Here is a 57,431-nt window from a genome sequence, read left to right as displayed (position 1 = left end):
AGAAGGAATCTGCTGGGCCCCAGCCACCCACCCCCTGTCCCCAGGTGTAAGGAAAGCAGGTCCACGAAGCTGGATTCAGAGAAGAAACTGGGTGGGCCCCTTGACTGTTTAAGATGGGATCACACATCACCTGTATCTTGGCCTCCGGAAGACAGGTGACCTGGGCCAGATGCTCCCGGGTGCCAATATCCGGGTAGGGCCGTACTGCAAACGCCCGCTCCAACTCCAGCAGCTGCCCTCGGCTGAATGTGGTCCTCTTCCTCCTTTGGGCACCCAGGCTATGGGCATGGCCTGTGTGTGGATGCAAGGAAGGGGGTTGCTGGGGGGTAGGGGTGTTAAGCCAAACTCCCTCAGTCTTAAAGCCACCAACCGCCCCCCACCCCTACTCCCCACACCCTCCACCCTTCCTATCACACCTTCCCCAGCCATCACCTGCTGGAGGCATCTCTCCAGGGCTGGCCATGGAGCTGCAGGGTGAGGCACAGAGGGCCAAGCTGGCTCTGTCCACATCAAACCCTCCAGGCGGGGCTTTATTCCATTTGTCTCTGGCTCCGCCTCCAGAACAGGAAGGCTTAAGGTTCTCTTTAAAAAAAAAAATTGTTTTGACTTTGGGCCACACCCAGCAGTGCTCAGGGTTTATCCCCGGCTCTGTGATCAGGGATCACTCTGGGTGGGCTCAGGGGACTATTTACAGTGTTGGAGATCAAACCCAGGTCAGACACATGCAAGCAAATACCTTCCCTGCTGTACCACCTCTGGCCCCTTAAGGTCTTTTTTGAGTGCTGGAGGCAGATAGCAGAGGCCAGGAACCGTGTTGAGGGTTGTGGGGGTATGGGTGGGTATATGTTTGGTGGCCCCAGTGCTTCCAAACCTTCACAAAGGAAACTTCGTCCTGCAGCCACAGCCTGTGACACCTGCCTAAAATCTGCCCTTCAAGCCAGTCCTCCAAGGGCTCCTTCCAGAAAGCCATGGCCCCCCTAACTGAATGGCCAGTGCTTCAGGAAGCGGGGCTGGGGCTGCCCTCCGTCAGCAGAGTGGGGCACAAGTGCCCCCTGGGTGGCTTTGGGGTTTTACCTGCCTCTGACAAAATCGCCCTGCGCAGCCCCCTTCATGAGCCTGATGGGAGAGAAGCGGCAGGCATTCTGGTGAGCAACGCGGCCCGGAAAATGCTCCGGACCCGAATTGGGGCCAGCAACACCGGGGAGCCGGAAGGAGGAGGTGCCGCCAGCACACCTTCTCCAGATGGAGCCCTGGCGACACTGAGCAGCAACTAACACGGCTCCAGGATTCGGGACTGGGACACATCTGAGCCGCGCAGCCGCGTAAGCCTTCACAAAGGAAGGCTTACGCGGCCGCGCGACCTTTTCTAAAACCTGAAAACATACAATCTTTTAATGGAAAACTAATTATCAAATGCTTCCTTAGTAGGGTTATCTTGTTTGGGGGTATAACTCCCACAACAATAGTGAGTTTTGTGTTGAAATATTGAACGTAATCAAGGTGAAGAGAAAATGAAGTGAAATTCATCAGTTATACAGTTGGGGTGGGGGGCGGGGGGTATACCGGGGATTTTGGTGGTAGAATATGGGCACTGGTGAAGGGATGGTGTTTGAATATGGTATAACTGAGACATAAACCTGAGAACTCTGTAACTTTCCACATGGTGATAAAATTTTAAAAATATAAATAAATAAATAAATAAATGGTAAAAAAAAAATAAAGAAAAAAAAAAAAGAGCCTGATGGGCTTCCTGGAGCCCAGGGAGCTGACTCCAGAGGAGGTTCCTCTGTTTGCTTCTCAGCCATCTCCTGCTCCTGGGCCACTTTGCTGCGGAAGTGGTTGCATTGGGATTTCCTTCCTTTTCTCTCTCTCGTAACCTCAGTGCTCCCCACCCCAGGCCCAGACAGATACTTTGAAGAAAGGCCTATCCTAGGGGTGGGTTTGGGGGAGTACAGTGACCATTCCCCCAAGAATCTGGGTATCTGCGCTAACCACCTTTCAGACACAGGAAGAAAAGAGCCAAGCCAGAACCGGAACTGGAACCCATCACCTCCTAACATCTCTCCTCCAAGACCCTAGCATGGGACAGAGCTCAAAGGGTTTGAGTACGCGCATGCACTCAGCACCAGATTCAATCCCAGACACCACTAGGGCCCCTGATTACTGCCAGGGCAGCTCTGGTGGCCTCTGGTATCACTGGGCCAGAGCAGGGCCACCTCGCAGAGCTCATGTGCCACATTATCTGGACTGCAGAGTTGGACTATCACTGGAAGTGACCCCAGACCCCTGTGCATTGCTTGAGAGTTTCCCACCCCTGCTAAACTGGAAAGAAAAAAATCAGGGCCAGAGATGGCTCAATGGGTTGGAGTGCATGTTTTGCATACAAGAGGCCTAGCAGCACATGGGGTGGGGGAATTGTGGGGAGGAGAGTTAGTATAGTGGGTAGAGCATTTGACTTGCACGTGGCTGCAGATGACCTGGATTCAATCCCTGGCCCCCCGTATAGCCCCCAAAGCCCCATAGGGAATGATCCCTGAGTACAGAGCCATGAGTAAGCCCTGAGCACAGCCAGGTGTGTCCTCTTCTCCCAACCATACCCCCGCCCCCGCCAAATAAATAAACCTAGTCAGCTCCCATGAGGCAAAGCAAGCCGGGGCTGGGCCAGTGGCTTGGCAACTCCTGACATCCTCCCACAGTTCAAGCTCCTCTTAGCTGCTGACTGTTCTTCAGATGCTGCTTAACACCAGAGGAGGGTTGATAGTTGAGGGCCTCACCCCTCACAATGGGCTGGACAGAGGCACTTGTCTGTCCCCTCCCAGCCCCCGCTGCCTCCCCCCAGCAGATCCCCCCAGTGAGGACAGTGGACTGAAAACACAAGCCAAGGGTGCTTTATTGGGCTGGGAGGGAGATGGAGCGCCCAGTAAGGTGGGGCTTGCACTCCTACTGGCGCTCAGGACTTGAGCAGCCCAGCCAGTACTGGGCAATGGAGCGAGGGTAGGGAGGAGTCACGGTGTCTACTCGCCGCGTGCGAAGGTTGACTCGGTAGTACTTGTCTGGAAGAGAGGGCAGGAGAGGGCAAGTGAGAGCAGTCGTTTCCTGCCTATCCATACCCAGAGAAGGAAGACCTGATCTCCGGGCAGGGGAGTGAACACCCAGCACCCCCAGCTGGAAGACCTGCCCCGGGGGAGAGCCGCAGGGCCCCCCACCTTCTGAGAAGAAGTAGACACTCTGAATGGGCTCGCAGGTGGTAGGCACCAGCCAGTCCATGTCATAGTCCCCATAGTTGTAGTTGTAGGTTCCCAAGTCGCTCTCCTCACTGGAGAACCAGGACAGCCAGGACCGAGACAGGACTGAGCGGGACCGCCGGCGGGCTTTCTGGCTGCGGTGGCGCTGTGAGCGGTAGCGTCTCCGGTTGCGACGCGTCTTCCACTTGGGCTTCTTGGTCCAGGTGGAGCGGGGAGCGGAGCCCGAGATGTAGATGCGGCCAGCCATGGCCGCATCCACCTTCTGGGGCAAACCTCGCCAGTCCTCGCTGATGAGCTGTGGCTCTCCAGCACCACCTGCGGCAGGGAAGGGGTTAACAGGAGGCCTTTCGGGGCCTGGCTCCAGCCCCCAGCAGGCTTAAGGGTAAAAGCCAGATGCCAGGGCAAAGCCCAGCACCCACTACTGCCTTCTGTTCCTTTCTCTTTCCCTGGCCATACTTGCCCCCTACCCCCACCCGAGCCCTTCCTGGGGCCACAGCCACAGCCACAGCCCCTCCCTCTACAGCCAAAGTCCAGCTGCAGGTGGCAGGGTCAGGGGCAGCGACCCCACCAAGGTCAACAGAAGCAAAGTCTGGCCTGAGCAAACAGGCTTTGATTGGTCGCTCTACAACCACATCCCCCTTCAGCCAGCTCAGCCCTTTGTCTCCCTGGGGTGTGGGGGGATCCCAGTTCTCTCCAGGGGAATCTCTCCCAACCTGCATACCCGAGGTATCACCCCAGAAGAGAAGCTCGAAGATGGTGTCCCAGCTGTCCCTGATCAGGGCAAAGTGCGTGAATACGGCCGACTGGGAGCTGCCTTCACACTCCTCCTGGCTGGGCTGTTGCTGGAACTCGTAGAGCCAGTACTGTTTTCCTGGCGGTGGACATCTGCCGTCAGCGGGGTGGGCCTGAGCCTGGCTGAGAAGCCCAGAGGCCTGGGAACTTGGGAGCTCTAAACGGGGCTAGACAGCATCTGAAGCCTGCCCCCCTTGTTTTTCATATTTTTTTGTTTGTTGGCTCTGCCCAGGTCTTACTCCTGGCTCTGTGCTTAGGAATCACTCCGGGTTCTTTAAGGACCATAGCAGATGCCCAGAATGGAACCCAGATCAGCTGTTTGCCAGGCAAGCACCTTAACTCCTGTCCTATCTCTCTACTCATGCCTAGCTTCCTTGAAGTGTGAAAGCAAACACTTCTGCTATCCTGTCTGTCCCCGCCTTGGGTCCCCCACCCACCCCATGCCCAGTACCCTTGAAGAAGTAGACCCTCTCCCGGCCAGTGTAGCTGTGAGCTGGGAGAGCCAAAGCTGCATCCACATCATTTGGAATGCCGTGGAAGCCATCTGAGATATCACGGGGGTAACCTGGGTCCAGGACGCCATCCTCAAAGCGCCAGTACTGACTACCCTAAGGGGAAGGAGGGAGGAGAGAGGATGAGGAGGCAGCTGTCCCCAGCTCTAAATCTGCAGACAGAGCCCCAGGCAGGTACCACGAGCTGGATCCAGCCTTCTTACCTACCTGGGTCTTGGGCCCAACACCCCTGACCCCCGACCCCTGGGTCTGGCACCTTGAAGAGGTAGGTCTTCCCCTGACAGTTGATGCGGGTGAAGGCAGCATCAATGGGGCCCTCAATACCCCAGACGTCTCGGATGAGCTTCGGGTAGCCGGGCCTCACTGCCTTTTCATCCAGCTCATAGCAGTACAGCCCTAGAAGTAGGGGAGGCTTAGTAAAGAAGGCGATGCTCCTAGGGCGAACCCCCCAACCCACCCCAGACCTGCCCCTGGCTTCACCTCGAAAAGCAAAGAGGGAACCATTCTTGAGGTCGGTGAAGGCATCAAAGGGCTTGCCACTGCACAGCTCCTCCTCAGTGCCTTGATGCGTGGTCTCCAGCCCCTGGCCTGTCACCTCAGGCCCCAGAGCCACTACTTCAGGCTTGGCGGGCTTGTCCTCATGATTCAGGATAGGCGTCTGCTCTGAAGTCTGGCTCGGCAGCTCAGGCTTGGGGGAGGTACTCTCTAGCTGCGTGTGGGTACTGCTGGCATTGTCCTGGGTCTCGTAGTCGTAGTAATGGTACTCATCTTCTGGCCGAGTGAATACATCCCCGCGCGTCACTGCAGAGAGAGTGCATGCTGGTGAGACTGCAGCCAGAGAGGGGAGTCTTCCAGGCCCACCCAGGTCCTGGGGAACGCACCTTGGGGCCTGCACTCCGCCAAGTAGTCACTGCAGCAGCTCTGGTAGTAGGAGCAGAGTTCGTCACACTGGCACTTCCTGTCCTTGTTGAAGCCCTCCATGCAGTGACCCTTGCATGATTCTATGAGGAAGAGAGTGTCATCAGAACACCCATCCCCTGCATGGGCCCCCAGGGCTCACCAACAGCTCCCCACAACCTTGGTCAGCCAGGACAACCCCTGCCAGCAAGGCCAGCATCAAAAGAGGCCTTGCAGGGACCATGGTGGGCCCTCCAGCTGAGAGCCTGGAGATGGCTTTGTCCTCCCCAAAGTCTCTGCTCAGATGCCTGAGGGAGGGAGGAAGAGCTGGCGACAGGGAGGGAGGGAGATTGGAAAGTGGAGTGGCCTTTTCTACTGCTCTGTTTGCTCAATCTCTGGCACATTGCTGGAACATGGGAGAGCTGCAGATAGGGGTTTGGCTAAGCACCTGGTCATCTGAGGAAGGGACAGTACAGTGGGTCTGGGGGGCAGGAGGAAACCCATGCTGCCTGATGGGCTGAGGGTGATGTCGTCTAGATGCTTTCGTTTTCCCTTTTCAGGAAAATGAGACCAATATTTCCTGCCTCGTGGGGCACTGGGAGATTCCATGAGCTCAAAGAGCCACAGGGCTGCCTGGAGCAGCCTTAACTTCATTCTCTGGGAAAGACATTGGTCGATGACCTCTTTGATTAGGCACATCCCTGCTGGGAAGCTAAGTCACTCTGTGTTTAGGGCACTGGAGGGTGGGGGTGGCAAGCACTCTGGGGAAGGTTTCTGTTCTGTTTGTTTGCTCACTTTGGGGCTACTCCCAGCAGTGCTCCGGGGTTACTCCTGGCTCTCACTCCTGCCAGGCTCAGGGGACCATATGGAATGCCAGAGATTGAGCCAGATCGGCCCCATGCAAGGCAAGGGTTCTACCCGCTGTACTATCACTCCAACCCCAAGGTTTTGTTTTTAATCAGAAAAGAAGTTTTATTTCAGAATTCTTTTGTGGAAGGTTACTCCTGGTACTCACCCCTCCCACCTCCCCACGGGTAATGAGGAGCTGATTTCCCACACTTTGACTCTCTGTGGCACTCAGCTTCCCTTCATCCAGAAAATGCCTATTTTTTTTTAATTTTATTGAATCACTGTGAGATAGTTACATGCTTTCATGTTTGGGTTACAATCACACAATGATCAAACACCCATCCCTCCACCAGTGCACATTCCCCACCACCAATATCCCTGGTATACTCGCCCCCTTTCCCACCCTCCCCCTGCCTCCATGGCAGACAATATTCCCCATACTCTCTCTCTTTCTGCTTTTTGAAAATGCCTAATTTTCTACCCCATTTTTCAAGGGTCCGCCGACCTTCCAGAGTTCCACCATCTCCTGGAGGAAGTAGCCTCACAGTCTCCACAGCCCCTCTGCGCTGGAGTCAGAGGGGAGTGTGACGTTGGGCCATCTCCTTTCCGAGGGTTTCCGTGGGTTGGGCTGGTAAGTGAGAACATTAATAGCTATCGCCTAGGTGTGTTGTAAGGTGACTGGGAGACATAACAAACCCCTTAAGAGGTATACAGAAGTTGGGCCAGAGAGATAGGACAGTGAGTAGAGCACTTGCCTTACACACGGCCAACCTGGGTTGGGTCCTATAATGTCCTTTGAGTGGGCCAGAAGTGATCTCTGAGCTCAGCCAGGAGTCTGCCCTGAGCACAGTCAGTGTGCTACCCCTCCACTCCCTACAATAAATAAATAAATAAATAAATAAATAAATAAATAAATAAATAAATAAAATAAAGAGGCATACAGAAACTGGGGTTGTGACTCAGCAGTAGAGCACTTGCCTTGCATATGTGAGGTCGTGGGTTTGACCCCAGCACAAAAAAAAAAAAAAGAAAAGAAAAGAAGAAGAAGAAGAAGAAGAAGAAGAAGAAGAAGAAGAAGAAGAAGAAGAAGAAGAAGAAGAAGAAGAAGAAGAAGAAGAAGAAGAAGAAGAAGAAGAAGAAGAAGAAGAAGAAGAAGAAGAAGAAGAAGAAGAAGAAGAAGAAGAAGAAGAAGAAGAAGAAGAGTAGGAGGAGGAGGAAAGAAACAGGAGTCAGAGTGATAGTACAGGGGCACATGCCTACTTTGCACATACCTCACTCAGATTCAATTCCTGGCACCCCAGATGTCCCTTGAAGCCTACCAGAAGTGTTTCCTGAACGCAGAGCCAGGAGTAAGCTTGAGCATCACGTGTGGTTCTAAAATGAAAACGTGTACACATACAAACACACACACAGACAGAGAAAGAGAGAGAGAGGCAGAGAGAGAGAGAGAGAGAGAGAGAGAGAGAGAGAGAGAGAGAGAGAGAGAGAGAGAGAGAGAGAGAGAGAGACGTTAATATTGCTTTTACCAGTAGTTAAGGAGCATAAACTCAGTGGTGTTGCATTCACTTTTGTTGTTTGTTTTGCGGCCACACCTGACTGTGCTCAGGGCTGACATCTGGTTATGGGATCACTCCTGGTGGGGTAAGAGTGTGGGGTGGGGACTGGGGGGACCATAAGTGGCGCTGGGAATCCAACCCCAGTTCTTTATATTATTTATCCGACCCAGGCCTCACATTCTAATGTTCTACAGAGAAATCCAAGAAAATCCTCCCTCTCAACCCTCTACTCCCCACCCCATCCCAGGGCGTTCCCTCAAGAGGGGACACTTAGGTGTCCGTCCACTCAGCCAGAGACGGGGGCAGGGTGTGGGTGGGGCTACGCCGGCGTCGGGGGAGGAGCCTGCGCGGCCCGGAGGCGGGGCGTCCGCTCCGGTCAGTCTCTTCCCAGGGGCGGGGCTGCTGCGAGCATCCCTCCGCCCTCGGAGCCCGAGCTTGGGCTGCTCTTTGTTCTGGTCGCTTCCTCCTAGACCCGGGCTCCATCTCCTCCTAGACCCAGGCTGCATCCCTCGCCTCCGGTTCTCGCTCCCGGCCCCCTTCGCTCGCCGCCCCTCCGCCCGCTACAGCTGGGTCTGCATCCTCCTTCCCTAACGCTCCGTCCCAGATCCAAGCCTCCCTCCTTCCCGACTTCTCGCCCAGAGCCTGGTACCTTGCTCCGCACCCCTTCGTCCTGCGTCTTCCTGGTGGTCCGTCCTAGAATCCCCCTTTCCCACGGTCCGGTCGTCCGGCCGGGCCCCGCCCCTGCGCGCGGGGGATGCCCCCCGCCGCCCCGCGCCCATGGTCCTGACGCTGCTCTTCTCCGCCTACAAGCTGTGCCGCTTCTTCGCGATGTCGGGCTCAGCGCCAAGTGCCGAGCGGCTCGCGGTGCCCGGGCCGGGCGGCGGTGGCGGCGCGGGCCCGTGGTGGGCCGCCGGCGGCCGCGGGCCCCGCGAGGTGTCGCCCGGGGTGGGCACCGAGGTGCGCGGCGCCCTGGAACGCGCGCTACCCGAGCTGCAGCTGGCGCTGTCGGCGCTGAAGCAGGCGTGCGGCGCGCAAGCCGTGGGCATCGGGCTCACCGAGGTCTTCCAGCTGGTGGAGGAGGCATGGCTGCTGCCGGGCGTGGGCCGCGAGGTCGCGCAGGGTCTGTGCGATGCCATCCGCCTGGACGGCGGCCTCGACCTGCTGCTGCGGCTGTTGCAGGCGCCGGAGCTGGAGACGCGCGTGCAGGCCGCACGCCTGCTGGAGCAGATCCTGGTGGCTGAGAACCGGTGAGGGTGCCGGTGAGGGGAGCGCGCCGAGTGGTGTGGGGCACGGGTGGAGGAGACCCTGGGCCTACCGTGTGCTGCGCGCTCTGCCACCCTGCCCAGCCGCACAGACTGCCTGCGCTGCCCTCCCGTAGGGGAACTCGGCGTGCCCGTTATCCAAATGGGGAAACTGAGGCTTGCGAAAGTTCAGTGACGTTCGGCGTCACGGAGCGACCCAACAGGATTCACTAGTGGGATGGGGGATGAGATGGGGAGAGAGGGAATGAAATAGTAGGACAGGACGTCCTGAGGACAGAAGTAGGGTCCTGCTGCCATCGTTCCGCAAAGTCCCCCCCTAGGCCTGGATTCTTCTATGCTACTTTCTCTCACCGAGAAAGAAACGTGTTCAGAAAACGGGGAAGGGGCCAGAAAGACAGTGGAGTGGGTAGGGCGCTTGCCTTGTACGTGCCCACCCAGGGTTTCATCCCTGCATCCCTGCATCTCATATCGCCCCCTAAGCGCCACTAGGAGAGAACCCTGAGTGCAGAACCAGGAGTAAGCTGGGTGTGTCTCCCACATCCCAATTCTCCCCCCGTCCCCGCCCCCCCCAAAAAAATACTGAACAGAAAACGGGGAAAGATTTAATTCAGAGAGGGGCTGGAGTGACAGCATAGCGGGTAGGGCGTTTGCCTTGCACACGGCCGACCGGGTTCAAATCCCAGCATCCCATATGGTCCCCTGAGCACCGCCAGGAGTAATTCCTGAGTGCAGAGCCAGAAGTAACCCCTGGGCATCGCCGGGTGTGACCCAAAAAGAAAAAAAAAAGATTTAATTCAGAGAGAGGATAATTTCAGGAGGCGAGCTCATGTCCTGTATGTGCAATGCTGAAGTCCTTCTCCACCACTTCATGCACCCCTCTCCCCAACTCTTAGTGTAGCCCTGGTGGTTCCCAAAGAACCTGGTGGTTCTTTGTTTTTAGTGAAGCAGGGAGGTAGTTTTTATTGAGTGAAATTTGCTTAGAAAGAGGAGGGGGCCAGAGAGATAGTACAGTGGTTAGGGTGTTTGCCTTGCGCAGAGCCAATCCAGGTTCTATCCCCTGCCTCCCCTATGGTCCCCCAAGGACCACCAGGAGTAATTCCTGAGTGCAGAGTCAGGAGTCACCCCTGAGCATCGTTGGGTGTGACTCCCCCAAAACTAAGAAAAGATATGAAAGAAGAGAAAGAGGGGAAATATGTGTTTGAGAGAGAACACAGGCTTTCCCAGAGTGGAAATAGGCAAGTGGAGAAACAGAGACAAGCAAGCAAAGCATGTGTTCAGGGGAGAACATGGACTCCAGCCGAATTTCTTATCTGCCAGGCTCATCACTGCTGGACCCTGCTGGGCCAAGTAGCCCTGGGAAGTAGCCTCAACGTCCACTGCTGAGGAAGGCCCCCACAAAAAAAACAAGACAAGGGAAGAGAACTCTCTGTTTCCTCTCTGTCCAGACTGAAATGAATGCTGACCTAAGGCTACTTGCCCGTTTCATGCCCCCTCCTTTTCACCCCCTCCTTCCTCCTTCATTTTGATTCTTACAGCAGGCCAAATATGATCTCATTCTGCAGCTCCTAACGGGAAACAAAAGGTTTTCTGCCTGGGTGAATGGGTGGCTGAGCGGAGAGTCAGGTGCAAAGCCAGGAAGGAACAAAATGATATGTCTTCTATTCCTCCCCACCCCCCACGGTGCCAGGATACTTCATGTGGGGTTCAGCTAAGGCTGGTTGTCTCTTGCCCACCTCTTTGCTTTTTGTTGTTTGTTTTTTGGTCACATTCAGTGATGCTGAGTGGTTACTCCTGACTCTGCCACTCAGAAATTACTCCTGGCAGTGCTCAGGAGACCATATGGAATGCTGGGGGTCAAAACCGTATCGGCTACATGCAAGGCAAATGCCCTCCCCACTGTAGTCGCTCTGGCCCCTTTCCCATCTCTTTGGATCTCCCCTAGGAATATAAAGACTCTGCATCCTCACTTTCTCTCCCCTCTGTTTTTTCTTTCCTTCCTTCCTTCCTTCCTTCCTTCCTTCCTTCCTTCCTTCCTTCCTTCCTTCCTTCCTTCCTTCCTTCCTTCCTTCCTTCCTTCCTTCCCTGCTTCCTTCTTTCTTTTTTTCCTTCTTTCTTTCACGATGGGCATCAAGTCTAGTGCCTCACACCTGCCAGGCAAGTGATCTACTGCTGAACCACATCCCCAGCCCATCACTTTTTCTTCCCTCTGATGTCAGAGCAGACAATTGTCATACCTGAGCTTGTGCCAGTTTCTCAGGCCCCTCAGATATGGAAAGGGTTTTGGAAGGGGAAGTCCATGCAGCTCTAACAAGCATCAGGGTTGTGGCTCAGGAGTGCTTGCCTTGCTGGTTTCAAAAATAAAATAACTGAATTGTGGAAATGAGACAGCTGCCAAAAATGTGTGAATGAAGCAATGTATGCCAGGCGACCAAATTAGCAATCTGTTTGCCCAGTAAGTCATTGGTCTGTGGTAGGGAGGGGCTGTGCATGTGCAGGGCTCAATAATGGAATGGGTGCTCGCAGATGTGGTGGGCCCAGGGTGGTGGGTGTTTCCTGTAGGTCTAATATGTGACACCCTGTAGTTAAAACTGGAGCTGGATGCATCTCCTAGGAGGAAGATGGATGTAAGAGGCAGAAAAATGTCGCTATTTCTCAAGGCTGAAAATAGCAATCCCCTCATGGTAGGTGTGGAGAGAGCACACCTACGGATTCGTATGATCCAGTCCCAAGAAACTATGTGTTGATGCTGCCATTGCTGTTCAGGACCAAGGACAGAGCCTGGCACTCTGGGTGGCCCCCAAAAAGCTTCCTGGGGCTGTCTCCACCCTTCAAGCACAGGGAAGAGGAAGTGAGCGAAAGGGGTGATTTTATTTTTTTTTAATTTTTTTAAAAAAAAATTGTGAGCAATTCTTTCTTTATTTATTTATTTTTTGCTTTTTGAGTCACACCTGGAGATGCACAGGGGCTATTCCTGGTTCTGCACTCAGGAATTACTCCTGGTGGTGCTCAGGGGACTATATGGGATGCTGGGAATTGAACCTGGGTCGGCCGCGTGCAAGGCAAACGCCCTATCCGCTGTGCTATCGCTCCAGCCCCCAAAAGGGGTGACTTTAAATCTATTTTTAAGAAATCCTTTCCTTGGGGGGAGCCAGAAAGCCAGGGGACTAAGGCACTTGCCTTGCACACAGCCATCCAAGCCATCCAAGTCCATCCCCAATACCACATAAGGTTCTCTGTGCACTTCCAGCAGTGATCCCTGAGCATTGTAACCGTGAACACCCCTAGATGTGACCAATCCCCCCACCACAAGATAAATCTTTTCCTTGGGGTCAGAGATATAATATACTTGCACACAGCTGGTTTGTCACCTGGCACCACATGGTCCTCTGAGTACAGAGCTAGGAGTATTCCCTGAGCATCACTGGGAATAGCCTCCAAACCCAAACCACACCCCCCAGAAATATTTTTCTTCCTCCACTAACCAATCCCTGTGAAAGAAGTCTCTCTATCTATGCACCCATTCTTGCCACCCTTCTCAGGATTCTAGATCACTGGCTCCCTCACTCCCAACAAGATCCCAGGAGAAGCCCAACATGCCTGGTCCACACCACCTGAGTGACAACCCTGTCTAACTCCTGGCTCAAAGGTCACAGTCCACCCCCAGCTGGGGGCTCTACAGAGGTGACTGAGGTTAAATGGCTTTCCCAAGCATACACAGTGACGTATGGAGGAGACAAGTTCTAAACACAAAACTTTTGGGATTTTGAGACAGCTCTGTGGCCAGATGTGTATGCTTTTCATGCACCAGGACCCCCAGGTTCAAACCCAGGGTCCCCCACAAACATCACAGGTGTATCCTGGGAAGGCCCATGAGCACTGCCAGGGTAGACTGTGGGGTCTGCATCCTGGGCTCTCACATGGAACTGCCCGACCAGGTCAGTCAAATAGTGCCAGGCGTGGGCTCTCCCAGCACTGCTTAGGAGAATTACAACAAATAAAACTTTGGCTGGAGTGCATGCTTTTTGGTTTTTGTTGTTTTGTTGCTTTATGGATCACATCCGGCTATGCTCAGGGGTTACTGCTGGCTCAGCATGCAGGAATTAATCCTGGTGGTGCTCAGGGAAACATGGGATTCCGGGAATCGAATCCAGGCCAGCTGCGTGCAAGGCAAAAGCCCTACCCTCTGTACTGTTGTCTGCTTTTGTATTTTAAAGTATAATCATTTTTACTAGGAAGTATGAGGAGTAGGGAATTCCATAAAGTAAAAGAGGAGTGACACAACCCAAATTCAGATGTAGAAGATTGCAGAATGAGATGCCTGCAACACATTTTTGCATGCTGGAGGCTCTTTGCAGTGCTGAGGATTCAACCTTAATTATCTGCAGGCAAGGCAAGTGCCTTATGGTATCTTTCCAGCCCTCAGGATTATGTTTTTTTTAAATCCTTCATGTTGCACACCAGAGATAGAGTACAGGAAGTAAGACCCACCTTGCATGTGGGTGACCCTTGTTTAATTCTCAGCATATGGTTCTCCAAACACTACCCGGGGTCATCCCTGAGCACAGAGCCAGGAATAGTCCTTGAGAACTGCTGAGTATGACCCAAACCCTCCCATCCCCAACATCTTTCAAGTTGCTATGGTATCATCTGCTCAGTCACCAGCTACACAGCCCTCCAAGTAGGAACTTAGCTGCAGAACCTCTCATTCTCCCAGACTTGAATCTAGATTGTCCCAAACATCATTCCTCACAACAAATATCCCTGCTATGAGTGACCTTAGCTGTGTCCTCTCTATTTCCACGCAATTCTCTTTGGGATATAAACCCAAGAGCCCCCAATTTCTGGCTCGTGGGACAGGAGGTTCTCCTCTCTCTCTCTCACCCCCAGGTTTTATTTTATTTTTAAAATCTTATTTTATTTTTATAAAGTTGTTCACAATAATTTGTTACATTTAATATTATGACACTAATCCCACCACCATTACACCTACCCACCACCATATTTCGAATGTTTCCACCCCGACCCCCAAACCCTGCTCCCAAAGCAGGATCTAAGTAATTTATTTTGTACTGCTTGTTAATCCACTAAAAATGATCCAAAATTTTTTATTAGAGGAAAGTAAGATTGTTGTGAAGATTGTTGTATTTCACCCTGGAGCCATCAAGTTCTTGTCTAAGAACAAGATGTCACACTGCATTTGCAGCCGCATGTTCCAGGGATTCTAAAATTATAAATAATGTTATACAATTGTTTCTGTTTTTTGGGTTTGGGGGCGACACCCAGTGGTGCTCAGGCCTGAGTTTGCATCCAGGGACCAATCTTGGTGGACTCAGGGGACCATATGGGCTGGCTGGGTATTGAATCCAGGTCAGCTGCCTACATGATAAGTCCCCTACCTGCTGTACTCTCTATCCAACTTTGTTGGGTCTCTCTTTCATCCACTTGTCCCAATCTGCTCTCCAGATTAGCTCCCCGACCTGCACCCCCACTTGTGGTGTCTGGAGTGTCCATTGTCAACACATCTCCTGTGTTGTCCAACTTGTTTTTTTCCCAACCACTAGATATAAATTGGTGGTTGCTACTTTCCTCTAAGAAACCTTTTTTGAATCATTTTTAGTGGATTTTTTTCATAGCAAGCAGTATAAAATAAATTATCTCAGTTCTGATTTGGGGGCAGGGTTTGGGGTTCAGGATGGAAACATCTGAAATATGATGGTGGGAAGGTATAATGGTGGTGGGATTGGTGTTCAAATATTAAATGTAACCAAATATTGTAAACTGATTTATAAAAATAAAATAAATTAAAAAATTAAGTGGTGGGTGTTATTTTCATTTTCTTCTCTTTCCTTTTTGGGGGGACCTTGGTTTCTATTTGTTTGCTTTTGGGGCCCCACCTAAAGCTGTGTTTAGGGCATACTCCTGGCTCGGTGCTCGGGGAATCACTCCTGGTGGGGCCCAGGGTGCCATGTGTGGTGCTGGGGATAGAACATGGGTCAGCAAGGCAGCATCTTACCTGCCGGACTGTTGTTCTCAGATTCATGTCAGTCTTGTCTCTGATGACTCATGACTCAGCCCATCTCATTCTTTGTTACCCTTTTGAATTTCCTCTTGGTAAATTGCCTGTTTGTTTCTTCTGCTTATTGAATCTAGTGGATTCACTGCTTTTTTTCTTATTGACCCGAATACTTACTGACATATCCTACATATGAGTCCCTTGTTTCTTTGATATTTCTCTTTGTTGATTTTTAGCATTGTAGATATTTCCGGCCGTTCGGGCTGTTGTCCTTGTTGGCTTTCTCTGCCTGTTTTGCTCTTCTCCCAGATGCTGCAGGCAGCATCTCTGGACAGTTAGCTCCCTGCTGCCTCCCCCTGAGGCCTATCCCTAACATCTCTCCATTACGTGCTCTGGTTTTGCCCTCATCATGGCCCATCATTCTATCCTGCTTATGATTGTCTCTATATCAGCTGTGTCTCAGCTCCAGTTGTTCTTCCTGACTGTTGAACCTCAGCCCACACACAGCATATCCAGATACACGTGTTTCCTCATCAAAGATCTGTGGAATAAATGGATAGTTGTACCCCAGTAGCTCTCCTGGAGTGAGGAGATCTGGGAAGGCAAGGAAAACATCCAAAGTGGTGCACTCAAGTGACACTTCAAATGCTAATAACAAATGGTCATCTTGGGGCCTGAGCCATAGCTCAGCAGGTAAGGTGCTTGCCTTGCACCTGGCTGACCCGAGTTTGATCCCTGGCTTCCTATATGGTCCCCTAAGAAACTCCAGGCATTATTCCTGAGTGCAGAGTCAGGAGTAACCCTTGAGCATTGTCAGGTGTGTGTCTATCCTATCTCATGCCAAAAAAAAAAAAAACCCAAAAACATCTATTGGGTTTTGCCTATGCCAGGTGGTGTGCTGTACACTCCTATGGAAGATCACATGAGTTCTCTTAAAAACCCAATGGGGGGCTGGAGCAATAGCACAGTGGGTAGGGCATTTGCCGTGCACACAGCCAGCCGGGTTCGATTCCCAGCATCCCATATGGTCCCCTGAGCACCACCAGGAGTAATTCCTGAGTGCATGAGTCAGGAATAACCCCTGTGCATCGCCAGGTGTGACCCAAAAAGAAAAAAATACCCAATGGAGTAGGTTGTCTTTGGCTCCTATTTGTGAGATGAAGAAGCTGAGGTTGAGGCTCTCTCTTCAAGCTCCTATTCTTCCTTGAACACCTATCTGGCTTGCTTGTCTGTTTCTTTGCTCATCTATTTCCACTCTGGAGAAGCCCGTGTTCTCTCGCAACCATATACTTCTTCCCCCCCTCTCTCTCACCTCACATATTTCTAAATAAATCCCAATACAACATATTTTGCTATACATACACACATGCACACACACACATAAATAAATAGAAGAAGTTGAGAAGTTGAGGTTGAACCATAAAGGAAGGTAAAGATCCCATAGTTAGAAGACGGCTGAGAAGGGAGGCAGGGGAGAGTTCGGTCAGTTGAAGCGCATACTCTGCATGCTCCAGGTCCTAGTTCAGTCCTTGGTAGTGCATGGTCCCCAGCACTACCAAGGAAGACCCCCCACACCACACACACACACCCAGCACTGAGTCCAAAGTATTTCCTGAACACCAGGTGTGCCCCCCTCCAAAATAAAACAAAACAAAACAAAGAATGAAAAAATGGCTGAAAAGAATTCAGGACCCAGGGACTCTGGTCGGGATTTAGGGTATACTGCTTAGAGCTCTAAGGAAATGGGGGTGGCCAGGAAGGCGCATCTTAGAATCAGAGATATCTGGTCCCACCAGACACTAGGCGGGTGAGGCAAAGATCAAACTCGCCATGCTCAAGTGAGGCCCGGAGCAGGTAAGTGACCAGGCCATCGTGCCCAGGGGACTTGCCCAGTACCCAAGCTAAGAGAGCTCCCCTGCCTCACTCTCGTTTCCTCTCGGCAGGGACCGGGTGGCGCGCATAGGCCTGGGCGTGATCTTGAACCTGGCGAAGGAGCGCGAGCCGGTGGAGCTGGCGCGGAGTGTGGCCGGCATCTTGGAACACATGTTCAAGCACTCGGAGGAGACCTGCCAGCGGCTGGTGGCGGCCGGTGGTCTGGATGCCATTCTGTTCTGGTGCCGCCGCACCGACCCGCCGCTGCTGCGCCACTGCGCGCTGGCGCTGGCCAACTGCGCGCTGCACGGCGGCCAGGCCACGCAGCGGCGCATGGTGGAGAAGCGCGCGGCCGAGTGGCTCTTCCCGCTCGCCTTCTCCAAGGAGGACGAGCCTCTGCGGCTGCACGCCTGCCTCGCCGTGGCCGTCCTGGCCACCAACAAGGAGGTGGAGCGCGAGGTGGAGCGCTCCGGCACGCTGGCGCTCGTCGAGCCGCTCGTGGCTTCGCTCGACCCCGGCCGCTTCGCCCGCTGCCTGGTGGATGCCAGCGACACGAGCCAGGGGCGCGGGCCTGACGACTTGCAGCGCCTCGTACCCCTGCTTGATTCGTCGCGCATGGAGGCGCAGTGCATCGGGGCCTTTTACCTCTGCGCAGAGGCTGCTATCAAGAGCCTGCAGGGCAAGACCAAGGTGGGCCAGCCTGGGATGAGAGCGTCTGGGAGGGCTTCCCGGAAGAAGAGACGCGGATAACTGGGATTTGAAGCACACTTGAGAGGGGAAGGGAGGGGCTGGAGCCATCACACAGTGGGTAGGGCGCTTGCCTTGCACGCATCTGGCACCCCTGGCACCCCTTATGGTGTCCCTTACCCGCTCCTCACCCGCCAGTAATGATCTCTGAGCACACAGCCAGGTATAGGCAATGAGCACAGCTGGGTGGGACCCCCACTCGCACCCCCCAAAATAAAAATAGGAAGGAGATGGTTGGGAGATGGCGTAAAAGGCTGGGGCACGGGCTGGAGTGATAGCACAGCAGGTAGGGCGTTTGCCTTGCACGCGGCCAACCCGGGTTCAATTCCTAGCATCCCATATGGTCCCCTGAGCACCGCCAGGAGTAATTCCTGAGTGCAAAGCCAGGACTAACCCCTGGCGATGCACAGGTGTGACCCAAAAAGAAAAAAAAAGGCTGGGGCACAATCTGGGGATGCCCCCGTTGGGGATGAGAGGGCTGGCTTTATAGAGCGAGTCACTTTGCTCTGGGGGATGGGACTGAGCCAGAGGAATGGGTGGAGAGGGGGGAGAACTTCAAGGATGAGGTGAGGATGGCAGCTGTGACCACCAGCACAGACTAGCCCAGCGAGTACAGTTTCAAAAACACACTTTGAGAGGGACTAGAGAATCAGTATAGAGGTTAGATCACTTAGTTTGCATGTGACCAACCCAGGTTCCAAATCCCCAGCACTCCAAATGGTCTCCTGAACCTTGCCAGGAGTGATCCCTGAGTGCAGAGCCAGGGATAAGCCCTGAGCACTGCGGCCCAACCCTCCCAACCTTTTAAAAAAACGATTTTTTTTTTTTTACTTTTTGGGTCACACCCGGCGATGCACAGGGGTTATTCCTGGCTCTGCACTCAGGAATTACTCCTGGTGGTGCTCAGGAGACCAGATGAAATGCTGGGATTTGAACCTGGGTCGGCCATATGCAAGGCAAATGCCCTATCCTCTGTGCTATTGCTCCAGCCCCCAAAACTAATCTTTCTGAGGGCTAGGGACATGGTTCAAAGGTCTGGAATACATGTTTGGCTTGTGCAATACCTGGGGACCATCCTGTCTTGGGACCAGGTCAACTCAGCCCAATACTGCGAGATATCTTGAGCACTGCCGGGACCAAGTAAGTCCTAGCACTGACCTGGGAGAAGCTTCTGAGCACTGTTGGGTAGGTCTAAAAAAAGAGAGTTTGAGCTTCTATTCTGCCTCAGATTACCAGGAAACTCCAGGGTGACTAATGTATGACCTCAACTAATAGTCCAGTGCCAGTTGCAATGTCAACTAATGATCATGGTGTTTGTCAGTTGGTGCAAAGTCTAATGAGATATTTTCCCCAAGTGTACTGTGGGGAAATCAAAGTAGGTCGCATGAAGGAGGTGGTAATACATTTGAATTTATGTGAATAAGTAAGATTTGACAATCAAGCTGGAATATGGAAGGGCCTGGGACAGAGACCCAGGTGGGAAGGTCTGTTTTTTTTTTTTTTTTTTTTTTTTTTGGAGAGGGAGGTTTTGGAGAACACCTGGAAATGCTCAGGGGTAACTCCTGGCTCTGCACTCAGGAATTATTCCTGGTGGTGCTTGGGGGTATCCATACGGGATGCTGGGGATCGAACCCAGGTCAGCGGCATGCAAGACAAGTGCCCCACCTACTGTACTATTGCTCCCACTCCATGGGAGAGTGCTGTGGGTGTGCCAGGCAGGTGGGCACTGATAAGAGGGCAGGTACCCCACTGTGCAGAGCCCAGCGGCCAGGCCTCAAGCTCAGCTAACCAGGCGAAGTCTGGAAAGACGAGGAGGTGAAAGTGCGTGGGGGTGGGCAGCTGGAGTGATAGCACAGTGGGTAGGGCGTTTGCCTTGCACGCAGCTGACCCGGGTTCGATTCCCAGCATCCCATATGATCCCCTGAGCACCACCAGGAGTAATTCCTGAGTGCAGAGCCAGGAGTAACCCCTGTGCATCGCCAGGTGTGACCCAAAAACCAAAAAAAAAAAAAAAGGGCATGGGAAGGGGAAGCCACAGGTCTCCGTGATTTGCAAGATGCAGGTGGGCGTCGGAGCGCGAGCATAAGGGAGAGATGTTGGGGGGTTGGTGAATCCCAGACCCCCCTCTCCTCCCTGCCAGGTATTCAGCGACATTGGGGCCATCCAGAGCCTGAAACGCCTGGTCTCCTATTCCACCAACGGCACCACGTCGGCACTGGCCAAGCGCGCACTGCGCCTGCTGGGCGAGGTGGTGCCGCGGCCCATTGTGCCCTGCGTGGCCAGCTGGAAAGAGGCCGAGGTCCAGACGTGGCTGCAGCAGATCGGCTTCGCGCAGTACTGCGAGAGCTTCCGGGTAGGGGAGCCTCCGCTAGGGATGCCCTGCCAGGACGACTGTCCTACATGGTCCTCTGGCTGCTCTTCTGTGGCCTTTGGGAGTGGGAAGCCTGGACTCAGCCCCTGTTTGAGGTCTCTGATCTGGGGCGCGTCTGCTTCACCCAGCACCGTGTCCAAGCCTCCCCTTGGTTTTGTGCTTCCGGGAAGGGCTGAGGAGGGGACCCCAACCTGATCGCTGACCTGTCCTGCAGGAGCAGCAAGTGGACGGGGACCTGCTTCTGCGGCTCACGGAGGAGGAACTTCAAACCGACCTGGGCATGAAATCGGGCATCACCCGCAAGAGGTACTGAGCGTCTGGCCTCGGGGCGCCTGGCAGGTCTGCCCCTTTGCCCCTCTGCCCCTCTGCCCCTCCACCACTGCCCTGCCCCTCCCCTAAGCGGCCTCTCCTCCCGGGATACAGATTCTTTCGGGAGCTGACCGAACTCAAGACCTTTGCCAACTACGCCACGTGTGACCGCAGCAACCTGGCCGATTGGCTGGGCAGCCTGGACCCGCGCTTCCGCCAGTACACCTATGGCCTGGTCAGCTGCGGCCTGGACCGCTCCCTGCTGCACCGCGTGTCGGAGCAACAGCTGCTGGAGGACTGCGGCATCCGCTTGGGCGTGCACCGCACCCGCATCCTCGCGGCCGCCAGAGGTCAGCCTGCCCCCGCGGCCCCGGAGTGAGGGGACGCCCTGGGCGGGGGCGGGGGCGGGGGCGGGGCTCCCAGCCTGAGCGCCTTGACCGAGTGAGCGCAGGCCAAGCGCCAGATTCTGGGCTCTGAGGTTGCACGGGTGAATCCGCTGCACTTTCCGCCCCAGACGCCCCCAGCGCGATGGGCATTGTACAGGAGGTATGCACACGTCCAATTTGGATTTCTTTGTCTGTTTGGAAGGGGTCATGCCCAGCAGTGCTCAAGATTTATGCCTCGCTCTGTTCTCAGGGGATCACTTCTGGCAGAGCTTTAGGCAACTGTATGTAGTGCAGGTATTGAACCCAGGTTAGCTCTGTGAAGGTAAATGGCCTCCTACCCTCTGTGCTATGGTCTGCCCCCCCTCCCCCGCCCCCAATTTTTGTTTCTTGACCCCTCACGACTTACCACCAGCTGCTCCCCACCACCTCTGGTCGACCTCGCCGAGAACCCCATGATGGGGCCCCTTTTTTCCTTCCTTCCTTCCTTCCTTCCTTCCTTCCTTCCTTCCTTCCTTCCTTCCTTCCTTCCTTCCTTCCTTCCTTCCTTCCTTCCTTCCTTCCTTCCTTCCCTCCTTCTTTCCTTCCTTCCCCCTCCCTGGGAGTTTTATTTTATAGTCTCTGGACCTTGGCCACTGATGAGATTACATGGAGTATGGAGGGTGGCCTTGGGTATGGCTGTGGCTGGGTTCTGGAGGTTTTCAGTTGCCAGGGCTCTGCTTGGGGCGGGGAGGGAAACAACCTGCCCCCCTCCGAGGAGGCCCTGGTGAAGACAGCCTGGCATGGGGGACAAGGGATTCTGCCGGGAGGGTGCAAACTATCTTGGGCAAATCTACCTGGGGCTAATAATCTTTAGCCAATCAATCTGGCTTCAATCTAACTGGGGGCAAATTATCTGGGAACAATCTATCTAGGGGCTATCTGTGTTGAACCAGTCTATCTGGGGCCAAACTATGTGGGGTCAATGTATCTGGCACCAATCTATCTTGGTACAATCTATCTTCAGTCAATCTATCCTCAGCCAATCATCTATCTTGGGCCAATTTATTTTGAGCCAACCTGTCTTGGGCTAATCTATGTTGGGCCAATCTATCCGGTGCCAATCATTCTTGTGCCAATCTGTCTTGGCCAGTCTATATTGGGCCAGCCTATCTTGAGCCAATCTACCTTGGGAAAATCTATCTTGGGCCAATATTTCTTGGGACATTCTATCTTCGACCAGTCTCTTTTGGGCTAATCTATTAGCCCAAATCGTCATCATTGTTGATGGGGCCTAATCATCATCATCGTCATCATCATCATCATCATCGAGCTATCGCCCTGTTGTACTGTCATCCCGTTGTTCATCAATTTGCTCAAGCAGGCACCAGTAATGTCTCCATTGTGAGAGTTGCATATAGCAACAATAAATAGGGGCCAGAGAGAGTATAGGGGTTACAAATGCCTTGCAGATGGTTGGTCCTTGGAACCACGTATGGTCCCCCCTGCACCTCCAGGAGTGACCCCTGAGCACATATCTGGGACTAGACCCTGAACATCTCTGGAGGTAATTCCCCCCCACCAAATAATAATAAATCAGTGGTTCCTGTGTGAGGGTGGGAATAAGGCAGGGCTTTGACAGATCAATAGGAGCTGACAGTAAAGTGCAGGAGGCCCTGGTTCCTTCCACCCCTGGAACTAAAAAGCAAAACAACCCCCAGAATCACAGGACCTCCCGTCTCCTCGCCCCCTCCGCCCCGGGACCACACACGAACAGGCTGTGGCCACAGCACAAGCATGCCAAGGGGCTTCAACCAAGTTCTGGAGGGAGCCCTCCCTCACCTGTCCAGTCTAGCAATGGACTTTCACTCTTTTTTTGGGGGGGCAATGTTCAAGGGTTACTCCTGGCTCTGTACTCAGGAATTACTCCTGGCAGTACTCTGGGGCCATGTGGGATCCTGGGGATTGAACCTGGGTTGACTGCATGCAAGGCAAATGCCCTACCTGCTATACTATCACTCCAGCCCTCAGAGTTTAATAAAACCCCAATATTTTGTTTGGGAGTAGGATGTACCTGGGTATGTCCAGTGGCTACTCCTGTCTCTGTACCTGGTGATCATTCCATTTGGTTCTTAGGAGACTATTTGGTGCCTGGGATCAATCAGGGGTAGCCACATGGGAGACAGACACTTTGACCCCTGTACTTCATCTGTGGTTCAAGATTTTAATTAAAAAAATTATAGTTCTATGGCTTGGAGATCTCAGCCCCAGGTCCTGCACACCTGGGTTCCTCTGCCCATTCCTTCATGTGTGAGGCTCATCCCGAACATGTGGAGAGGAGCCTTGAGCGTGGCTGTGGCTGGCCTGCTCGGATCAGGACTGGGCCTCCTCCACCTAGACCCCCCCATTTTCCAGTAGGTTGGCAGCCACACCCACAAACTGTCCCCAGCGCCGTGTAATCCCATCAATGGCCAAAATTCAGACTATAAAACAACACTCCCAGAAGCACGAGGCCACATTCATGGCTGCACGACCTCTAATAGCCTAGTTATCCCTCTCAGAGAACCTGGTAAGGTACCGAGAGCATCCTGCCCGCATGGCAGAGCCTGGCAAGCTCTCTGTGGTGTATTTGCTATGCCAAATTTCAGTAACAATGATGGTCTCATTCCCCTTACCCTGAAAGAGCCTCCAATGCGACACCATTGGGAAAAACGAGTAAAGAGAGGCTGCTAAAATCTCAGGGCTAGGATAAATGGAGATGTTACTGGTGCCTGCTCGAAAAAAATCGATGATCAATGGGATGACAGTGACAGTGATACAGTGACAGTTCTATGGCAAATCCAGCTTGCAAAACCCTTTTATTAGGGACTGGGAAGCCATGGACAGTTTTATTAATATTTTTTTTAGTTTGCTTTTGGGCCATATGCACCTGTGCTGAGGGCCTGGCTCTGCACTTGCAAACCTCTCCTGGTGGTGGCTGGGGCACCATATGGGGTGTCAGAATTTGTGTGCAAGGCAAATGTTCTACCACCTGTACTATTACTCCAGCTCCTCATGTACAGGAGCTTTTTTAATTTTTTTTTTTTTTGCTTTTTGGGTCACAGCCGGCGTTGCCCAGGGGAACGTTATTCCTGGCTCTGCACTCAGGAATTACTCCTGGTGGTGTTCAGGGGACCATATGGGATGCTGGGAATTGAACCGGGTCGGCCGCATGCAAGGCAAACGCCCTACCCTGTGTGCTATCGCTCCAGCCCCAGCTTTTTCAATTTTTAATTAAAGAATTGTGATTTACAGGGGGCCGGAGCGATAGCACAGCGGGTAGGGCGTTTGCCTTGCACGCGGCCGACCCGGGTTCGATCCCCGGCATCCCATATGGTCCCCCAAGCACCGCCAGGAGTAATTCCTGAGTGCAAAGCCAGGAGTAACGCCTGAGCATCGCTGGGTGTGACCCAAAAAGCAAAAAAAAAAAAAAAAAAAAAAAAAAGAATTGTGATTTACAAATAGTTGAATTTTAGTCCTATAATCTTTCACCACTAATCCCACCCCCAGTGTTAAAGTGGGGGTAAGAACATGCTCAAGTTGGGATTTTAGAAAGATTCTTCTGGAGCAGTGGTGAGCAGGTTAGATTGGACAAGTGGAGATTTGGGGGACATCAGAGAGGGACCTGGACATGGGAAGGTGGGGTGGGGGTGAGTGGGGTGCCTGCTTTGAGCCCTTCCTTCCCGGGGCCCCATCTCTCCACCTCCTTCTGTGGCCTTCCTGGAGCCAGCCCCACTTTCTGGATTGGGCTGCTAGTAGGATGGAGGCAGAGGGAGGGGGGGTTGCCTCCTAGTGAGTGAGGGGGGTCCTACCCTCACCGAGTCTTTTCTTCTTTTTAGAAATGCTGCACTCCCCGCTGCCCTGCACCGTGTGCAAGCCCAGTGGGGACATCCCGGACGTCTTCATCAGCTACCGCAGGAACTCAGGCTCCCAGCTGGCCAGGTGAGGAGTGGGCAGGCAGGCAGCAGAGGCCCTGGGCCAGGCCCTGGCAGTGACCGGGGGCCTCTTGGCAGCCTCCTGAAGGTGCATCTGCAGCTGCACGGCTTCAGCGTCTTCATCGACGTGGAAAAGCTGGAAGCAGGCAAGTTTGAGGACAAGCTCATTCAGAGTGTCACGAGCGCCCGCAACTTTGTCCTGGTGCTGTCGGCGGGGGCACTAGACAAGTGCATGCAGGACCACGACTGCAAGGATTGGGTGCACAAGGTAGGTGCTGGCCTCTGCACCCACATCTGGCCTGTGTCCCCAGGGACAAGGTCCGTCTCCCATTCCTTCTCTCTGGTATAGTCCAGTGACCTCTGTGGCCCCATCAGGAAGTCAAGAGTCACTACTCTGGGTTGGGACTTGAGTATGTCACTTAGGCTCACCAAACCTCAGTGTTTTTCATCTGCAAAATGGGAATAACTTGTCCTGTTCACCTTATAGGATTGCTGAGAGGGTCAGGGAGGGATGACAGTACCTTGAAGAGTAATAACCTCTGTGGCGAAAGGGGGTGAAGTTGGGACATATTGGAGGGGTGCTAGTGTAAAGGCACAGCAAGGGGGTAAGAACCCAAGGAACTTTGTGTTTATTACTGAGAAGTGAGATACATAGAGTACTATTTCCTGAGATTTTTGTTGTTGTTTTGGGGCCACACCTGGCAGTCAAGGCTTACTCCCAAGTTTGTGCTCAAGGGTCACTCCTGGTAAGGCTTGGGGGACCCTAACCTTGTGGTGCCAGGGATAAAATCTATGTCATTGTGGGCATGGCAAACACCCTACCCACTACTATCTTTCTAGTCTGCCTTGGATAATTTTATAAGGATTGAAAGAGCCAAAATTTGTAAAATACTTAGCAGCATGCCTGGGACATAATAATTACTCTATGATGGTATCAGTTATTATCGTTATTAATATAATCACTCTGAGTACTGCTACTATTTAATTCATCATTGTATTGTAAGTGCTTGACACATAGCAGAAAGTGAATCCTTGTGGATGGATGGGTCTGCAATACATTTGCAAGTTATTAATCATTAATGAATGGAAACTGGAGCTGAGGTCCCAGTGGAGACAATAATCCTCTGACATAGGACCCATGCCCTACAGCAGCTAAAGAGACAGGACTGTGCCCCTCATGACTGGGTGATACACAGGTGGGTGCCAGCATCATCGGACAGTTACAATCTAAGCTGCTAGAAGAAAAGGGAGAAAGGAAAAGACATTGAGGGCTAGAACAGGTACGGACGGACTTGAGAGTCTGAAGAATTTTGGTGCTGGGCCAGAAGGCTAGTGCAATGGGTAGGAAGCTTGCCTGGCACATGACTGATTTGGGATTGATCCCCAGCACCCAATATGGTGCTCCAAGCTCCCTCGGGGATGATCCCTGAGCACAGAGCCAGGAGGAAGCCCTGAACACTGCTGGCTATGGTTTCCCCAATTCTCCCCACCCCCAAACAAAAGAATGTATGTGGTGGGCTGGAGAGATGATATAGCAGGTAGGGCGTTTGTCTTGCACAGGGCTGACCCCTGTTCAGTTTCTAGCATCACATCTGGTTCCCCAAGGACCATCAGGAGTGATCCCTGAGCACTGAGCCAGGAGGAAACCCTGAGAATTTCTGGGTGTCACTTGATTACCCCTCCCGCTTCCCCACTCTCCACCCCCCACCCCCGTGCAAAAGGGACTTAGGTGGCATGGGATATGGCTTGGTAGTAGAGTACCTACTTTGCATATGTGAGGCCCTGGCTTCCATTCCTGCTCCACACACACAAGATGTAGGTAAATGGAAGAGAAGATACCTGAGACAGGGGACTGTGAGCAGAGTAGGTGCAGGGCTGAGAAGGACGCCCACACCTACACAGGTTACCGGTGTGAATATCTTCAGCTTACAGATACAGAACTGAGACCTGGGAAAGTGGGCTATTTTTTTTTTTCAAGGCCACACGTGAAAGCTGGGGACAGAGAAATAATACGAGGCTTCAGGCCTTGTCTTGCAATGCAGCCAAAGCATCGCTCTTGACATTGCCTGTCGTCCCCTGAGCACCACCAGGGGTCACTCCTGAGCCGGGAATAGCCCTTGAGCCCTTGACCATGTTTGTTTCCACCCTGTCTGCTAGGAGAGTTGGTGGTTAAACCTTTGCCGGGGTGCCAACAGCTGGAGAAGAACTCTGCCAGGGGGTTGCAGAGTGGACAAAGGCAGAGAGAAGACAAAGCTCAATGCTTTGAGGAAAGGGAGCCCCGAGGGAGGGCCGCAGAGAAGCTGCCCTCCTGATTGGCAGTAAGGCAGAGGGTCAGGCCTTAGGGGCCATTTGGGAGGTGCTGGGACTGGGCTTGGTTGGGGGAGGGGCAGGTGCTGAGCCAGAGGGACATCAGGAGGAACATGGCCGATGGCCCTGAGCAGCTGTCAGGCAGCCCTCTGAGAGATGGGAGGGCCGGAGAGAGAACTCAAGGGGTAACCGTGTGCTCTGCATGCAGGAGGCCCTGGTTTGATGGCTGGCATCGTTGTTTCTCCAAGCTGCCTCAGGGCACTGAGCAAGGAGGAGTCCCCATCACAGGGGCGTGCCCCCTCCCAACCCAATACAAACACCAAACCCTCTGGAAGACCTCAGAGACATGTCTGTGAGTTCCACCTTCATCTCTGGTGCCTTCTGCTTCATGGTCCCATACAGGCTTCAGAAGCGCTTGTAGAATAATCGCATCAGGGGCCAGAGCAATAGTACAACGAGCGGGTAGGACACTTGCCTTGCACATGTCTTTCTTGGGTTTGATCCCTGAGCCCCTGCAGCAGTGATTCTTGAGAGCAGAGCTGAGTTTGCCACTACCCCCCCCACCACCAAAAGAAGAAGAAAACGAAAAGAACCGAATCAGCATTTTCACAGGTTCCTTATTCTGAGGGGGCAAGGCCAGGGAGTCATACATGGCTACTAGGTATGCCAGGTCAGAAGACTTGGTGCTAATCAGGTTCTTCCTCCTCTCTCTCCTCCTTCTTCTCCTCCCTCCTCCCATCCTCCTCCTCCTTGTCATTCTCTTCCTCCTTTAATTTATTGATTTATTTTTGCTTTTGGACCACACCTAACTTGCTCAGGACTTATTCCTGCCTCTGATCACTCACTCCTGGCAGGGCTCAGAGACTGAACCTTACTCTGCTGGGAGCAAGACAGGTGTCCTAGTAGCTACACTAGCTCCGTAGTCCCCAGATTTTTCTTCTCTACCAGCCGAGTGTCTTGAGTGAACCGTGTATTTCCAGCCAGGGTAAATACTTAGAGGTTCCCAAATAAGTGACCTTGAGGTGAGAACTGATCTAGATCCCCAACACACTTGGTGACCTCAGACTCAGGGCTGGGTCACTGGATACCCACTTGAAAATAAGCACTTTTTCTCTGGCGTTCCTTCCTTTTTTGCTTTTGAGCCACATGTGGCTGTGCTGGGGCTTTACTCCTGGCTCTGTGCTCTGGGATCACTCCTGGTGAGTTTAGGAGACCACATAGGGTGCAGAGGATTGAACCTGGGTTAACTGCATGCAAGGCAAGTGCCCTACCCGCTGTATTATCTTCTTCTGGTTCATCAAATGAAGAAGCTTCCCAGAAAGGATTAAAGGTGTGCAGGAGCTATCCCCAAGAAGACTCTTCTCCTAAAGTGTGCTCTGCACCCAGTGTTTTCTCGGTAGGCTGCAGGGAGCGGGGAGGTAGGGGAAACCTTGGCCTTGGATCAGTCCCCAAGGCGCCATCATCCCTCCTGGGTTGCTTTTAATCCTTAATTGCCTCTGGTTTTAAGATTCCTTTCCCCGAAGCCACATTTAGTGCATAATCAATACCGCAAACCACAAGTGAACTGCACTCCACAAAGCCCAGGCTGTGCGCTTCCCTCTTGAAAGGAAGGAAACACTCAATGAGTACTTATCAGAGCTTCTATTGATAGAAAGTGGGATCCTCAGGACAATCTGGGAGCAAGGGTTGTTATCCCCTCTCAACAGCAGATGAAATAGATGAAAACAGATGAAAAAACAAAAAAAATACTCTTTTTTGCTTTGTTTATGGCTTTTGGGCCACACCCAGCAGTGCTCAGGGATCACACCTGGCGGGTTCAGTGATCCCGCCATAAGGGATGCCGGGAATCGAATCTGGGTTGGATGCATGCAAGGCAAATGCTCTACCCACTCTACTATCACTCTGTCTGCGGGGATCTTATTACTGAATGTACTTCCACATGTGATGCACTTGCCATTGGTATGGCCAATTATTCTACCTTACAAGATAGGAAATATATTGACCCTTCATTTATTTTTGTTTTGGTGCCACATCTGGTGGTGTTCAGGGTTTTCTTCTGGTTCTGTACTCAGGAGTTACTCCTGGCTGTGCTTAGGGGACCATATGAGGTGCTGGGAATTGAACCCAGGTCAGCTGTGTGCACCTTAACTGCTATACTATCTCTCCAGCCCTCTTGACCCTATTTTTCTAAATCAGGAAACAGACTTTGAGAGTCCACTATTTTTGCTCATTCTGAGTATTTGCCAGACTCTCAATTTTAACCCAATTTGAGAATCCCAGATCACAACTCCTAACTGCAATCAATACCATGTTGTTCCATCCAGCCACCCATCCTTCTACTCACCCATCCATCATCCACCAACACACTCAATAACAGACCCATCCATCCATTCACCCATCCACCCATTCATCCATCCATCTGCCCAAACACCTATACACTTTCCACCCATCCATCTACCATGCCCATCCATCCATTCACATTATCCATCCACCCACCCATCCATCCATCCATCCATCCATCCATCCATCCATCCATCCATCCATCCATCAGCCAGCTAGCCAGATATTATTTTTTTCTTTTTGGGCCATACCCGGTGATGCACAGGGGTTACTCCTGGCTCTGCACTCAGGAATTACTCCTGGCGGTGCTCAGGGGATCATATGGGATACTAGAAATCAAACCCGGGTTGGCTGTATGCAAGGCAAACGCCCTACTCGCTGTGCTATCACTCCAGCCCCCTAGCCAGATATTTTATTGATTTACTTATTTGTGTTCAGGTTTCTTTTTCTTTTTCTTTTGTCCACACTTGGCAGTGCTCAGGGCCCATAATTTCTGTCTCTAGGCACAGGGCTTACTCCTGGCGATGTCCAGGGTACCATATATGTGCCAAGGATTCATGTCATGGCCAGCTGAATGCAGAGAAAGTACCTTAACCTATGTACTATCTCTCCAACCCTGGGAAGAGCGCTGTAGACAGAGGAAACAGCACATGCAAAGGTCCTGTGCAGGCAAGGATGGCAAATCTGGGGGCAGTCAAGTCTGGAGGACAATGCAGAAGTGGAGTTTGAGGAGTGGACCATAGCCAGGCACATAAGACCTTGAAAGACACATGGAGTTTGAACTTTATTCTAAAAGCCATGTAAAGTCTTTTTTGTTTTGGGGCCACACCCAGCGGGGCTCAGGGCTTACTTCTGGTGGGGCTCGGAGGACCTATGGATTGCCTAGAACTGAACCCAGGTGGGTTGTGTGCAAAGAAAATGCCCTACTCACTGTACTATCACTATGGCCTCAAGTCTTGTAGTCTTTTTTTTTTTTTTGCTTTTTGGGTCACACCTGGAGATGCACAGGGGTTACTCCTGGCTCTGCACTCAGGAATTACTCCTGGCGGTGCTCAGGGGACTATATGGGATGCTGGGAATCGAACCTGGGTTGGCCACGTGCAAGGCAAACGCTCTACCCGCTGTGCTATCGCTCCAGCCCAAGTCTTGTAGTCTTAAAGAGAGGATAGATGATCAGATTTGCAGTTTCCCTAGAGTAGCTAGGTGACAGAGCAATGTGGAGAATGAATCAGATGGGGCAAGAGTGGGTGAGAGGTTGGGAGATGGCTTAAGGGCTGGTGTCAGGGGTTCCACAGTCCCCTGAGCACTGCACAGGGAGTAACCCCTGAGCAATACCATGTGTAACCCCCCCAAAAAAATTGAGGGGCTAAAGATGATTGGTGAAAGAAGGGTGATGGTGACTGGAGGTAGAGATGAACAGGGCTGTGAAAAATAAGGAGTTGGCAGGGCTCATTGATCTCATGGAGGAAGTGTGCTTTCCTTCTGACACCACATTCTGTGGGGGTGTCCTTTGGTGACAAACTGTGGAAGTCGATGTGGAGGTCTCGTTCTGTTCAGCAGGGAGAACCCTTCGTAGGGCACAGCCGAAAGAACAGACGCAGAGCCCGGAGGAGGGAGAAAAGGCATTTATTCTATGGCAGTTACAGTATTTTATACCTCCCTGTTGGGAGGAGGTGGTGCCAGGATCCCCAACAGAAATGCAGGGTGTGGCACGGGATTTAGCTAGTAATAAACAAATACTGATAGGATAAGATCAGTAAGATTAGGAGTGGCAACCTTTGCTAGGTGTGGCATGGGGTTAGCTAGTGATTAAACAAATAGTGACAGGATAAGATCAGTAAGGTAAAATGGCTCCCTACATCTCCCCCTGTTTTGTTTTAAATTAAATGTGGTCAGGGGAGGCATTGTCCGGTATCCCTTGTGACATAAAGACTCCATTTTTGCAGGGAGAGGAAGGAAAGGATGATCGGGTCTATGCAGGGGGCTCCTCATAGGCCCCATCAATCCTTGGTTTTGGAGTAACCTCTAAGCTATACCGGAATACCTCGCAGGGAGCCGGGCCGGGGTATCAGCCCTCCCTTGCAGTGCTTTGCCTGGCAACCTGATCCACAAGAATAAATCCTTGGGAGCCCGGCATCCTCAAGGTAAAGAACTGGGGGAAGATGAGGTCCTACAAATCAAGCCAAAGATCCTTAAACACTCGAAAATCTCATTTGTTACTCTAAGATATTAACCCAGCCCTGGACCCAAAGTAGCACTTGCTGTAGAGTGTCCAATTGTTGCTCAACATCATGGTTGACAGTAGCCTGCATTGTCCCAAGGTGGTAAGAGTCATTTTGTCATGTTTAGACGAAGTTGTGTGTCTGGACCGAGGCTTGAAGAACTATTCCTGCAACAGCATCAGTGGTGGTTACAGCAATGAGTCCAGGATAGCTGTGATCAGAGGCCCAAGGAATCATCAGGAGCGCCGGAGCAGTTGTGTCAGATCTTCAGTCAGGAGCCCTTTATCGGGGGAGCGTTGCCATTCTCTGGTCAGGTTCACTGGTAACCATATGCGATCTGGCCCTTAATAAAATTATACTGTGGGGAGAATCTTGGATTGAGAGGGAAGAATTGAGACAGGTAAATAATGCACAATCACCAGAAAAGAAAAATCTTTTTGTGAATGATCAGAGGTAGTATGAATTTGGGACTTGGTATGAATCCAAGTCTGAAAGTGAAGAGGGAGACAGGGACAGGGAGGCACTCCAATGCAGACAGGATCAAGTGAGTATCCTAGAGAAAAAATTAAAAGGTGTTTCTTCTTTATTCGGCAGCTGAGGCATCTGTGAATCCCATGGAGGGGGTAAAAGAAAGGAATTGTTAGCCCAGATACTGGGTCCTGGCATGGTCCAATCTACAACCTGTAAAAGTGGAGGGTGAGGAATGTAAGTCCAATAGATATGTTTAGCTTACTAGAATTCAAGAGGATTTCAACTGTTAATAACTATTAATGTTCTCCCAATATGAAATCTGGATTGAAAATTTCAATTTCTTTGTAGGCGCCACATTCTGATTAGAAATCTTTGTTTAGACCTGAATCTAGCAAGCTCCAAAGATACTTAGATCTTTTAAATTGCTGGGCTCCATATCACTCTGACCTCCCTTGATTTTGTTTGCCCAGATCTAAGAATTACTGACTTTAAACTAGCTCTAATACTCGAGTGTTCCACAGACAGAGACAGACAGTCAGACAATAAACATCACACATGTGCACAAATATATACTTGATCGATCAATCTGACCCTTCAAGAATGGCAGGAAAAAACTGATAGACTGAGAAAGGAAAGAGCAGTCCCTAGGGCAAAGTGAGCCCTGTCGGCCTATTGGGAACATTGCTCCCCGTTTCTCTGCCTGAGCAGCCAGTTTCCTGCTTGTTGAAAAAACGGGTCAAGAAAGCACTTTTGTTGATATAAGCTGGCAAAACCTTCTCAAAAGTTGTTGAAAAGTAAGCAGAACTAAGAAAGATAATGAGACAATTGCACACACACTAGGAGCACACACACAAATCTTACTCCTGCACACACTCGGACCGGTCCTTCTTTCACTCGGGTGCGCACCCCACTCACCACATTCACACCGAGACTCCCGATCCTGCCCTACGGGCATCATCTTCGGTCTTGAAGTAACGCTGGTTCCTGCTCCAGCCAGGCCAAGTCTGAATAACTGTTCTGTGAGCGAGACCACTAGTTGGTCACTCCCGACGCGGCTGACTGAGCAGAAGCAAGTTCCTGGGCAGTGGCAGAAGGGACACTGTCCTCAGAGGATTCATTTATTCTCTGGGTGGAAGTTGGTTCAGCCAGAGCAGGTGTGTCGACCTGCCTTATCAGTCGTTCGGGGAGCCAGCGGGCTACACTATCAGCAGCATCAAATATGCAGGCTGATCCTCGGCCCCATATAAGGACTGGATCAGGGCCCTTCCAAAGACCACTCAGAGGGTCTTTCCACCTTACTTTTGCATAAGTGTGGCTGGTGGAAGTATGCCAAAACCGGTCCGCTGCGCTGCGACCTTCTTTGTCCAGTATAAGAAAGTTCATGACAAACAAAGCATGAGATAGTAACGTCTTAGGGGAAAGTGAGGCTGGGTACAGTTCCTTTTCTGTCTGGAGCTTTTGAATATATGTTTTAAGAGTGAGATGGGCTCGCTCCACTACCCCCTGCCCTTGAGGGTTATAGGGGATCCCTGTATGATGGGAAATCTGCAGCTTCTTACAAAAATGCTCAAACTTTTTTCCAGTGTATCCTGGACCATTGTCTGTTTTTATTAGCTGTGGTTTGCCCAGTACAGAAAAGCAGTGCAAGACATGAGCAATGACATTTTTTGAGGCCTCTCCAGTCTGGGCTGAGGCGCAAATAAACCCACTAAAGGTATCAATAGTCACATGCACATATTTAAGCTGCCCAAAGGAATGAATATGAGTGACATCCATTTGCCAGATGGCATTAGGGACTAGTCCTCGGGGATTGACCCCTAAGTGAGGCACGGGTAGAAGGGATACACAAGAAGGGCACTGGCGCACAATCTGGCGTGCCTGCTCACGCGTGATTTTAAACATAAGGCGGAGAGTTTGAGCATTCAGATGGTGAAGGGCATGTGCAGTTGTGGCCTCCTGCAGCGGATCTGCTTGTAGAGTTAGCGCTGTGAAAGATCGGGTGGCCAAATCTGCCAAGTGATTACCTGCTGCCAGTGGCCCAGGGAGGTTAGTGTGGGCACGAAGATGACCTATGAAAAATGGAGCTCGCCGGGAGCGAATATACTGTTGGATTTGCAAAAACAATGACGTTGCGGGGGAGGAGGGTTTTATGTAACTAATAGTCTCCAGTAATGGTATAGAGAAGGCCACATAGGCACTATCTGTGTATAAATTGAAAGGAAGAAGGGAAAAATTTTTAAAAACCATTAGAACAGCTGTGAGTTCAACCAGCTGAGCAGAGGACTCCTTTGTGGAAAAAGAAACAGTCTCACCCTCACAGGCATAGGCGGCCTGGCCATTAGAGGATCCATCAGTAAAAATCACTTTAGCCCCAGGGATAGGGCTGGTCTTAGTGACAACAGGAAAAACCCATTGATGTAAAGCCATAAATTGTATCAACTTATTGGGGGGATAATGATTATCTAAAATTCCTGAAAAGGAAGCGCAGGCGATGGGCCAATCATCAGTATTTTGAAGAAGCCAATCTATCTGTTCCTTATTGTAGGGTTGAATAACAGAAGCCAGTTCAAGACCAAAGTGTCTACGAGAGAAACTCCTTCCTTCAATAATTAAGGATGCCACTAAGAGATAGTAGGGTACAAGAACTTTCTTTGGTGTGGCAGGAAGGTGAATCCAAGAAACAGGGTTTTCCTGCCAAATTAAGCCCGTGGGAGAATGAGAAGTAGTGAAGATAAGGAGGTGAAAAGGGCGCTGATAATCTAGAGAGCAAACAAAGTGACCTTCAATCGCTTTTTCTATGAGAACTAGGGATTCTCGGGCTGCTGGTGTCAGACTCCGAGGGGAAGAAGGGTCAGCATCACCGCGCAAAAGGTCATAAAGGGGCATAAGGTCTCCTTTGGTAAGTTTCAGATAGGGACTGAGCCATGTAATATGCCCAAGCAGTTGTTGAAAATCATGTAGTGTCTTTAATGAAGTAAGCTTCAGCTGCGTTTTTTGCAAAAGTACACGGGACCCCTGAAGACGAAATCCAAGAAAAGTATAAGGGTCAGCGATCTGAATTTTTTCGGGGGCAATTTGAAAGCCAGACTGAGTAAACGCACGGATCACCTGATTGCAACAGAGCATAGTGGCCTGTGGGTCAGATCCAGCAAGCAGTATATCATCCATATAATGGATCATATAGATGTCGGGCCATTGTGCCCTAATGGGAGCAAGAATTTGAGCCACAAATTTTTGACACAGTGTGGGGCTATTTGCCATTCCCTGGGGTAAAACCTTCCATTGAAAACGTTGCATGGGCTCTTTATAATTAATAGCTGGCAAACTAAAGGCAAAACGGGGGCGATCATCAGGATGCAAGGGAATTGAGAAGAAGCAGTCTTTTAAATCGAGAACTATCTTATACATTTCTGAAGGGATGGCTGCTGGGGACGGCAGTCCAGGTTGAAGCGCCCCGAAAATGACCATGGTTTTATTTACTGCTCGTAGATCCTGTAGCAGTCGCCAACTGCCGTTTTTCTTTTTTATAACAAAAATGGGTGTGTTCCAGGGGGAAGAGGTGGGTTCTATGTGTCCCGCCGCGAGTTGTTCCTGCACTAACAACCTGGCAGCCTGTAATTTTTCAGTGGGAAGCGGCCACTGGTCCACCCATACAGGCTCATTGGACTTCCATATGATCTTATCCGTATGGGGTGCAGGAGGAGCAGTGGCAGTAACTGAGAATAAACCTAAGCCTGTGCGGTCATTTTTCACTGGGTCGAGGGCTAGCGGCGCAGGCGTGCCCTGGAGGTATTTTCCTAGAACCTTTCCGGGAGAATAACCTGCTGAAAGGAGCATGTCTAGGCCCTTGGCATCAATTAGTATAAGGTCCATTTGTGAAAGGATATCCCTGCCCCAGAGATTGAGTGGGAGCCCGGGCAGAACATAGGGGCGTACCATCCCGGATTTTCCCTCCTTGGTGCGCCAATCAAGCGTAAATGAGCTTAACATAGGGTTTTGGGATTGACCTATACCCTGAAGGTGAGTCAATGAGGGGGTGAGGGGCCACCTTTTTGGCCAGTCTTTTTCAGCAATGACTGTTACATCCGCACCAGTGTCAATCAGACCTAAAAATTCCTTCCCGTTGATCTCTAAAGTCATCAAGCCCTTGTGATTAAGAATGCGTTGGGCAAAAAATGCAAAAGTCTCTGACATTGGGGGTGGTTTTTGTACTGTTGTTATTGGAATGAGTATTAGCTGTGCTAGCCGCGCACCAGCGTCCAAGACTGAAAATGGGGAGAGTGATTCAACTACTACTCCAATCTGCCCTTGAAAATCAGCATCTATAATCCCGGGGAGTACTTGCACGCCCTGAGGGAGCATATTGCCTCGCCCAATAATTAGGCCAAAAGTTCCAGATGGCAAAGGGCCACAGGCGTTGACATACACTATCTGGGGTCCCTGTTCTTTAACTAATATTGTGCGGGAGGTGGCACAGAGATCCAATCCGGCTGAGTATGGGATGGCTCTGCAGAGGGGTTGGGTGCCGATGGGTTGAACAGCCCATGATTTTGAGGTGCCCCGGTCATGGGAGAGGGAGCGAATTGGGGGCTGGACGCCGATGGGTTGAACGGCCCATGATTCTGAGGTGCCCCAGACACGGGAGAAGGAGCGGACTGGGGGCCCTGGGGCTGGCCCTGTGCCCAGTTTCCCGGCCTGGCCTGCTGGCGGCACTCTGACGCCCAGTGGAAACCCTGTTTGCACTTAGGGCAAGGACTTCTAGGTCTGGGCCGAGATTTTTTATTGGGACAGTTTCTTAAGAAATGTCCAGGCTGCCGACAGCCAAAGCACAGCTTGTTCTGACTGCTCGATGGTTGAATAGAGAACTGTTTGAAGGCAGCCCCTATAGCATGCCCTATTTTTTGGGTGGTGGGATCAACCTCGGAGCATAGCCGAATGTATTCTGAGAGGGTCTTCCCACGCTTATAGGTGCGGAGTGTGGCCTGGCAGATGGGATTAGCATTCTCATAGGCCAAATGGCGGATCAGCTCATTATCCGTCTCTTCGTTTCCCATGAGTTTTTCAGCCGCCTCCGTGAGGCGCCCTATGAAATCACTATAGGGCTCGTTAGCTCCCTGACGAACCTTGGCTAAGGATGTTACCACCGACCCTTTAGAGGGAAGTGCCTTCCAGGCCCGGAGGGCAGCCACATGTATTTGGGCAAGTAGCCCTGGGGGAAATTGAGCCTGCACCTCATTAGAATCAAAAGGTGCCTGACCCTGAAATTTAGCAAAGATCCAGGATGAGGAAGAGCCTCCTGCCTCGATGTTGCGGCACGCCATTTCTTGGCATCGTTCTAAATAATCTGCTTTCCACAAGAGATAGTCTCCCCTACTCAGGACAGCCTTAGCGACTGAGAACCAGTCGTTCGGCGTGAGCCATCCCTCACAAAAGGAGTCCAAAAGGCCAAGCGTAAAAGGAGCAGTGGGGCCACAAGAAGAGACAGCAGCCTTTAAATCTTTCAGGTCTTCGAATTTCAATCTACGGTAGCTTTGGCGGATTGGTGCCTGCGGAGCTACGTCCTGAGGGGAATTTTCCTCTTGGGAATGTGCCCCTTCCTCAGGCTGATCGGCCTCCTCAACTTCTCTGTCTGAGGGATCATCATCAGGTGGAGCCGTGGCAGAGGTGGGGTATTTGGGGGCCCGAGAATGGGACCTGGTAACTGGGAAGGCAGCCATAGGTTTTGAAGCTAGAGTGTGGCAGGGCGGAGGAGAGACCGAATTTGCACTAGATTCTTGGGAGAGGGTAGAAGGCTGCAGGGCACTCACTAGTTCCTGAACCACCTGCCTTATTAAGGCAGCGGTGTCCTGGGCAAGCTGGCGGGGTGCCTCACTGGCGTATGGGGGATTAAAAAAGGCAGTGTCATGGGACAGATAATGGAGTGGTGGAGCTGACGGCTGACACCTCTCCTCCTCATCTACCTGGGTAGCCTTGTCCTCCAGCTTACACCTCTCCTCCTCATCTACCTGGGTAGCCTTGTCCTCCAGGGGCAAGGATTTAAGTTCCGGAGGAGAGGGATCGGGGATATCAGAAGTCACAGGATAAAGTCTCAGAGGTGCCTCTGCGCGGGAGGAGTCAGTCCCCTGCATGGGGGGTGCCTCATCCCCAAAGACTGAGGAAGCCTCTGAACTCTCATACTTTTTCCTCAAAAAAATCTCAATTTCGGAAACACGGTGCTGAATCTCTGAAAATGGCTGACTTTTTCTCGCCTTAAAAATCTCATTTAAGATCCAAATAAAATTAGCGAGACAAAGGATGCAAATAACACAAAGGATGCAAATAACTGGGGATTCCCAGGAGTAGGTAGGGATGGAGGAATCAGAGGGTAAGTAGGCCATTACCGCACCACGGTGTGTGCCAAGAGAAAGGCGACCCTCAGAAATACTCACTTTTTCCGTGAATTCGACAGCCCCACGTTGGGCGCCAGGTGTGGAAGTCGATGTGGAGGTCTCGTTCTGTTCAGCAGGGAGAACCCTTCGTAGGGCACAGCCGAAAGAACAGACGCAGAGCCCGGAGGAGGGAGAAAAGGCATTTATTCTATGGCAGTTACAGTATTTTATACCTCCCTGTTGGGAGGAGGTGGTGCCAGGATCCCCAACAGAAATGCAGGGTGTGGCACGGGATTTAGCTAGTAATAAACAAATACTGATAGGATAAGATCAGTAAGATTAGGAGTGGCAACCTTTGCTAGGTGTGGCATGGGGTTAGCTAGTGATTAAACAAATAGTGACAGGATAAGATCAGTAAGGTAAAATGGCTCCCTACAACAAACAGTTCTCCCATTCTTCAGCTCCTAGTAGGCATCCCACCATTCAGTTCTGATACAAATGATTGCAGCAAGTGTCTGACTCCACTCAGACTTGGGCCACCGGCCATGGTCCCCGCCTCCCAGGCCGCCCCACTACCGTCTGAGGTGGGCACGCATTCAAAGGCACCCCCTTCTCATGCTTGTAATGCGCTATGATGACCATAGAGCTCAGGAAAGCTTGTCACTTCCACATCGCGAGTCTGTTAAAGAGACATTCGGAGAGATTTGCAGAAGGCGACGTTTGGGGGTCCAGTCAGGAAGCTACCCAGCACCTCCCTGTGTTCAGCCCCCAGGCCTGTGTTTAGGGGGTGCTCACAGAGGCTGAGATCATCACTGGCCGGTGCTGGATGAACATCTTCCAGACCTCTTTCCTCCCTGGGGTGCATGTGTGAGGGGTCGGGGTAGAGGTGGCTAAAGCTTCATCTTTCTGGGTGTCAGCCTCCATCGCAATGTGAGGTCTTCATCCTAGGTAACACCCCAGCTCCTGCAACCCAGAAATTCTAAGAGCTTGAAGGGCTCTCTGTTCTGTGCTCTGTGCCAGAAACATGGGTCAATGACAAATGTGTATTTTTCATTTCTTTTTTAGTTTACAGGCCACATCTGATGGTGCTTCAGAGCACAGACAAATTCCTGGTTTCTTGCTCGGAGGTCACTCTGAGTGGTGCTCAGGAAACCATGAGGTGCCCGAGTGGAACCCGGGTTTTCTGCATGTAATGCATGTGCACTGGTCCTTTGGGCCATCCCCTGGCCCCAATATTTTTTTCTTCTCAAGGGATGAGGGATAAGTCTAAATGACAGTGGTCAAGATGCCAGAGTGATAGCACAGTGGGTAGGACGTTTGCCTTGTATGCAGCTGACTTAGGTTTGATCCCTGGCATCCCTGAGCACTGCCAGGAATAATCGCTGAGTGCAGACGCAGGAGCAACCCCTGAGCATCACCGGGAGTAATCCAAAACAACAAAATGACAGTGGTCAGTCTCCCCCCAGGGCTCAGGCTGGGGTTACTGGCCTGAATAGTGGCTGCCAGGTCCCAGAGTCCCAAGAAGGGACCCAGCACTTTCTCTTCACCCTCTTCCTGCAGGAGATTGTGACAGCTCTGAGCTGTGGCAAGAACATTGTGCCTGTTATTGATGGCTTCGAGTGGCCCGAGCCCCAGGCCCTGCCGGAGGACATGCAGGCCGTGCTCACCTTCAACGGCATCAAGTGAGAAGGGGGTAGGAACGCCCGGCCCCCAGCAGCTCTCAGTGCCCGGCCCTCTGACCCAGCCACCTCTGTGCCCACAGGTGGTCCCATGAGTACCAGGAAGCCACCATTGAGAAGATCATCCGCTTCCTGCAGGGCCGCTCCTCCCGGGACTCATCTGCAGGCTCTGACACCAGTTTGGAGGGTGCTGCACCCCTGATACCCCTGAACCAGCCCTACCTTCCCAGCCCTGCTGTGAACCCCATTTCCATGGTCCCTCCCGCCCTCCCCCTTCACTTCTGGGTGGAGATAGCGGGCTCTTCTCAGACCTGTCTCCCCTTTTCTGCAACTGGCTGTCCACCCTCATCCAGCTGCCTTAAGCTCGGGAGAGGGCAGGGAAGCCAGGCAATGGCTGGACAGATCAGACCCTGCCTCCAGGTTTTCTAAGGCCTAGAGACGTGGGTTTGCCCACTCCCCTGCCCTGGCCACAGCCAGCTTCCTGAGGCCATCGGTAGCACCTCTTGGCTGAGCAAGAACCTGGGCCCTGGAAACAGCCAGTACAGGAGGCCAGCTGTGCCCTGGGCCCACCATCACTGAGACCCAGGGGCTAGGCCTGCAAGCATGAGGTGGCCTTAGTCACCTGGCCTGCACCCCGCTACCCGCCAGCCCTTCTGACTGTGGCCCCACTGCCATATCCAGTCTCAGGGCTCAGCTTGTCTGTCTCTGGAGGGCCTGCAGCTGCGGCTGGCTCTGCGCCTCCATGGTACCTGGGACCCCCTGCTTGGGCCTGGGCGGGGGGCAGGTAGGGGACAGGGGCTCAAAGAGGGGGTCACACACCCTAGCCTTGGTGTGGTGCCTCAGGGGCCTAACCTAGGAGCCTGGCTGGTTCCCCGGCTCCACTGAGGAGACCCTGAAGGACAAAAGGGTGCATCCCTACCACCGGGGGAATTTCCCAAGTCCACTCAGGATAGGGGTGATAGTCCAAGGGCTGCAGTGCACGCTTAGCATGTGGGAGGCCTGGGTTCAACATTCAGCACCCCATGGGCCTCCGAGAACCTCCACAAGTGATCCCTGAGCACCACTGGGTGTGGCCCTAAGCTCCCTCCCCCCGTCCTCCCCAAAAAAGAGTCCACTCAAGAGTGATGGCTCAAGTCTGTGGTTTTCTTTTCCCCACGCCCTCAGGTGAGCTGGTGCAGGTGGTCGAGGAGCGACTCTCCAAGTAGCAAGACTCAAACCCATCGCCAGGCACTCCACGTGGTGTCTGCCACCACCACAACCGTGCCAGCTAGTGACATCACCCGCCACTGGTTAGAGGAGTAGCTGGGGCTCCAAGAGCTTGGAGGAGGTGCCCCGACACTGGGCCCAGCTGTCCCGATGCTCCCCGCGCTGCTGCTGGGCGCCGCCGTCCTGAGGCTCACCCCCACGGCTGTGCCCTGTGCTGCCCTGTGGCCAGGGTCTCTCTCCTTGTCCCCCCGGAACCTGGTGGAGGGGTAGGCCGTCACAGCCAAGGCTGGCCCAGGAATCGGCATCATGCCCTGTGCTCCCCCAAACCTATTAGAACCCACCACCCCCAGGAAGCCAATTCCAGCAATGGGGGCCTGGGACTGCCCGTCACTGCCCTCCTGATGAGGGCTCACGCCTCAGGGTGGGCTCTGCTCCCACAGGTGTTGGCCTGTCACCCCGGCTCTTGGGGAACTCAACACTTTGCCTTGGGCCGCACTTGCTCCTCCTTCCTTTATGCCACACAGTGCCTCAGGGACCAGGGGCTGGATCCGACGTAACTGTGGACGCTGTCCAGGGCAGAGGTGGTAACAGTGTGTTGAGAACCCCCATGGCTTCCATCTGTGTCTTTATACACATCAGTCCTACACTCCTGAGGCCCCTGGGCCGTCCTCAGAGGGTCTCCTGGCTGATTTCTTGATCTGATGGAAATGATCTCCCTCCACTGCTGCCCACCTAGTGGCCTTTACGCTGGCCCTGCCCTCCTCCCGCCTCCCCAGAGAACCAGAGCCCACTCCCAGCCCCATCAGGGCGGCCAAAGTGGTCCGTGCCCTGGTCCAGGCCAGTGTTCAGGAAACACCCTTCCTTGCTGCGATGGTGTCCAGGCTGTAGCCACCTGGTACCCATTATGATGGCAGGAGTACCCCATTAGTCACCTGGCCTGCCCCTCACACAGCTGTGAAGGGCCTTTCCCCTAAAGAGCGGTATGCATGGGGCCAGGCTTTTCTGCCTGGCTGTAGCTGAGTGAGATCATGAGCTCATCTCACTGCACTGCCCAGGGGGTCAGGGAGAAGCTCGGCATGCAGGAAGCCCAGGTCCCATCCCTGGTAGAGACCCTCAGGGCCAGATGTCTCTTAAGCACTGCTGGATGTGAAACCAAAATATCTTCCCCCTGAGAATAATGCCCCCTGCCAAACAAAAACAAGCCACAGTTACTCGTGGATGTTCCCAGGTCAAAAAGTCCAGCCTATGAAGAGAGGCGGGTCATTCTAGAATGGATGATAGGAAGAATTTCAGAACAGTTCCTGGGTCCAGAGCCCAATGGGCTGAGCACATGCCGTGCACGCAAGAACCGGATTTCCATCCCCAGCACCTCATGGTCCCAGGCAGAGCCAGCACAGATCCTGGAGCACTAGGCCAGGAGAATCCCCTGCGACCCGCCCCCCCACCCCCGAAAGACAAAATAAAAAAGAACATGTATCTACTCCAGTGTTTCCTGAGTTGTCTGGCTGGGACCCAGTTGGCAGCATGGCTGACCTAAGGTCCTGCTCCATGTCACACAAGCCTGAGACAGTGTCCAGATAAACCCGCGGGGTCACCCCACCCTCCTCTCCTGGGGGTTGGCCCAGCCCTCTCCATGCTTAGGTTTCCAGTGACAGAGGGACAGTGACACAGGAGCCTGAAGACAGGGGTCTCCAGGGCCCGGTTTGCCCTGAGCCACCCCATTGTACCATGGGGATTTCTAGCTAGGCAGGTGGGCAGGAATGGGGCTCGGACCGGCAGTGGGGACCCATGCCCTGTGGCTGGTTCTGGTTTGAAGAGTGGAGGGCCGCTGCTTGGGGGTCTGCTTGGGGGTGCAAGACCCTCCTTGAAGCCAGGGCCTCAGTCTTAAATCCAGTTCTGCCTTTCAGTTTCAGGCCCAAACCTTCCTGGGGCTCCAGGAAGGGGCCCCGCATGTCCTGGGGACTTGGGTCCCCTGGATCACCAGGGGAGCTGGGTCGGCCTCTAGGCTCTCCTCCACTGCCACAGACACAGGCATAGTTCAGCTCCTGGCTCTACTTTACTGCCCAGCAACGGGCAGTGTCAGAGGGCCCAGTGGTCACAAACATGGGCTTTGCTGGCATCGGTCTAGTTCAGAAGACCCGTCATGGTGTCCTCAGGGAGCGGACCTTTGACCATCAGGAATGACTCACCAGGACCCTGCGCGGACCTGATGGAAGGCCATGAACCCTTTGCTTCCAGGAATCTCAGCAGACAGTGGACGACAGTCTCGGGTCAAGCTGGCCACACCCAGCACCCGTGCCAGGGACAGCTCAGGCCCTCCCACCCAGCAGTGAGAGTCCGCAGACACGGGACACAACACAGGGCCTGCACAGCCGCCCTGGGACTCGGGATGTTTGCTTCCATGAGGTCATACTGATTTATTAGGGTGACTGATTGGCACTGGGGAGCCTAGGCGTGGGCAGGCCCTAGGCAAGAACAGACGCCTCACCAGAGACAGCAGCGCCCCCAAGGCTGGCCATCTGGAGCTGCCATCCCTAAGGAGGGGCAGGTAGCTGCACTCTGCCCTCCGCCCTCCCTCCAAGCATCATCCTCTCCAGGCCTCTTCCTCCCCGACGCATCCAAGGGACTCGGCTGATGGGAGGAAACAGGCCCCTGTCCCCAGAGGCTCCCCTTGTCCTTCTGGAGTGGACCTGCCTGGACTCCAGTCTTAGATTCTGGGGTCTCAGGCTGGTGTGGCTGAAGATGAGGTGGGAGAGGGGTCCTTGGTCTAGCTTGACCGTGAGTGCTGCTCTGGGGGAGCAGGTAGCTGTGGGGGTCCCAGGCCTGGCCTTCCGCTTGGTTGGGCTCCCTTTGCTCCTCTTGCCCCTGTTCCTTGACCCAGGCAGATCAGGGGCTCTTAGGGGAAGTTCTGGAACTCGGAAGTGGGAGGAGCCTTTTCCAGAACCCTGTAAGAGAGCAGAGAGAGGCTTCAGATGTGACATGACGAGGCAGCGTCCCTTCACCAATCAGAGAGTGACACAGACTACTCTTAGGCAGAGGTGGGAGACAGTGTCCAGAGGCAGCCCTATCACATGACTCTGAGGCTGGCAGGGAGAAGGCGGCGGGGGGAGGAGGGGGTTGGGCCTGCCTGTGTGTTAGCAGCCACGGAGGGAGCATCCTAAGCTGCCCGTTAGCGCTCTTCTGCCTCCACAGGTCCATCTTTCAAATGGGAACACAGAGGACCAAGGGCAGCTGGGGGCAAGAGGACAAGTCTGCAAGACGGAGCATGGGGCTGCTTCTTCCCACACCCACCCCGTTGCCTGTCCTTGGGAATGGCCCACAAAGATGATTGTGTGCTCAGCAATCATCAGTGATGGGAGAGTTGGCGGGGGGTGGGGGAGGTACGGAGGGGGTGGATTCCTTTCGGGAAAAGGACTCCTTTATGAGCCGAGGGTCAACGCCCTGCATTACCCAATCAGAACTGCTGGGATGATAAGAAGGCCAGCTCCGAGGAGGAAGGGAAACCCCTTCATGAAGTTCAGGGTGGCTGGGTAGAGCGAGTTGAAGATGCCGGAAGCCATCAGCATGGCCAAGCCATTCACGCAGGCCACGGCAGAGAAGAGAGCACCTGTGAAGACATTAAGGCCACAAGCTGGAGTTCGGAAGACCCGGGTTCAAATCCTGCACGACCACCTCGCAGCTGTGTGGCCTGGGGCACGATACCGAACCTCTCTGAGTCTTCCCTCCCTCAGCGGTCAATCCTACCACAGCACCTGCGTGCAGTGATACGGATCTAATGAGGTCAGAAATGGAAAGCGCCTGGCCTGTGGCGCTACAACTCAATGGCCACCGGGGCTGGAGAGAGAGTGCAAGGGCCGGAGTGCAGGCCTGTCGGGCACGGGGTCCTGGCTTTGATCCCTGGAACAATGGCCTCCCCAGCATCATGGGGTAGAGCCCTGGTGGCCCTGGCACCACTGTGAAGGCCCAGAACAAAACAAAAATCAATGAGAGGGTAGAAAGTGGAAAAACAGAGAAAGAGAAGAAAAGAAGGGAAGCTAGGCGCTATCCAACTCACATTAAATGCACGGAGCTAGAACCAGCATAAGGGGAAGGAGTACAAGCTTTGCATTTGGGAGGCCTGGGTCCCGTCCCCAGCATCCCCTGTCCCCGCACGCAACACTGGGAGTAAACTCCAGCACCAAGTCTGGAGCAGCCACCGGGCTCTAGTGGGTGTGGGTCCCAAACAAAGGAAAATCCCCTACACAAAGCATCTGGCTGAGGCCTGATAGGCTTCTGTTGTACTGTCTGTGGAATCACCTCCTGTTTGGGACTAACAGCCCAGGTTAATACCTCGTCTAATGCTTACCTAGCTGTGTGCTCACCAATGGGAGCACGGCGTGCTGGGGATTCGAGCCACACGCAAAGCCTGTGCTCCTTCCCTTTGTGCTTGCTCTAGCCTCATGCTTTTAGCATGCACTGAATAGCAGCTAGTTACTTGCTTTGGTTTCTATTTCTTTCCTCCCTTCTTTTCTTCACATTTTCTGTTTTTCACTTTCTTCTCTCTCTCATTTGCTTTTGTTTTGTTCTGGGTTTCCCCAGCGGTGCCAGGGGCCACCAGGGCTGTACCCAAAGTCGCTAAAGACAGAGAGTACCTATTTCATAAGCTCTTGATAACATTAGCTGGTGTGGAAAGCACCAACCACAGAGGCTGACCCTTGAGAGGGAACCAGTTAGTAGAGGCTGTTCTCTCCTGTTCCCCTCTGGGCACAGTGAAGATGCCAGAGACAACTTGGAACTGAGGGACTCAGGCTACAGGGGTTGTAAGGATGATGGAACCCCTGGTGGCACCAGTGTCTGTCATCACCATATCCTCTGTCCAGGGCAGATGGGGAGGGGGAATTGGAGGCGTAAGGCGTGCAGAGGCCTGAGAAGCTGTTCTTTATAGATCTGCCCGCAAGAAAACAATTTCCTGAGAAGAGAGCAACCACCAGGCAGAAGCTGAGATGAAACAGGTTGTTCAAGCTGGAGGGGGGCTGCAGCTGTGCCTGAGAGCAAATACGTCACTGAAGCAGGAGTGATAGGACAGTGGGGAGGACACTTGCCTTGCACGCAGCTGATCGGGATTCAATCCTTGGCATCCTATATGATCTTCCAAGCACTGCCGGGAGTGATTCCTGAGCACAGTGCCAGGAGTAACCTCTGAGCATCACTGGGTGTGGCCCCCCCACAAAAGAGGGAGGGAAAGAGGGGGAGAGAGGGAAAAGATATATATATATATATATATATATATATATATAGAGAGAGAGAGAGAGAGAGAGAGAGAGAGAGAGAGATTAGATGAGAAAACAGCTCCAGAGCAGGAAAATGATTGTTCAAGGTACCACACACAGGCTGGGGTGACAGAGCCAGGATGAATGGGCAGATCCCAAGGCTACTGAGGGCCAGAGAGACAGGACAGGGGTTTAGGCACTTGTTCGACACCCCATAGGGTCCCCTGAGCGCAGTCAGGAATAGGCCTGGAGACTCGATAGTTATGATTCACTCTCCCTCAAGATAAAAACAAAACAAAACAAATAACAAGCAAGCTGGGGTTGCATTCCGGCAATGCTAGTACTCTGGGGCTCTACTTCTCCTGTGCGGGGGGACAATGAAATCTATACCCCACAGTTGCTCCTATTCTCTGGGCTTGCAGACATGGAGGACCAGGGCAGTAGGGAACAATGGCCTCATAACATCCATTTTACAGACGGAAATGCAGAGGTGCGAAAAGAGGAAGTACTCTGCCTGCATGATGCCGAAGAACAAAGTCAGGCTCTCCTGACAGCAACTTCTAACTCAGGTTTAAAACCTAATACTGTGGGAGTCGGAGCCATAGTACAGTTGGGAGGGCGTCTGCCAAACACTCGGCTGACTAAGGTTCGATCCCCGACATCCCATATGGTCCCCCGAGCACCGCCAGGACTAATTCCTGAGTGCAGAGCCAGGAGCAATCCCTGAGCATGACCCAAAAATTAACAAACAAAAAAAAAGACCCAACACTGTGATGTTCTCAGAGCAACGCCCCTGTCGTGGCGGCTCCCTCCTCCAGGCTGTTAAAAGGTGGACCCGCTCACAGCTGCTGAGCACGCGGGACCCGGCTGCCACGTGGCTCCTGACACTCACCATGCTCGGACTCGCTCACCAGCTTGGAGAGTTTAGCCCGCAGGATTGGTGTGATGACCAACGACAGGAAGAGGAGCCCGTACCCTGTGGGAGAAAAGCACCATGAGGGGAGGGGAGAGGGGCGGGGCGGGGGGGGAGGCCAAGGACCCCCTGCCAGCTGCTACTGCTCTCCAGGTGGACACAGGAAGTAGTTCCGTCCAGGTCATGGAGATGATGCCGATCCAGGGGGAATAAAGACCACCCTCCTCAAGACTGGGCTACCTTGGTCACTTCTGGGCTCTCCCACACGCGTGTCCTGTCCCTCACCCGCTGAGTCCTTGGCTAGGAGATGGCAGAGCACAGAAAATGAACCTGGGCTTTGCAGTCAGCCCTGAGTTCAAAAGCTAATGTCGTCACGGGGATTACGGACACTTCCCTTACTGGGGACACCTGTCTGTAAAACGTCTTCATCAAAGGTTGGGGCCAATAGCACAGCAGGTACGGCACTTGCTTTGTATGTGGCCAACCCGAGTTCAATCCGAGGCATCCTTTATGGTCCTGCAAACCCCACTAAGAGTGATTCCTTGGGTTTTTGTTTTTTGTTTTTTGTGTCACACCCAGTGATGCTCAGGGGACCATATGGGATGCTGGGGACTGAATCCAGGTTAGCCGTGTGCAAGACAAACGCCCTCCCTGCTCTATACTATAGCTCTGACCCCAGGAGTGATTCCTGAGTGTAGAGCCAAGAGTAAGCCCTGAGCAACAATGGGTGTGGCCCAAACCCTACCCTCCAGCCTAAATAAATAAAACGTCTTCACCATAGCACGGTCTGCTGCTGCAGCAGCCTGGAGTGCCTCGAGTGCCCAAGATACCAATTCCGAATCCCGGCAACTTGCAGATGTTGCCTTATTTGCAAAATGGCTCTGTGGAAGGGATTAAGCTCAGGAACCTGCCATGGGGAGATGGCCAGACGGCCAGGTTTGGCCTTCCGTGCCAACACCAGAGCCCATGTGAGGGAAGTGGGGGCAGAGCTGACCCGACAGCAAGGAGGAGGCAGAGGGACAGCCTGGCCCCTAGGAGTGTCCATCAGGGAGCTTGGCCTGGCTCACACCTTGGCTCTGCTGACTCGGGGGTGGCCCCCAGAAGGGCAAGGAAACACTCTCCTTGGGTCTGAAAGCGCCCGGTGTGTGGGCTTTTCCCGTCTGATGTGGGAGTGTGACGAGACAGACCCCGAGAGGCAGCAGCAAGTGCGCTTTTGAGTCAGGTTCTCTCCCCGTTTGCCTTGCAGGTGTGCACCAACCACACTGCTGCTCGCCCCGCTTCCAAGCCACCCTCTTCCAGACCTCTGGGCCGGGGGCAGGGGACGTAGGGGGTGATGCAGCAGCAGAACTAATGCCTTCCATGTGTGAGGAAGTTCTACGGGTTCTATGCCCAGAACCACCAAAACATGACACAACTTCCAGAGGATGGTGGATCTTCCCAAGTGGGTCTGTGATGAGGAGACCCCAAGGTGGCAAGTCCCAATCCCATTCTGCTGAGGGTATCTAGGGAAATCATAGCCCCCCACAAATTGGAATTGAGTCTAAAACCAATGGGAGATGTTGTGGTGAGAGAGAAGCGTATTTGGTTCTTTTTAGCTTCTCTGTCCAAGCAAGCCATTAAGAAATCTGTGACTGTGGGGCCAGAGAGATTGTACAGCGAGTAGGAAGCTTGCCTTGTATGTGGCTGACCTGGGTTCGATCTCTGGCACCCCCAAGCCTGGTTAGCAGACATCCCTGAGCACAGTCAGGAAGAAGCTCTAAGCACCACTGGATATGACCCCAAACACCTCCCCACCGCACTCCCCACAAAAATCTGTGATTTGAGAATCACAGGTTCACTGTACCAAGCTGACTAGGACTCTGTCAAAATAAATCTGTCCCTTAAGAGGCTGGAGTGACAGTATAGCAGGGAGGGCACTTGCCTTGCATGCGGCTGACCTGAGTTTGATCCCCAGAAGCCCATACGGTCCCCCTGAGAACTGCCAGGAGTGATTCTTGAGTCCAGAGCCTGAGCATCACTGGGTATGCCCCCAACACCCACCCCCCCACCCCAACAAAATCTGTTGTTAAAAAATTTTAATTTCCTGGGCACTTCAATAGTATAGCAAATAGGGGATTTGTCTTGCGGGCAGTTGACTCAGATTCCACCCCTTGTACTCCACATGGTCCCCTGAGCCCACCAGGAGCCCATCCTGAGAACAGAGTCAGGAGTAAGCCCTGAACACAGATGGGGATGACCCCCAAGACAAAAATTTAACTTCCCTTTTAGTCTCCCCACCCCCTTCTCAACAAGGAAAATGAGGAAGTAGAGCAAGCAGGGATTTGTGAGCTGTGGTTTGAGAAGATAAATTTTTAAACTCTGCTGGAGAGATAGCACAAGCAACCAACCCAGGTTTGGTTCTAGGCACTGACAGAAGTGATCCTTGAGCTCTGCCAGGTGTGGTTCAAGACCCAAAATCCAATAACAGAAAAAAAAAAAAAACACCCCAAGAAGCTGATCAGGGATATTTGAGGGAGGGCCTATGACACTTATCGGAAAAGTGAGCATTAGGCATTAATGGCCTGGACTTTGTTTAAGAACATCCTTAACACACATTAGGGGAGGCCAAGGAGTGAAGCCATTAGTGTATGAGCCATACTGTGTCTTTTGCTCTCTTACTAATATTTATGACTGATAATGCAGAATAAATGACTGGTTATAAAAGAACCAATCTTTCTTTTGTTTTGTGCCACACCACTGGCAGTGCTCAGGGCTTACTCCTGCTCTGTGTTCAGAAATCAGTCCTAGTGGTGCTTGGGGAACCACATGGGATGCTGGGGATTGAACCCAGCATGGCTGCATGCAAGGTAAACAATGTGCCAATTGTACTATCACTTGGACAACAAAGATGGTTTTTCTGGGGGGGTGGGGACACTTATTTGGGTCATACCCAGTGATGCTCAGGGGTTACTCCTGGCTCTGCACTCAGAAATGACTCCTGGTGATGCTCAAGGCATCATATGGGATGCCAGGGATCAAACCCGGGTTGGCTGCATGCAAGGCAAATGCCCTACCCTCTGTATTATATTTCTTGCCCCAAAGACGACATTTTTTGGAGGATTCTTAATGGTTTGTCCTCGGATGCTGGAAGTTTGAGGTTCCCAAAGGTTCAGGCACAAACCCCATTTGTAGGCAGTAAGTGGCTGCCCCCACCCCCCAATTTTCACCAAGCCCCTCCAAGAGAAACTGTCTCTGGGCCCACACTCTTTACCTGTGAACATGAGCGGGGTGATTGTGGCAAAGGCAAAGACCACCATCCCCAGGATGTTGAAGGTCAGGCCAATCTCAGCCACCCACGTATCGGCCAGGAAGCACTGCAGAAGTCGCAGGCCCACCAGGCTGGTGAGGTAGGTGAGGTGCTGCGCCGCAGAGCCATAGCCAATCAGCTTGGAGTCCCAGCAGAGGGGCGCACTCAGCTCATAGAGGGTCAGGATGTCCTGCGCCCCGAAGTGCACCGTGATCACCACAAAGAGGGCCAGTGAGTACAGGGCCAAGTGCTTTCTGGACTTGCCCGGACCTGGAGTCATGTACAGCTGGACAATAGACCGGTGGTGACGGAGCGTGAAGAGCCGGGCTGGTGTGGGCTCCTTCACGGTCTCACCAAAGCAGAACGCTGCGTAGAGCGTCATGGCGATCAGCAGGGCCAAGGCCAGCCAGAAGGGGTTGGCATAACCCTGCTTCCGGAGCCAGTAGCCTCCAAGCAGGCTGGCCAGCATCCCCGCCACCCCGATGCACGCTTCCAGCAGGGCCATGCGGATGGTGCGGGTGCGGCTGGAGCTGACATCGGCCACGGAGGCGAAGCTAGCAGCCAGGAGGCCGCCGAAGTCACCGAGGAGGGCACACACGATGCGGCCCAGCACGAAGAAGCCAACATGGAGCTGCAGCTGCACCACGAGGATGGAAAGCAGGGCCTGGAGCAGCAGGCCGAAGGAGGCCAGCACCAGCAGCGGGCGGCGGCCCACACGGTCACTCCAGGCGCCCAGCAGCGTGGAGGAGAAGATCCCCACCAGGAAGCCGCCCAGGTTCATGTACAGCGTCCAGTGGGAGGTAAGGGTCTCCACTTTCTGTGAGGACAGAAGTTTTACCAGGGTTCAGTTCCTCACTCTGAGCTGCCCGGCCCCCAAGTCCCCACCTTCCTGGGCCACAGACACTCTCTCTGGAGCCCTAAATGTAAACAATTTCAATGTAATTCTATAAAGTTAACACCGGGGTGTATCATGGGAAACGGATCAGTACTCACACTTTCTTTGTATATGGGTAACCCTCAAGGTTTTGCTTTATTTAGTCCCTATGTTTTTATTCTTGGGGGTTGGGCAATCCCGTGGGTGTTAGGATAGGGTCACTGCCCCCAGTGCTGGAGTAGCCCTGGGGTCAGTTGCATGCATGATGAACGCCTTAACCCCTCTATCCCTCCGTGTCAGTAACCCCAACCCACCTGCCTTAGCTTCTAAAAATGGGTGGAGAAAGTTAGGGATCGCATAACTGAACTGGGGGGGCATAGAAAAAAAATTGGCATAGTAAAAACTTGCTAAAAGTTCAGTAGCCAAAAATTAACTCGGAGTCACTCGTAATGAATCCGAGGTATTTCTGGCAGAGTTCAGTCCTGTTGCACTTCTCGGCAAACGGGGTACACGGGGTCCCGAGCTAGTGCAACTTTGGGGTCTCCCCTCCGGCACTCACCCCCGGGATTCCCCGACGCCCAGTTCGCTCTGGACCTGCCCACCTATCATGACGCCCAGGCCCCTCGGGCGCGCCCCCTGCCTTTCCGTGCCCACGCTTAGCCGGGCATCCGCCTGCTCCCCCGCTACCTGCATGGTGGGGTTGGCGCTGTGGTTGCCGCAGCCGGCCCGCTCGTGGGTGCCATTGTAGCCCAGCTCGGTACTGAAGCGGTGCCACAGGTACTGCGTGGTGAGCGGACCCTGCAGGACCAACGCGAAGTTGGCGAGGAAGACGAGCGGCTCCACTGGGGCCCGGCAGCGCGCCGCCGCGCGGGGCTCGCCCGGGGGGTCGGCCGCGTCCATGTGCGCGCGCAGGGCGGGCTCGCGGGCGGAAGACAGAGTCGGCGCCTGCGCCCAGGGTCCCGCTTTAAAGGCCAGCGGGGCGGGGCCTGGACTGTCCGGCCTCTGCGCGCGCCGCGGGGCTGCAGCAGCCAGGGTTCCCTCCGCGCTCCCTCCACCCCTCGCACCCCTGGCCTTCGGGATGACCTCAGCCGCCAAGTGCTAGGGTACCGCCCTGCAGCCCCGGGAACGCTCCGAATAATCACAAGAATATAAATAATTAACATGTATCGATCGCTTACTCCGCGCTGTACTCAGCGGTGCGCCCAGCGATGATACTGTATCGTCTAGCCACTGGGGACCACCCCAATCTGCAGACTAGGAGGGCCGTCGGACACGCCATGCCCCCCGCAGGGCAACCGCGTGGTTTCTCGGGCTTTCCCTGGTCACCTGGGCACCACTGCAGGCTCGCAGTGCAGAAGTTTAAGTGCAGAGCTCCGTGCGCGGGGCTCCGCCCGCCGAGTGGGGGTCTGGGAAATGCCTCCATCCACCGCACAAATGTCATAGGGTCTGATTACCTGATCCTAAATGCTGCCTGCGACCCACCTAGACCCTCTAGCCCTTTGGGACCACAGCAGTACATATGGTCTGTAACTGATCAACACATTACTAGCTGACACATAATTTTTTTTTTTCAAGTAAAACAGATTTTATTTGGAGGTTTCAAAGGGAAGGAGGAAGAGAAAGTGGGAGAGAGTGGAGAGTAACGTGCTGAAGAGAGAAGCCAGGTTTCTCCAAGGGCAGAGAGCATTACACACATGCCAGCATTAGACATGAAAGTACACATCTCAAGAGGTAAGATGCCTGTGACACATGTGCTTGGCCACATGGGCATAAGCAGCACATGGGCTCGGGCAGCATATGCACACAATAATGGTTGTTTTGCTTGTTTGTTTTTCGTTTGGGGGGGGGCATACCCAGTGATGCTCAGGGATTACTTCTGGTTCTGCACTCAGGAACTACACTTGGTGGTGCTTGGGGACCAGATGGGATGCCAAGGATTGAACCTGGGTCTGCTGCCTTTGAGGCATGCACTCTACCCACTGTACTGTCTCTCCAGCCCTCCATGACCGTGTGTGTGTGTGTGTGTGTGTGTGTGTGTGTGTGTTTAATGTTCTAGCACCTGTCCCTTTTACAAATGTCCTCAATTTTTCTTCTTTCACCCCCAGGCTGCCTCTACAGTATTCTCTCTCTCTCTCTCTCTCTCTCTCTCTCTCTCTCTCTCTCTCTCTCTCTCTCTCGCTCTCTCTCTTTCTCTCTCTCTCTCTCTTTCTCTCTCTCTCTCCTTTTGGTCATTATGGTTTGCAGTACAGGAACTGTACTGGGATGTGTACTCATGTGTACTGTATTCATCGCTGGATGAGACCAGGGAAAGCCCAAGAAACCACATGGTTGCCCTTCAGGGGGCATGGCGTGTCCGATGGCTCTCCTTGTCTGCAGATTGAGATGGTCTCCAGTGGCTAGATGATACTATATCACCGCTGGGCACACAGCTGAGTATAGAGCAGAATAAGCCATCCACATGTACAGGAATTGTAAGATCAAAACCATGTTTTAAAACAATGTTAACTCAATTGAAAACTTATTAAAAGAACACAGCCTGGAGCTCCTTTTCCTCCATCCCACCACCCAGGCTCTGTTACCTTCTTGGAAAGCTCCATGCACTTCCCTGTACCCCAAGATGGAGGTGCTACAGAACCTTCTTCAAATTACTTCTCATGTTTTGTTTTGTGACCCTTAGGAATCACTGTTGGCAGTGCTCAGGGGTACTCTAGGGGGTGCCGGGAATCGAACCTAGGTTGACTACATGCAACTCTACCTGGTGTACTATCATTCTGGCCCCTTCTTCATATTAAAGCTGCAGAAGAGGGGCCAGAGCGATAGTACAGTGTGTAGGGCCTCTGCCTTGAACACGGCTGACCCGGGTTCAATCCCTGGCATACCATATGGTCCCCCAAGCACTGCCAGAAGTAATTCCTGAGTGCAGGGCCAGGAGTAACCCCTGTGCAATAAATAAATAAAAGAAGCTGCAGCAGAACAGATCCGAGTATGTTGTGAGGACCTGTGGTGACCCACAGACTGTCACCTATTCCACTCCTCCAGGGCCTTTTCCTGCCAAGCATGGCTGGTTCCTGGGGGTGGCATCTGGCTCTGATGTCTTGGACATCAGATTGGTGAAAAGCCAGGGAGGCCCTTGGGTGTGGCACTACATTCCTGAGTAATTCTGTAGGAATTGGCCCAGAGGCATTGGGCCAGAAGGCAGCCACACCTCCTGTCTGGGCCTATTTTATTGCTGCTAAAAGGGACTAGCAGTGCCTTATCACTTGCTCACTCCTGCATCTGAGCACCTCTTATGAGCAGGCACCCTGCTGGGGGTGGGGAGGGGAGGTTCTGAGAAGCAGCAGTGAAGAAAACAGTCCTTCCCAGGCCCTGCAGTTTTCTAGAATGGTGGGAGAAAAAAAGCCAAGAATCGAACTAATCCACATGAGTTCTCAGCCGTGGAAGGTTGAAAGCAGACATGTGTCTTCCTCTCCACTCATTATTGGAGCCAGAGAGATGACTTAAAGGGCTATACCCATGTTTTGCAGTCATGGAAGACCAGGTTTGCTCTCAAACACCACCCAATCCCTGGAGCACCACTAGGAGTGATCCTGGAGTAGCTCCTGAGCACTGGCAGGTGTAACCCAAACTGCCACCTGCAAAAAAAAAATAATTAAAAAGGCAAAAATTGTGGAGTTAAAGGAAGCTAGCTCAGAGGCTTGGCCAGATGTGGAAGAAGCAGCATTGAGAATGGTTATTTTCCAGACACTTGGCAGCTCACTGGAGTCTTCCTTTTCTGGGTTTTAGCTTGTTTTTAGTTTTGGGTCTACACTTGGCAATGTTCAGGGCTTACTCCTGGCTCTGTGCTTACGCATCACTCCTGGCAGGGCTCAGGGGACCATACAAGATGCTGGGGATTGAACCAGCCACATGCAAGGCAAGTGTCCTACCTTCTGAACTATCTCTCCCACTCTTTGAATCCTTTTTTTTTTTTTACAGGGGTCTTACCCAGGGGTACTAGGAGGCCAGGGTCACATGCAGAAGTGCCAAGGAAGTATGCATGCAGAATTATGTACCAAATTCAGGGCCTTGCACATGCTAAGCACATGCTCTTCTACCTCATCCACATCTTCAGGCCCTAGCTGCCGGGTTTCAGAAAGGGCGGGTGGCAGAATGAGTTCACTGCAGTGTATGTTCTGTGGAATCCTGACACGTGCTCTGCGCTCTGATGCATTTGCTTTATGAATTTTTTTGGAAGGGTTGGGGATTTTTGACTGTACCCAGCAGTGTTCAGGACCTCCTTTTGGCTCTGTGTTCAGGGATTGCTCTTGGCAGTGCTCTAGGGACCATGTGGTGCTGGGACGGAAATCCAGGGCTCCCACCTGCAAAGCTTTGAACCCTGTCCTGGCCCTGATCTGTGAATCTTAGGATCCCTGAACTAGGGAGATAAGCAGTAAACTCCCCTGAGCACTACCAGGTGTGGTCCCCAAACAAAACAAAATAAAAAGCAGGAAAAAAGTAAAGATTCCTGATTAAAGATTCTGCTATTTGCTGTTTTTCTTGTATAGACTTTTAGGCAAAAGACAAGTGAAGGAAACAATCCTTTTGTTTAGTTTGGGGGCCACTCTCTACAGCGTTCAAAGGACCATGCAGTGCTGGGGCTTGAACCCAGAGCTCTAAGAGTAAGCACTCGTACTCTGAACCATCTCCCTGATTTATTTTGTTTTTTTTTGGGGGGGGGGGGTTTAGGGGACTGGAGTGATATCACAGTGGGTAGGGTGTTTGCCTTGCATGCAGCTTACCCGGGTTTGATTCCTCTGTCTCTCTCGGAGAGCCTGGCAAGCTACCGAGAGTATCCCGCTCGCATAGCAGAGCCTGGCAAGCTACCCATGGTGTATTTGATATGCCAAAAACAGTAATAACAAGTCTCACAATGGAGATGTTAGTGGTGCCTGCTCGAGTAAACCAATGAACAATAGGACGACAGTTCTACAGTGCTATTTTTTTTTTTTTGATCACACCCGGCAATGCACAGGGGTTACTCCTGGCTCTGCACTCAGGAATTACTCCTGGTGGTGCTCAGGAGACCATATGGGATGCTGGAATTGAACCTGGGTCAGCTGCGTGCAAGGCAAACGCCCTACCCACTGTGCTATTGCTCTAGCCCTACAGTGCTATTTTTTTAGGGCAGGGTTGAACCCAGCACCTCACTCATACAAAGTGGTATGCTCTATCACAGAGCCACATTTCTGGCCTCTGAAAGAAACTGGATAATCTTCAGTTTCTGGAGAACCCATGCCCAGATGAATTTGCCACTTTTAATTTGGAGTCCAACCCTCAATCCCTCAATTCCTTTTTTTTTTTTTTTTTTTGCTCTTTGGGTCACACCCGGCGATGCACAGGGGTCACTCCTGGCTCATGCACTCAGGAATCACCCCTGGCGGTGCTCAGGGGACCATATGGGATGCTGGGATTCGAACCTGGGTCGGCCGCGTGCAAGGCAAACGCCCTACCCGCTGTGCTATCACTCCAGCCTCCCCCTCAATCCTTTTTAAGGGGGGGTTTCACCTAGAACCATAAAAAGTTCCAAGGTAAGGCTAGAGCAATAGTACAGCAGACAGGGCACTTGCCCTGCTTATGACCTACTAGGTTTGATCCTTAGCACCCCATATGGTCCCTGAAGCACCACTAGGAGTGTAGAGCCAGGAGTAAGCCCTGAGCCCCCCTGAACCCTGGGTATGGTTTCCCCCCCAAAAAAAAAGTTCCAAGCCATGGGACC

At 52.8% G+C, this 57,431-nt stretch overlaps 3 protein-coding genes across 8 annotated transcripts; 1 reads left to right on the top strand and 2 right to left on the bottom strand.

Annotated features, from left to right (window-relative positions):
- Positions 1-2,866: 2,866 nt before the first annotated feature.
- Positions 2,867-8,625, bottom strand: VTN (vitronectin). 4 transcript variants are annotated; one of them, XM_055131288.1, is made up of 10 exons: positions 8,501-8,625; positions 7,567-7,669; positions 7,051-7,168; positions 5,431-5,550; positions 5,030-5,350; positions 4,806-4,945; positions 4,489-4,645; positions 3,967-4,116; positions 3,207-3,560; positions 2,867-3,053 (listed from the first exon to the last, which is right to left on the bottom strand). In XM_055131288.1, exons 4-10 carry the CDS (start codon positions 5,528-5,530, stop codon positions 2,941-2,943), a joined length of 1,335 nt encoding a protein of 444 aa, XP_054987263.1. In that variant the 5' UTR covers positions 5,531-5,550; positions 7,051-7,168; positions 7,567-7,669; positions 8,501-8,625; the 3' UTR covers positions 2,867-2,940. The 4 variants fall into 4 exon arrangements, with proteins under 4 accessions (XP_054987263.1, XP_054987264.1, XP_054987265.1 ...); XM_055131289.1 differs by lacking the exon at positions 8,501-8,625 and adding an exon at positions 7,888-8,126; XM_055131290.1 differs by lacking the exon at positions 7,051-7,168.
- On the top strand, positions 8,253-42,827 carry SARM1 (sterile alpha and TIR motif containing 1). 2 transcript variants are annotated; one of them, XM_055131286.1, is made up of 10 exons: positions 8,254-9,098; positions 17,070-17,688; positions 19,886-20,098; positions 20,331-20,422; positions 20,540-20,775; positions 24,666-24,768; positions 24,840-25,029; positions 40,030-40,151; positions 40,232-40,335; positions 41,313-42,827. In XM_055131286.1, the coding sequence occupies exons 1-10, from the start codon at positions 8,629-8,631 to the stop codon at positions 41,351-41,353; spliced, it is 2,190 nt and encodes a 729-aa protein (XP_054987261.1). In that variant the 5' UTR covers positions 8,254-8,628; the 3' UTR covers positions 41,354-42,827. The 2 variants fall into 2 exon arrangements, with proteins under 2 accessions (XP_054987262.1, XP_054987261.1); XM_055131287.1 differs by lacking the exon at positions 19,886-20,098 and having other exon boundaries at positions 8,253-9,098.
- A 929-nt stretch (positions 42,828-43,756) lies between these two features.
- On the bottom strand, positions 43,757-52,609 carry SLC46A1 (solute carrier family 46 member 1). 2 transcript variants are annotated; one of them, XM_004605028.2, is made up of 5 exons: positions 52,364-52,609; positions 50,767-51,619; positions 47,496-47,579; positions 44,805-44,961; positions 43,757-44,299 (listed from the first exon to the last, which is right to left on the bottom strand). In XM_004605028.2, exons 1-5 carry the CDS (start codon positions 52,574-52,576, stop codon positions 44,251-44,253), a joined length of 1,356 nt encoding a protein of 451 aa, XP_004605085.1. In that variant the 5' UTR covers positions 52,577-52,609; the 3' UTR covers positions 43,757-44,250. The 2 variants fall into 2 exon arrangements, with proteins under 2 accessions (XP_004605085.1, XP_054988012.1); XM_055132037.1 differs by lacking the exon at positions 43,757-44,299 and adding an exon at positions 46,436-46,542 and having other exon boundaries at positions 44,810-44,961.
- Between the last annotated feature and the right edge of the window lie 4,822 nt (positions 52,610-57,431).

The sequence above is a fragment of the Sorex araneus genome, chromosome 3 (assembly GCF_027595985.1).
Source record: "Sorex araneus isolate mSorAra2 chromosome 3, mSorAra2.pri, whole genome shotgun sequence".
Taxonomy (NCBI): Eukaryota; Metazoa; Chordata; class Mammalia; order Eulipotyphla; family Soricidae; genus Sorex; species Sorex araneus.
This window is presented reverse-complemented; position numbering and strand designations above follow the sequence as displayed.

Coding starts and splice junctions, on each gene's coding strand:
- VTN (XM_004605031.2), bottom strand. CDS start 5,690: ATGGTCCCTGCAAGGCCTCTTTTGATGCTGGCCTTGCTGGCAGGGGTT. Junction 4,946..5,029: donor TTCCCTCTTTGCTTTTCGAG/GTGAAGCCAGGG, acceptor CCCTACTTCTAG/GGCTGTACTGCTATGAGCTG. Junction 4,117..4,488: donor GAGGGTCTACTTCTTCAAGG/GTACTGGGCATG, acceptor GTCCACCGCCAG/GAAAACAGTACTGGCTCTAC.
- SARM1 (XM_055131286.1), top strand. CDS start 8,629: ATGGTCCTGACGCTGCTCTTCTCCGCCTACAAGCTGTGCCGCTTCTTC. Junction 20,099..20,330: donor AGTACTGCGAGAGCTTCCGG/GTAGGGGAGCCT, acceptor CCTGTCCTGCAG/GAGCAGCAAGTGGACGGGGA. Junction 20,776..24,665: donor CATCCTCGCGGCCGCCAGAG/GTCAGCCTGCCC, acceptor TCTTCTTTTTAG/AAATGCTGCACTCCCCGCTG.
- SLC46A1 (XM_004605028.2), bottom strand. CDS start 52,576: ATGGACGCGGCCGACCCCCCGGGCGAGCCCCGCGCGGCGGCGCGCTGC. Junction 47,580..50,766: donor CACCCCGCTCATGTTCACAG/GTAAAGAGTGTG, acceptor TTTCTCCCACAG/GGTACGGGCTCCTCTTCCTG. Junction 44,962..47,495: donor GGTGAGCGAGTCCGAGCATG/GTGAGTGTCAGG, acceptor ATGTCTTCACAG/GTGCTCTCTTCTCTGCCGTG.